At 44.9% G+C, this 72,089-nt stretch overlaps 2 protein-coding genes across 2 annotated transcripts; both read left to right on the top strand.

Moving 5' to 3' along the window:
* Positions 1 to 23,601: 23,601 nt before the first annotated feature.
* On the top strand, positions 23,602 to 50,868 carry LOC144718826 (uncharacterized). The gene is made up of 9 exons (XM_078594383.1): positions 23,602 to 23,786; positions 24,785 to 24,963; positions 34,441 to 34,557; positions 38,323 to 38,445; positions 39,410 to 39,616; positions 41,714 to 41,793; positions 44,997 to 45,214; positions 48,059 to 48,200; positions 50,683 to 50,868. Exons 1-9 carry the CDS (start codon positions 23,638 to 23,640, stop codon positions 50,785 to 50,787), a joined length of 1,320 nt encoding a protein of 439 aa, XP_078450509.1. The 5' UTR covers positions 23,602 to 23,637; the 3' UTR covers positions 50,788 to 50,868.
* A 16,836-nt stretch (positions 50,869 to 67,704) lies between these two features.
* Positions 67,705 to 68,791, top strand: LOC144719207 (protein LRATD2-like). Its single transcript, XM_078595099.1, has one exon. The coding sequence runs from the start codon at positions 67,712 to 67,714 to the stop codon at positions 68,678 to 68,680; it is 969 nt and encodes a 322-aa protein (XP_078451225.1). The 5' UTR covers positions 67,705 to 67,711; the 3' UTR covers positions 68,681 to 68,791.
* Positions 68,792 to 72,089: the final 3,298 nt, after the last annotated feature.

Here is a 72,089-nt window from a genome sequence, read left to right as displayed (position 1 = left end):
GTTACCAGTCTCGTCCATCGGCCATCATCCCTTCAAGCCATTGTGTGTCCTGCTCAATCCCACTTACTTTGCATAACAGTCAATGGCATCTATGATTTACATTGCTCCCCTTGCAAATGTGCAAATTAAACAGTATTTATAAAATAAAATAAATCTGCAAAGTTGTTCAATTCACAATGAGCCACTGCACTTGATAATGTAATTAAGCATATCAAGAAAACATTAAAACAGCAGACATGCGCTCAATATACATAGGGTGCCGTGGTGGTGAAACGTTAACTACCTCGCCTGGTATAGAAGATGGTTGTGGGTTCGATCCCAGCCCTGACGCCTGCATATTTGGAGTTTGCATGTTCTCCCCCTGGTCGTGTGGAGCTTTCCCCGGGTCCTCCAGTTTTTTTCCCCTCAACATTTAGAAACATGCGTTTAGACTATTTTCCTGCTCTACATTTCCACGTGATAAACTGCTTCGTTGAACTCTCATATGTGGCCAGGTCGCTTCTGAAAAAGAGCTATATAGCTCAGTGGGCCTTACCTAGTAAAATAAAAAAAATAGTTCATTTTTTTTTCACAACGCAATCACGTCGGTCATTGTGTGAGTTGAATATGTGCAATACTTGCAGCGTCTGCCTCTTCATATCCCCAACCACCCCTCCCATCCCCACCCCGCACTCCCGCCCGGCAGAGAACAGATCACCTTCCGGCAGAAACACGCGATGAGAGGACTTCCTCCAACTGCCCTTATCTCGCTGCTCATCGCGGAATGGCAAGAATGTCTGCCACCATTTGTACTAATTGGAGCTCAGCCTGCAGGGCCTGGGTCCATGGCAATAAGCCGCACTAATCGATGGTGTCATTAGCTCCTCCTCCTTGGGTAAAACACCGAGGAATGGAGACAACGTTCTCTCCTCTTCCACTATAACTACTCACGAATTGACTATTTTTGTTAATTATTTTATTTATTGTGCCAGGTAAGGCCCACGAAGCTATATAGCTCTTTTTCACAAGCGACCTGACCATAAATGATAGCCAAACTAAGTGGCTTATCGCGCGGAAAGTTACAGCAGCCAAATACTCTAAACGCATGTTTCTAAATGTGGACGGGAAAATGAAGTGTCCACCATGACGTTGCCGACATAGGAGTATTATTGCGGTATTCTGAGGATTATAAAACACACCAGAAAGAAAGACACACCCAACATTGTGCTTGTCAATAAAGTTATCAACTATGGGGGGCTTCATCCACGGTGGCGAGATGTTAACTTTTTTTGCCTGGTATACAGTAGCTCGTGGGTTCAATCCCGACTTTGATGCCTGTATATTTGGAGTTTGCATGTTCTCCCCATGGTCACGTGGATTTTCCCTCCACATTTAGAATCGAAATGCGTTGAGAGTATTTGGCTGCAATACATTTCCGCACGATAAGCCACTTCGTTGAGCCATCATTTGTAGCCAGGTCGCTTCTGAAAAAGAGCTACACAGTTCAGTGGGCCTTACCTAGATAAATAAAAAAAAATATAGTTTCGTTGTTGGTGAACGATGAGCGTTTTGGACAATGGGAATTCTTAAGAGGAGGAAGAGGGCAGGGAGATGCATTGACTTTATTCTGTAGTGAGCCATCATCTACCAATCCTTTCTCTCTGCTCTGAAGTACTGATATTGCTCAAAACATCAACGTAGTGCTTCATGTAAATTTTCTGTATTAAGGCAGCATGAATTAACGTGTGGTTGTCTATTTATTTACACGTCGTACAAATAACTGCCTATGCAATCCATTATATGTATTCACATCATCAGAATTCGCTAAGCAGTGACCATTTGGCGGGCACAAGCATGTGGCAAAGTGACAACCGGTTGGTGTAAGGGCTACTTCAGTGTTCCACCCATGGTTGCAGCTGATAAAAAGGGGCCCTTGCAAACAAACAAAAAAATAAAACGTCCAAAGGACGACCATCTGTCTCCCGTTGTTTTGAGAGTGCCACCTCTTCAGGGCTGGGTGGCATTCGCCTGCCAACAGTTTGGGAGGAGATCTGCTTGAGATAGCGATCACCAGCAGCTCATCCCTCCGCCAGGGCCTGGCAGACGAAACAGGGGCCACTTTAAGCGCTACAGGGAACGGGGGCCGGTGGCTCCAGCTTTAAGGAGAACTCCCTGGAGAGCCGCCACATCAAAGACCACCCACTAAAAGGTGACGGGAGCTCGCAAGCACCATTCTCGAGCGTGTGATTGTAGCTAAGATCACCACTCCAACCCGCGCACCGGGGACAATTTGTTATCAAGAGAGCCAACCAGGGCCCCGTTTTTCCTGGCAAATCCTCAGCGTGAAGGGTTGAAAACAAACTGGTTTTTTTTTGTATCTAGAGCCTCTTGCAAGAACAAAAGGATTTAAGTTCGTCAGGAAGTCCTTAGCTGGTCATTGAATCCAAGAGGTTGCAGGCATACCCGTCTTGGTAATCATTAATTCTTGCAAGATTGCATTGAACATTTAAACTGCTTATTGATTTACGGTAAAAACCCGCTGTCAATCAGTATGCTGAGCACCTGGGCCGCGAAAGGACATGTTTTATTTATTGTTTGTCCCCAACACACCCAATTGTATTGATGATACTGCCTCTGGCGATGAGTGAATGAGTCAAACACCAGATTTTAACCCTGAGGCACGAAGCTCGGATTTATGAGTACCGTATTGTAAATGAGTCTTTATGGTGGCAACAATCGTTTTAATGACGACCCTTGCTGCTCGGCAGACTGGTTTACAGCCAGTTAGGACGCAGCGTACAAGACAAAAAAAAAGTGGCACGTAAAACTTCAGCTAAAATTTATTGAAACATTTGCTCAGGCTGGGTTGACGGGACAGCTTTACACGTTCTGCAATTAGACATCTTGTACCGAGTCAGAGTCGTCGACTCCCAACACCACTGCGGTGCGGCCGAGAACTCACAACATACATTTACCGCAAAGTGAGCATAAAAGACGCCGTTGTGTCATTCGCAAGAGTAGAAAAACACTAAGGACCGATGTTACAACCCTAATCCTAAATCTGAAAACTAAACGTGCTTAAATGTTTTTAACATTCATCATTAACGCTGCCTTTTAACAGAAATATAATTTACTGCAGAGTAATATGCTAAAGTTTTGGACAATGGTCTTTCAGAGCAATGCAGGAGCAGAGAGATTGCACTTTTTTGCAGTGATGTTTATTTCAACGCAATACAATACTTTTTAAGTTGGTATAACACAGTAAAAAATATGTTATCTGCTATCTTACGTGGTCCCAAATTTTTTTTCTCATTACATTACATGCATGTTGCACAGATAAAACAAATGAGCTGGATATTATGGTATATTCATCCAAGTATCCTCTTTGTTTTTGCAAATAAGTCATCTGAACACCAAAAATTCGGATTAAAACAAATCAAGGTTTCAGTGCTTTTGGAAATATGAACTTGACAATGAAAAGTAACATAGCAATATGCCTACATAATGAAGGCTTTAATCAGTGTTTACCACCTATTATAACATATGGTTATTAGACATGGTCATTGACGAAAAATACAGAACAAAAAAAAAGTTAGCGAAAGAAGCATGTAGATATGCAAGCTTGTAAATACATTGCGGCTTAGAGAACATGCACAGGTAACTTACATCATCCAAAACAATTGATGAAAGTGGCTGGAAGGGATGAAGGCCAATGGTCAAAAAAAAAATAATAACGGAGTGGCAGCCAAGGAATGGACACATCTAAGAGTACGTCCACCGAGGAGATGGAGCAACTAAATTCATTCACGAGTCGGCCAACGCGGCCCACAATACTGGGGAGTTACACTGTGTGAGGCGGTGTTACTGACGCATGTAGAGGGGCCTCTTCCTCTTCGTACTTGTACATCACTGGCAATACGGCCCCTTAATTCTGATTTTATTTCAATGATTTCAAAAGTCACGAAATTTGAAAATGCACGTGCAACTTCCATTTCCCCAGCAGATACACTCCTGCCCATCATGCACGTATCACCAGACCGAGACCCTGGCAAGCCCCGACGGTTGGATGCTAATTTCCCCAAAATCCAGAGTGAGTCAATGGGCCCGGATGGAGTTAAGAAGGTAGCAGCAGGACCCAGGGTCACGCAAGGCAAGCAGTGAAAGGGGGTCCTGCCTACCTTTAAACCGGAATGACCCTAATCTACACATAATTCATGAAATGGGCAATTGAGAAGAGGTTTGTAAACTAATTAGTGTGCAAATAACTCTTACATTTCCAATTAATGGAGAGAATCTCTGGAGAGCGGTAGGCATTTGCTAATGAGGGCAGTCACTCAGGTTGCATTTGTGAGACCTGAGTCACTCTCATAACAAAGTCTCATTAACCTTCTCACACACTGCGCACACGTAAATAATGTTCGCAATTAGCCTTGAAATATGAGGCCAAAGTTTTTTGTTGGTTATGAAATGCTAAAAGATATTACAACAGCAGTGCGTAGCATCACGATTGGCTTGATTCTTCGTCAGCGAGTAATTTCCTGAAGCTGTTTAGCACATCTGTACGCGAGGAATGCACGCTCGCAGTCGGGACTGTAGCCATCTTCCCCCCCCCCCCTCAGATAGAGAGTTCCAGAGGCAAGATTGATGAACGGCTATTTGTAATGAAGTGGTAGTTTATCTGTCATCTTAATCTGCCGTCTTTGTTGTCGCAGGAAGTCTAAATTTCAGCACTCAGTGCCCGGGAGCAACCGGTATGTGAGAGGTTATTGGATTCCTGAGCAAACTCGCTTTGATGCGAGGTGGGAGGAGACCGTCGCCAGCCAACATTATGCAATGGAAAAACGTTTCGCACACGTGCGCGGGACTGCTCACTGATATCCGTGCGTCGACGTGATCATATTGAGACCCACCACCACCAACTCAGCCTTGCAGTGCTGCAGTGCTGCAGTGCTGCAAGGCTGCAGTGCTGCAGTGCTGCAAGGCTGCAGTGCTGCAGTGCTGCAAGGCTGCAGTGCTGCAGTGCTGCAAGGCTGAGTTGCAAGGCTGAGTTGAAGAAACCAGATTTGGGCTCGCTCACAAGGCCGTAACTGACTTTGGAATTCCACAATCCTTTGTGGTTCCCTGTGCCTCTCAACATTATTTTTGCATGATACTATAATTCAGCAATGCTGTGGGTAAACACACATCAACAACAACAACAAAAACTAATTAAGATTTCTGAGGTCCTAACCTTACCAAGGTCGCATCCTTGCTCTTTATCGCAAACAAAGCAAAAGCCGTTGGCAAAGCCTTTTGATGGGCATACCCTCTGTGCACATTTATCAGTTTTAATCTGCTGTTGGCTGGGGCTCAGTGGAATGGCAGGGCCACCTCTGCTCTCCCAGCGCAGGGGGTGAGCAAACACTCCCTTGCTAATGCCTGATAGCGGAAAGGAGGGCTGGGGATTAGCCGTACTGACATGCAAAGGCAAATGGCCCAAAGCCCAATAACAAACTACTACTTTAATTATGTATTATCCACCACTGCATGTCTGTAACAACCTCTCTGTTGCCATCTGCACCGGTGATGATTTGTCCCACTTCTCCAATCCGGGGCACCAAATGTAACGAATGTTAATTGCATAGTGTCGGTCATACCAAATTTAGTATGAATGAGTTTGTTCAGAAAACTGCTTTTTTCTGCGTTGAACAGGGCCCCACCGATCACATGGAGTGCTTTTGCATCGGGCAACCAAGAAACATTCGCTTAACAGGTCTGACTCAGCTGCAGACACCCAGAAGATCGAATCTGGTTCAGAATTGGCTTGCTTAAAAAAAATGCTGGATCCTAGTATTGGTCTGGAAAACGAATAGGCCAATTGACTAATCACATGTTTTATGTATATGTGGAGACACAAAACTGAGTTCTTGCTTGTATGCATAATATACGGGCAACATTGTAATTACAGTAATTTCGTATATGAGACCACTTTGAATAAATTAGAGGGCAGAGTAGTACATTCCATCACCAACTCACACTAAACCGGCAGGGTAAAATATGGGCAAATAACTCCCATTTAAAAAAATGCGGATTAATTGTGGATAATCCGAAAATTGGGACCGCTGATAACAAGGGATTTTGCGGATCCAACCGGCTGTCTGAAAGTATCTGTGACAAATGGTAACACGGCAGAGGGCTGCCCTTCAGACAGTGCGGTGCACACTCCTGCGTGTGCTAAACAACCAAGCAAAATCCTAATCCCGGACGGCTGCCAAGGCAAAAATGACCATTGCTAAATTGGGAACAATAAGAGGAAATCCAGGACACATTTCCTATGAAGGAGGGCTGTCTGTCTACACCCCATGCATTATAATTGGGAGGGTGCCACCATGCATCCTTCTAAAGTGCTTATTAAACCGCCAAGTCGGAGCGCCCCACAGGCACTTTGCTTTCTGCCACGAGCACAATAAATCTACACACTTCCTGCAGTTATGTCATCTGTATCCGTTAAGCCTACACACACACATGCTACATATATCTCTTCACTCATGACGTAAGCGGTTATGAGACACGATTGAAAAATGTTAGGTTATGATAAAAAAAGAATACTAATACGTTCATTTATTCAGGGAAGCCTGAGTACTTGGGTTTTTTTACAGGAGGTTTCTGCATGAAATATATGGCAAATTTCTTTAATTGAGTCATCATCATTACCAACAATGATATATTCACTGTTTGGTGAAGGCCTCGCCAAGGCTTTCGCCATCTCGTATAGCCTCACAATGCAACAACCCATCCAGCTTCGGTGCACAAACCGATTTCACTGCTCCATCTCCGTTCTCTCGCGTGTACTTTCTCTTTTGGCTGCCACTCTGCCGTTAGTCTTGACCACCGGCGATCATGATTCATCCCTTCCTGGCCAGGCTCGCTTACTTTTGTGAACAGTCCATATGATGAGAGGTGCATGTTTGGAATTAGACTGTGAAACAGGAAGAAGAGCACATGGTCCTGAGAACATGTGCGAGTTAAAGACATCCTTTTTGAGTACTGTACTAGATGTGTGTGTGTGTGCGTGGGGAGCGATAGTGTAGCGATTTGCGCGCTGTGCTGTAGACCCGGTGACCCGAGTTCGATTCCCGCTCATGGCCAACACCAGTAGCGATTATCTGCACTGATCCTGGGCCTCCGCTAGGTCGACTCAGCCGAAAATCAGTACCTGGTGTGGTGTATGAACATCTCTACAAAGGTGGCCGGGCGTGGTCCTGGCCACCCACCCCATCGTGTGCTGTGCCGGCCTTCATAGGTGCTCCCTAACAGCACTTGGCCCCAATAGTCTGTTGCAGGAAAACAGAGTGGATTGTAAAAACACACGAATACAAAGGTCTAACAATGAAACATAACACACACTGCCAGCAACCTACTTGTTGTACTGCCTCGAGCAAATTCCTTACTTTCCTGCAGAACAGCATAAGCAATAAAATCTACAAGTAAATAGGATAATGAAGCCAGCAAATGCACCTCAACTATGTCTTTCTGGCACTTAAATTGGGGCCTACGCTGAAACAATAAGTGATTGTTCAGAAGAGGCATTTTTTTCCCAGACCCTGACTTGTCCTTGCTATTTCTTTCACGTTACCACGCCAGCAACTCATCAAGATAACTTGCGTCTTTCTCCACGTCAGTCTCCCCTGGAATGTTGGTCCATTCCCCAAATGCCTGTGCAGCCTCCAATCCTTGCAGCCTCCGAGTACTGTAACCCTCTTCACAAGTGGGACGAGAGAGCCACCGCTGTGTTGTTGCAGCCACCTTTACCCCAATTCCAAAGCCGTGAACCAGTAAGCATGCCAACGTTGGGCCCAACGTTGGCATGTGGCTGGAACCGTTGGGCCAAGTTTGGAGTAACAAGCCACGCTTGCCAATGACAATAATTACCTAGAAATGCTCCAAATCTCGTCAGGTCTCGGGGGTCAAGCCTGGATAGTGTATGGATGAATGAGTGGCTACGATGCACCAACAGGTGGATCTGCACTTCAGCCAACTCTCAGAAGAAAGCAAACTGAATGCCTCCAATCATTGCTGCTCTACATCGGCCACACGAAATCACCATCACGAACAGGTTGTGATGGGGCCACTTTGTGGGCAACAGAACGCAGTGCATCAAAGTATTACCCCGATTTACATATCCCCCTTTTTAACGTCGTTTCGCAAATACGTCGTCACTTTATTCGACAGAGACGACGCACTGGCGCCCTCTGCTAGCACGTGAGAGCCCAATGAGAACAGTGGCTATCCCTCAAGATAGATTAGTGTGCAAACTAGATTTGAATCGAAGCCCCATAGACCATAGACTTCCACAGATTTACATAGGCACCCACGACGGAGCCCACAGACAAAAATAACCACAGAATTGCAGTCATAAAAGCCAACGGACTTACATTGAGACTCGCAGACTTATATAGACCCGCAGATATACAGTAACAACCTGATCTATCCCCCCCTTATTTTACGTTGTTGCGCAAATCGCAAATACGTCGACACTTCATTAATACCACCAACGGATTTGCGTCGTCTCAACCCACACTTACGTCGCTGACAGCATCGTCCGTCCTTCCTCGTATCCTCCGTCGCCTCTCAGCCTTTGCCTCCACCTACTACCCTATGCACGAACTACTTTGCGTCGCGCATGCAGAAACGTACGGTACTGCCGATGTACGTGGAGTATTTTGGCGATTTTGCGGAAAAAAATGATTTTGATGTACGTCGTTTCGATATTCGTCGCACATTTTCAGGAACGCATCCCCCACGGAAACCGGGGCATGACTGTATTGCTGTGATCCCGCGCCAAAGCTTCACCAACCTGCATTGACCAGCGTGGTGAAGCATTTCCAAAGCCGCCCACATACCGCACCCAAACAAAACAACAATAAAAATGTGTCCATTTCTCACAATGTCCTTGACAATATCATAACAAATACAGTACTGCACTTATATAATACACATGTAAGAGATTGCCTCCATCAATGAAAACATCTACACGAATTGAAGCACTTATTTTGCAGAAGACAAACGCAATTTGGTGTCAGACAATGAAACACTCAAGTGTTAGTGGTACAAGTGTGTACTTTATCTGCTTATTGTATTAAAAACAGTACGGCAATAATGTGTTTCATCAATGTGGTACCAACTTTTTCATGCTTTCCTTTCTTCAGGTCTTGCCTCTTCGGTTTCAAAACATGTTGATGGCTTCGTCCCATTTCACTGCAACGAATTGTGTTCGTGAAAAAAATAATCACTTTGTTAATGAATATTTTCGATAAATTGAATGTGGACCGCCTTGTAATAATCTCACCGGAAGAATACAGGACCGCACGTGCATTTTCGCAATCGTCATTGTTGGATGGTGGTTGAATAATGGCTATATGTTGCCCTCTGCTGTGCAATGTTGGAACTTGTTGAGTCAAAGCCACGTTTGCTTCAGATTTCAGGCAGTTCGTTTTTGCACAGGGTCTCTCTATCTGTGTGAGCCCCTCTCCTCTAAGGCGGTGAGCTGGTCAGTGGGATAATAAGTAGGCCTGTTGCCTGTTAAACAATATTTTTGTTTAAATAGTCGTTTTACCTTTCATTCTATCCTCACTCAAGAGCACTTTACACACTTAAATAATTGGCCAAACATCCCTCTTGCAAAAAAAGTCTCGAGATTTTGTGAGGCTTTGCTGGATAAATAAAGGTAATTACTTTTATGAAATTGTGGGTTTTCTCCTGATATTCCCGTTTCCTCGCGCACAAACAAATACTGTACTCATAATCAAATTGGCTCAACGTTACATCCAGGGGACTCTTGAAAAAGATTATCATGAGTAAAACACAAGTCAAACTTGTGAAATCTCAAAAGGAAAGGGTGTTTTTCATTCAGGGTGACCGATTTACAACAAGAGGGTATAAGGGAAAAAGAGACCTTTAAGAGACCTTCAATCCCGCATGGAATTTTGTTTTCGCAGCTCAAGCTGGATTTATTTTGACCTATGCAATGGAAAAGCCTCCTTCCGTGCTGTCAAAATCACGCTTTAGTCGATCCCATATGCATGAGATATGCATCCCTGACAATACACAAACCCTTGATGAACACTAATTTTGTTAAATGTGCACGTCTCCATATGTGGCACTAAATTACGTTTTAAATGACACTCAGACGTAACTGGAAGATAATTTCATAATGACCGCCAGAAGGCACATTTCTAAAGGACAACGATTTCAAAATGGGATCTACATCAGATGAACATTTGGGTATCTTCCTTAATTTACCATTAGGTCCTTCTTACCAGGAAACCATCTGGTCCACGGTAATTAGCTTTGCATGCATTTGGCAGCCATCTGTTAAACTTGAACTGTACCGCATTGCTGTGAATTAAACAAAAAAAACCCAAGGGCTTTGAAGCACTGTACATTTATCCAGGCATAGTGGGACCACAATTCTTACCCAGTCGTTGCCCATATTTTAACTGGTGAAGGAGAGACCTGATTTAATATGAATAGAGCAGGGGAAAAGGATACAAAACTTTCAGTGTGGGGGGAAAGTGAAAAAAAAACTGCAAATTCGTGCAGGTAATAGTGTACAACAGAGTGGATTGATGGGGGAACAGTTAATGCACTCCACTATGAAGCAGACAAGCTGACCTCAATTCCTGGCCATGGCAATCATCGACTGCAAGTAAATATTGTGACCAGTCCTGGGCCATCTCTTTCCTTCTCCCGCAGCTCCGATTAGCACGGTTGGCTACGTACGATACAAAATAAGTTAAAACTAAACTTGTTTTATTTTTTGATTTTACCAGGTAAGGCCCACTAAGCTATATCGCTCTTTTTCATAAGCCACCTGGCCACAAATGATAGCTCAAGAAGTGACTTATCATGTGGACAATACTCTAAACTCATGATTCTAAATATGGAGGACCACGGATAATAATACATGCGACCACAGGGAGAACACGCAAACTCCAAATATATAGGAGTTAGGGTGGGGATCGAACCCACGACCTCCAACATACCAGGTGAGGAAGTTAACATTCCACCACCGTGACGGGATGTTAAGTTCAAAATATGTTCATCCTGCACTAAATAGCATGGTGAAGTATGGTTAAACAATACCTATGACAACAGGAGGCATCCATCTACCAGTGACTTGACAAAGGGCTGACCATCAATAATACATGATCATACATTATATGGTATTGTAATGTAAAAATATATAGCAAGTACACATTTAAGATGTATACAGTACTATGCAAATGAATGCGGTAAAACTGCATTATGTGTAAAATCAAATAATTGCGTTTAAAATAATGTAAAAATCCTGAAGCTGCTTCTTATTGGTTTCTTGTAGCAACGTATTATCAGCTTTATTTTCGGTGATTTTACGTGCACTGTAAATTTGTTTGATGACATTTTTTTCAAACGTGATTTCAATTGATACCTACCATGAACACAGTCACGCCTCTGTCGCTGTGTCGATTTTCTTTGCTTCCTCCCCCTGCTTGAGAAATCGCAGGACTTCCGCCGAATTTCAGAAGCTTGGGAGCTCTTTATGAGAAAACAGGGTTGCCGAGAGGTCAAACGGGGCAGGATCAGAAGGCATCCTCCCAGCTGTGAATCATTTTCTTCATTTCCCCAGCCTTGCACTGCCCCCCAGGGTCTTTGGTCAACTTTTAGCAGAGTGTGGAAAGAGTGGCTAAATTATATATATTTTTTTTGGCTCGGCGATTTCATTCTGATAAAGAAAAAAAACATCATTGTCACGTCAGCAGTGGGATGTTCATATTATAATCCTCACTACAGGTGAATGACGTCCGTCTGGAATATAAATGTACAGCCCACAGTAAATCGTGACGGCCAAATCATGATGGACTTCATGGAATGTCATAATGGCATTGCAACAACGGCTTCTTCCTGCTCTAGCAATCGTCTAAACAATGGATCATTATCGGCATATATTCCAGATGCTTTGGATGCTGCCGTGTGGCGTCGTGGTGAGCACGTTCGACTTGCAATCCAGAGGCTGCCAGTTAAATTCGTTCCCTGGCGTGTCAGTGAGCTGACACCCCACCCTCCACCTCTGTACACCCAGCAATGTAAATGGATACACTACATAAGTGACACAGTTGATCGGCAGGTAGGCAGGCAGTGTTTGATGAAGAAACGTGTGGGCATTTCCACTTCTTCTCAGACGTATGGCCAGCGTGAACGAGCAGGCCAAATAATTATATCACGATGTAACACGATTTTTGTTCCTGGGTAGTAAGTGTTATGTTCTAATTGCTTATGCTTCAAAAGTACAGAAAATGGCTATTATTCCTGTGGCACATTAGGAATGGATCACTCTTTTAATTATATCCTTGTGCAGCAAGGGAGTAAAGTGTGGTTCTGTGAAGGTCCTGATGTGCTGTGCAGTGCATCAATGCATGTGTGTACAGCAGCATGTGATGACTGAGTCGGGCCTGTAGGTGGCTGGCAGGGTTAATGAATAACCGCACGTGTAAACCAGCCACATGGTTAATGGCGTCTTGGAAGAATTGCTGCGTGTAACACGCGCTGTTGCATTTTACAGAGTGACGGTGCGGTTCTTCACAAGATTAATATTAACTACAATAAATCAATGTGCTTGCCCTCGATTTGGAGCACCTGCTCACGTCCTTCATTTCGAGTGCGCAACATTCCCCACAAACTTTGCTTTTGTGACCAGGACTTTATGGGAAGGAATGACACAAATGCACACGTTTTCTCATTTAAAATAGGTACATTTCAAATTATCACTGCCCTAGTCACAAAAGCAAAGTTTGTGGGGAATAATAGCCATTTTCTGTACTTCTGAGGCATAAGCAATTAGAAAATAACACTTACTACCCAGGAACAAAAAATAAATAAATTAGCTACACAGTGTTACCTCTGAGCGGAGCACTCTTGAGCCCACTCCAGTGGAGACCCTTCGGCTAGCAATGGCGCGAGCAAGCGGTGCATATCCAAGGCTGCACCTTTATCTACGTCAGGTTCCTTGCGTCGCACTTGTGGGCCAATTTTAAGTGAAACGCATTCGGTAGACCTGGCACAAGCACCGAACGCAATGGCCTTGCAAATTGGACGTTGAGCGTGCACTTCAACGCTTTCCAAGCAGCAGTGGTGGCCGCGACACCGAGTGGTGTGATCCATTCTGGACTCCCGTGATCCACCACCAGAAAGCCACGAGCAGCAACGACCCCGATGGATTTAACCCTGCAGCGCACTATACTACGTAGCCAACAGTGCAGATCGGAGGTTTATTAGACAGTTTGTTTGAACGATTTGGGGTAAAATGTCTAATTGCGATTTTTCTGACAGAAATCTCGATTTGATTTGTGATAAAAAAAAATATAGTCAACATTCAGTTCAATATTCACTGTGTAATAGATTTAAAACATGTGATGGAGCATTACCACACGATGCCATCAAAATATGAACTGCTCTATATATTCTAATGCAAGAATTAGAACTTAAAAGATATGAATTGCTTCCAACATGTATTTATTCAAATGTTTTAACTTAAATAGAACAATCAAACAAAATAAAGTTATAATAATAAAAAAGACAAAATTCCAATAAGAAAATAATAGGACTTTTCAAATCGCAAAAAATCTCAGCTTTTGCGATTTGCTTATCGCATTGTTTCAAATTGCGATTTCGATTTGAAATCGATTAATAGTTTAGCCCTACTACACAGTACACATAAAATACCCAGCGCCATCTGTTGGTACAACTTGTTTTTTTTTACGTACGAATTCTTTGTCGCAGATTTTTTTTACTTGCCATCAGCCGTAACGAGAATTGTTCTAAACTTGTTCTGATTTGTCTGGAAATTCACGCACAATATTTTGCAACCCATCCAATATTTCTTTGCCAATAAAATATATATTGGCCAATACAGGAGCATTCGCAAGTGGTGGCAGGGCTTCAAGCCATCAAACCCTTATGACCTACTTTATGGTGAATGTTCCAACGAGAGTAACAGCTTAAGCTATACTTTCAAACCAAATCTAGATATATACTAAATATATATTTATACATTCACAACGTTCAGGCAGTACATTACTTATATTGCCAATAAATGTATGCAGAGCAACACATGGCCTCTGATATTGTTTTTTATGGATAGTGCTTTATCAGAATAATATTCCCATATAAAAAACCAGTGCAGTAAGTTATCCCATAACACGTATTTTTATAACGTGAATTGGATATAAAAAGATTAATGTATTTTGGGAAAACTATAAAATGTGGATGCGAATTGGATATAACGCGAACGAGTGAACAAAACTACGTCGCGCGAGTAGGAATAAGCGGTTGTACGGCTGCCTTGGTGTAGCATCACAGACGGCGGGATGCTGCTGGATACGTCTACATGCTACCCACGCGAATCAGTCTTTGTTCAGCTTGCATACGCATAGCGCGTGTTATCGCGGACTGTGCTTTACACTATATCTATTATAACGCGATTTTTGCATCACGCGGTGTTCTTCAGGAACGCAACTGCTACCCTGTTGTAGAAGAACAGACTGTATTGTTCATATTTACATACGCTTGAACACAACATCTGGCAGCTTCGCTGCTAAACATATCTCGTGCAGGTGGTTCAAATAAATTTAAACACTTGAGTGCAGAGTGCCCACTGCACAGTCTGAATCATAATTTGCAGCTCTTTGTCCATCCCAGGGTTGGGCAACCTTTCAAAGAAGAGGAGCCATTTCTCCTGTTTTTGTCTTTGACCAAATTAGTTCGAGAGCCGCATCACACGCAGAGCTACTTGTACACAAACACAGCAGCATGTCTTCTTCTTTCTTCTGGGATTACTCGTAGTCGTGTATGATTTCCCTACAGGTGTCACTTGTCTGTGTTGTGAGGTGGACCTGGCTGTCCATGGGTCCGGAGATGGCTGAATAGGCCAATCCGTGACCTGCAGATCTTGGCACAGTGGGTTCACCAGGATGGTCCATCCTGGTGCTCCCACTCGTTGTCTCCGCCTTTAGTGTGTGTGTTGCTTTGCGGCGTGCACTTTTCCTGGCTATCAACTCTCTTTGCTCGGCCTCAAAATGCTGAATTCCATTGTTTATTTTGGCCCTCCCATGATGGTCTATCAAGAGCATAGATTTCCCAGTTGTTTGGATCTATGTGGCTTCGCTTGAGGTGCATTATAAGGTTGTCACGGAAACGCTTCCTTTGACCTCTGGGGGCACGTGATCCATCGGTGAGCTCGGAATATAAAATTTGCTTAGGAAGCCTCGAGTCATTCATGCTCACAAGGTGACCTGACCCCATCTGAGTTAGTACTTCATGATGATGGCCTCTATGCTGGATGAGTTGGATCGCTCCAGGACACTGATATTAGTTTGTCTTTCTTCCCAAGTGATGTTTAGTATTTTCCTGAGACAGCGTTGATGAAACATTTCGAGAGATTTTACGTGTTTACGATAAGTGGTCCAGGTTTCTGCACCACATAAAAGGGTTGGAATGATCAGCATTTTCACAGCCACTTTGGTCTTGGTGGAAATGTCGTGGTCCTCAAAGACCCTGTTCTTGAGTTTGCCAAAGGCAGCACTAGCTCGGGCAATCCGATGTTGGATTTCATAATCAATTAAGACATTGCTAGAGAGATGGCTGCCTAAAGTATGGGAAACTGGGAACGTTTTCTAGTATTGCATTGTTGGTAATGAGTGTAGGGGGTGGTAGGTGTCCTCCTGGAGCTTGTTGAAAAATGATCTTTGTTTTGCTGGTATTCAATGTTAGACCCATCCTGCTGTAAGCATCTGTAAATATGTTGACGATGACCTGAAGGTCAGCTTCTGAGCAGGCAATGACTTGGGTATCATCAGCCTATTGGAATTCAATAACGGATGTGATTGATGTTTTTGACTTGCCTCTGAAACAGTTGATGTTGAATATGTTCCTGTCTGTCCTATATGTGATATTTATGCTTCTGGGAAGTCTGTTATCTGTCAGATGAATCATTCCCGCAAGGAAGATGGAGCAAAGAGTTGGTGCAATAACGCAGCCTTGCTTCACACCGGTCCTTACTTCGATTGTCTCTGAGGTTTCACCATCAGAACGGATGACAGCCTTCATACCGTCCTGCAACAGACGTTAACAAATTTTGTTGGGCAGCCATATCTCAGAAGGATTCTCCGTAGCGCATCCCGATTAACAGAATCAAAAGCTTTAGTCAAATCAAAGAAGGCCATGTACAATGGTAGTCTCTGCTCCTGGCACTTCTCTTAGAGTTGACGGGCTGAGAAGATCATGTCGGAGGTTCCCCTGCCAGGTTGAAAACCACTCTGCGATTCCGGAAGGAGTTTTTCAGCAAGTGGTAGAAGTCTGTTTAGTAGGTTTCTTGCCAGTATTTTCTACCAGTGGGAAGAAGCGAGATTCCTCTGTAGTTGTCACAGTCTGACTTGTCAGCTTTTTTGAAGACGGTGACAATTATGGCATTTTTCAGTTCGTTGGGAAGGTCTTCATCATTCCAGATCCTGGCCATGAGGGAGTGCAGGTGTTCTAGTAGGCGTTGTCCTCCATGTTTGTAAATCTCAGCAGGAATCTGGTCTAGCCCACTAGCTTTGTTCTCTTTCATCTGCTTGACAGCTTTAGCCATTTCAAGCATCGTTGGTTCTCCAGCTAAATCATCAGTGGTAGAGTGTTGGGGAATCTCACTGAATATAGAAGCGTCTACAACAGTGTTGCAGTTGAAAAGAGTGCTGAAGTGTTGCTGCCAGTGGGAGATGATTGCATTTTTGTCTTTGAAGATTTATGTCCCATCCTTAGACTGAAGTGGTGCAAGGCCTTGTTTTGATGGTCCATATAAGACTTTGGTTGCTTTAAAAATGCATGTGGGTTATTGGAATCTGCAAGAAGTTGTATTCCATCTGCTTTGTTTCTGAACCATTTGTTCTTCAGTTCCCGGATTTTAGTTTGTACTTCCGATTTGGCCTCCTTATATGATTGTTTTTTCTGTCTAGACTGTTTGTGTTGTTGCCAGGCGACGAATGCTTTCTGCCTATTGTCAACTAGCTTTACTACCCGGCTTCGCCCGGGACTTGGATTCTTGTCTTGGATTAATACACGGCCTACGCGGAGGGTGGGGGGGGGTGCGTGACGTCAGCAGGCACACTGCGTGACGCTGCCGCATGCGGGTGACATCACAGATGTGACGTCACCGCTCACTTGCTAAATATATACATTATTGCGCCCCTCCCCCCAAAAATAATATACAAAAGTCTATTTTTATACATTTTGCATTGTGTAGTCTGGAAGCTACCCACATGCCAAATTTCAAGTTTGTTGCATGTTGGGAAGTATGCTAAACATTTCGAAAATATTCACAAATTTTCCTTTTATATATGTAGATGAGGCCTGTGATTTCCTGGTCATTGTCATCAAACCAGTCACAGTTTTTCCTTCTTGTGTAGCCAATGGTGTTTTCACAGCTGGTTTCAACTGCCGTCTTCAGTTGTGTCCAGTACTCATGAACATTTCCCGAAGCTGGGTTGGTGCTGAGTCTTTGAGCTAGTTGTTCTTTCAGTCGGGTCTGTACTGCTGGGTCTGGTTACATTGAGTCTTTTCCTCTGTAGTTTTGGTCGGTTGATGTGTGTATGGTTTAGTTTGAGAGTCATCACTGATCGAATTAGTCTGTGGTCAGTCCAGCAATCGTCTGCATTGATCATGGCACGAGGGATGCGGACGTCTGTGCTGTCAAGCTTCCTAACAATCACGTGCAATTGGTGTGATCGAGGGTGGCACCAGGAGGTCTTAAGGCTATTCTTCTGCCTGAATAGGGTGTTGGTGATTGTCATGTCGTGCTCAGAACAGGTTGTAAGAAGAAGGTGACCATTGCAGTTGGACTTTACAACTCCCTCTTTACCAATTACACCGTTCCACATTTGATGGTCTCTCCCAACTCTAGCATTGAAGTCTCTGAGGAGAATCAGCTTGTCAGTTTTTGGTCTACTCTGAAGGATTTGGTAGAGTTCGCTGTAGTAGGTCTCCTTAGTGTCTTCTTCAGAGTCCAGTGTTGGTGCATAGGTGCTGATGATGGTTGCATGTTGGTCTTTTGCAGAGTTTCAGGCGTAGGGCCATACACCGCTCATCGATACCAATTGGGAGTTCACTTAAGCTGTTGATGAGCACGTTGTCTATTGCAAACCCTACGCCATGCAGGCGTCGTCCATGCGCTGGTTTGCCCTTCCAAAAGAAGGTGTAGCCTCCGTTTAGCTCGGTCAGTTGGCCTTCATCCGCCAGATGGGTTTCGCTGAGGGCGGCAATATGGATATTAAATAGTCTCAGCTCGCGTGCCACAAGAGCTGTTCGGTGCTCTGGATGTTGTGAGTTTGGGTTGTCTGTGAGGGTCCTGACATTCCAGGATCCAATGTTTAGGTTACATTTATTTTTGTTTCGACCGCAATTATTGATGCTCCCTCTGGTCGCGGTAAGCCAGACAGAATGTTGCTAGGCAGGCTATGTTTAGGGCACCTTTTCTAGCCCCCTCCCCATTTGGGGTGAGCAGAGTGGATCCTTGAGGGCTGCTCAGTCACAGCTACAGCTGCTGGGATGCACTCCTGCCTAATCCGAGTGCATGACGACCTTCTAATAGCTGTCGTCTTGGTGCTGGGTTGTGACTGGGAGCTTCTAGCTGCAAAGGCCTGCCCCGCTCACCACTTGCCAATCGCCCAAGGGCTTTGGGTGTGTCGTGTGGTGGTGCGATGGCACAGTTTCCCTGGAGGGTGTCAGTGCGTGAATTCATTTACATGCAGTGTCTGTTGCACACCAGCTACCGCACAGCGCTTAACCAGCTACCAAGCCTGGGTCCAATGGCGAGGCAGAAATCCAAGACGATCGGAAGGCTTATCCTGAAGCACCAGACATCCAGTGGCTCCGCCGCCATATGCCGCTGGCCATCTGGACCGTAGCTCATCCGCCCCACCGAGGTGGGCCGTCGGCCACTTGGTATCTACCCGGAATTTTATCAGGGTTTACTCCCTTAGCCTAAGTGGCTAACCAGAGCCCGTTAGCCAGCGCGTTTCCAGGTGAGTCCAGACAGGCCTTCTTGGTTAGCGAAGCGGCCCAGGTGGTCGAACCGCCGGCCATACTTCGCCCTGTCTGGCAATCGTGTACTTTACTTGTTACCACCCACGAGGTTGACGAGTTTGTAACTAAACCATCCTTTTGGCCCCGCCCCCCTCCCCCTCCCGATGCGTTGTACGTGGCACTCCGTGCCGTCTTTGAGCCCCGCCCCCCTCCCGATACGTTCCATTCATTGGCTACCACATTCTGATGAGCCCCCCCCCCCCTCTCCTCCCCCCCTCAACTTGCTTATAAGGGATTACATCTTGAATCATTGCCTCACTTGATGCAGCTAATCCGGCTGTGACGGTCCCACCTGATGACGGAGACTTGTGTTGCCTCCGAAACGTCGTGATCTTTATTTTATTTTTTTATTAATTTTGATGTTTTACCTACGTGACGTTACCGAAAAAAACTAAGAATATAAACCCGGGGTTTTAGTTACAAACTCATCCTAAAATAATGCAGTGCAGCCACCGAACTTGACATAAATGCTCGACAGTTCTGAAGTGCTACAATTACACATTAAAATGTAACTATCGATACACGGGAAAGGATCAAAGTAACAAATCACATTTGCAAATGTGGTTGTATCCAAGTGCTACAATTACACATTAAAATGTAACTATCGATACACGGGTAAGGATCAAAGTAACAAATCAGATCTGAAAATGTGGTTGTATCCAGCAATAATTTTCTGCTTCAGGTTTGTAACGAGGTGCAAGTTTTAATCGAGTGATATTAGCAATGATATTAGCCCACGGCAATTACACCGACCACTATGCTACTGCTCCACCCACAAGCACAGAGGCTTAGGGATATAAATACAAACGGTACTATAGATACCACTGTGTCACAGTTACCAATCGAAAACACAACGGCAGACTGCCATGCATGCAAATTCAATCCCCATTTGCAGAGGGTCAGAAGCAAAGTGGAATGCAAAATGTTGTACATCATATCTGGTGTTATTGTCATTATCAAGGTCACTGCCTTGGCTCATGTCATTGCATACTGAGCAGATACTTGTGGATTGTTGATAGGGTATCTTACCAACAGCAAGAATTCCTTTGGGCACCTGCTGGATGGAACATTCACAGTGAATATTGTAGGGCGAGGGGTGGGAGTGTGGTGGCTGGGTGTGGGGAGTGGCGGTGCAGTGGTTAGCGCGTTGCCCGACGAACTCGGCGATTATCTGAACTGGTTATCGGCATACCCTCAAACGAGCACCTGGTATGGTGTGTAATTATTATTTTTCTGACCAAAGCACCCTCAAAGCACCCTCAATTACATCAGATATCGGGAGCCAAGCAGAGTTATTAGTCGGATGGATGAACTCCAGGCCTTGCCAGGTATTGTAGTTATGAGGCTGTGAAGTGATGGTCAGGTGATGGCAGCGCTGAGTGTTACTCCCTCATACGTGTAGGGTTTGTTTTTATCAATCACTCATCAATGGACTCGGCTGAACGCTCCCAACACGGGACCCTCCTGAAAAAAATCTTAATAAATAACTGTTTTTGTTGTTGTTTTTGTTGCTTTATATAGTATTGTTATTATTTACAATGCACAGAGGAAATGAATGTTTATTTTACGTTATTATGCCTACATAGCCTGAGCTCTGAAAGTAAATTATCAAGAAAGTAACCATTGTCCATATGTCTGGTAAATAACGTATTTGGGTTGATAAGCGCAATTGAAAAGAGTCCAAATAAATATCTACAGATGGCCCTGACTTAAGTTCGTAATATTATTGGGAATTTCCGGAATTAAAAGCAGAGGCTAAGGATGCCCAAAAGCGGAGGAAATTGGCTCTGTAAAGCTACTTCTGTATTAAGTTAAAAGATAACCATCCGCTCCCAGATGTCTCCTGACCCTGATTATATCGTATCGTCCACACCTGCTTTGACAGTTTGACATCATTACTGCGGCCAGCATTTCCTACTGATCATGACCGCGAACTTCTGGCGTCACGTTTCAAAATATGATTTACAACCGCTCAATATGTTTCATAATGCAAGAAACTGTTATCGACGGACAACCACAATGGATGCTGTCACACACCAGCTTATTGATATTCGCGGTGCGTGGGAACACAGTCATCTGATGTTGTGTCCTATTCAAATTTCTGACGTGCACTGGGGTGCTTGGGTTGCAGAGATAACATTCTGCAAGAGAATTACTCCACGTGCATCATCAAGATGGATCTGTGGGTGCATCGATCACACACGGGGCCCACTGTCGTCTCTGCTGCGAAGAAGGGAGGGCCGATGCCTGGAACATTCACCGGCTGTATATATTGCCGCTGTAAGGCGGTGTGTCTTGTACTGAGGATGGTGGTGAGGCTGTATCAGCCTATGCTAGTGATGTACACGATGGCCAGAGAAGTGACGAAAGTGGTTACGACATGTTATATCGCAGCTTGAGGCTTCACGGCAAAATATCTGTAGGAGATATCACAGCAAGACGTTTGTCCCCCCCCCCCTTGCTGCGTTCCATTCGTCTTGAGTGCACTTCTTGAGTGCTTACCATCGATTCAGATTCTATCACACGCTGACGAGTTATCAAAAAAAGAAATCTGCGACACTTCCAAAGCAATGCCCTACCGAATAACAGTCTTGAGACTTCGCGATGGCTCCCTAGATAAACACCTTGATGAGGCAATTAAAAAACAAAACAGACTCGAGCAAACAGCCAGCGTTGGCAGGCTTCCTTCTTGCGAGCACACGGGACGATGCAGGTTGGTTGCACATTTTAATGATGCAACGGTTCCTTGGGTAGTTTTTTGTGTTGTGTGAAAACGGCAAGAGTGACTTTTGTCAACCAGATGTGTCCTCACACAGGTGAACCCTGAGCGAGGTGCAATTGTTATCTCGATCGATACATTTCACTTATCGCAGACTTAACAATGTTTGCCAAATAGAATGGTGGTGATCAATAACTGCTATTGGTGTTTGCCTACAGCTCATTGCATTCTGAACCAATCAAGGATCAGCATGTGTCCCTGATCAGTGTTAACATTGTCAAAACCAGCTGTCTTTTGTTGAAAGTTTTTTGATGTACAGTAGCGTATGTGTGCTTGGCACAAAGTGGGATGTATTTGTGTATCATTTCGCGAACCCTCATTATGGTTAAGTTTGCTCTGTCAAAAAAGTATACTTAGTCTGCAGTCGATACCACATTGGGAAGTGTGTTAAAATTGAGTTACAAGATTTGAGGATACGACAACAACAACAGACAGAGTGAGTTAATAGAAAGCGTGTAAAAAGCACACTGGTAAAAATTTGATTTAAAGCTTTCGTGACTGCAGGGTTTCATATTCTTGGTTCTTTCGGTAAAGTCACGTAGAAGGGAAATAATACAATAATATGAATATAAAACAATAAAAATTCTCACGACGTTTCGACTGCAACACAAGCAATCATCACACCTGATGACGATTGCTTGTGTTGCAGTCGAAACGTCGTGAGAATTTGTATTGTTTTATATTTATAGTATTATTTTATTATTTGCCTTCTACGTGACTTTACCGAAAGAACCAATAATATGAATAAGCACACTGGTGTTTTGCACATTTTGGCACGATATGAAATAATATCTTTTCACATTTTTGTTGCAGCAAATTTCATATCATGTACAATGCAACCACATATCTAAAGTGTATAACTGGGGCAGATCCAAGTCTGGTTATCTTGCAGCAAATACTCATGCGGGTAACCGTCTCCATCTGTCTAAAACAATTGGAAACCATTTCAGGCAACAATCGACGACTGTGATGCTCTGCGGCTATAGCCTTGGAGAGCAGGGCACAGAAGAGGCCAAGGCTCATGTGTCATGGGAGGTTCACGACACAGGGTGGGTGTGTGTGTGTGCGCGCGTGTGTATCTGCCCGTATGTTGTGGATTCTGTTGAAGCGATACAAGCAATGTGCTATGATCTCAGGGACCCGGGTTCAATTTCAGGTCACGAAGCACAACGCAATTGGTGTCTAGCTCTCACTTGGTTCCTTGTGAAAGTTTGATGATGCCTCACTGTTACCCTTCCATGATGCCTATGAAGCAGAAACAGCCTTGACAAGAAATGCAATGGCACACCTGTATTTGTGTTGTAATGTACCGTCACGAACGGATGCATTCGTGAAAATGCATCAACGCAAACTTCTGGAAATAGTTTTACGTCAAGGGGATTTGAGCTGGGTTTAATTCAATTTTTTTACAATAAAAGTTACATTAATTAAACGTTTTATTGTAGTGTAAATGTATGTTACATTTTAATAACTTTTACAGCATTGTATAACTGGGAACATTGTGCTTTCATACCACACATCTCCTCTTGAACTCAATTTCAACTCGGAAAAAAAAGTCAAATGGTCAGTTGATACACAGTGTTAATGTCCACATTTCGGGAACTCAAAATAACGAGCGTAAACATTGTGAAACTTTGCTGGCTGATAACATTTATTGGAATCAATAATCTGAAATCCGATAAAAGGGCTGGAAAGAAGCCCTCGGCTATCATCGGGAGTGCAGGCGCAGAGCTACAGTTGCTAAAATGACGAAGTTCCTCCTCCTGTTGCTCAATCTGAGCGCATTCGGAGTCATTTATCTCAGCTCTGCCGTGGAATTGCCCAGGCTGCTCTACACCCGCAATGTCGACTGCCAAGTGGGATTCCTCAACGTTCTGCACAACCCCGTGCCAAGGTGGTAACCAATTCTATGCGAATAACCGACGAGATAAACAACGCTTGCAGACTGCTTTTTAAGAGGCACTCGCCACAAAATTCACCGTCGTGTACTGCTCTAATCTGAGCTTTGGAGGTTGGTTTTGTGGATTGCACACAGGCCATCTTGTGGAAGCAACAAAAGCGGTTCAACACTGACCATTCGCTTGTCACAAACTGTTACAATAAGCCTTGCATTTATCGATCACCGTGTGATGATGATTGTGATTGGCTGAGTCTACAACCAACTAAGAGTTAACTTTCAACCTTCTATGAGCCTGGCATTCAACCTTCTGTAAGGCTGGCATTACCACAATTCCGTACGTAAGAAAAGAAAACGTGGTAGAGGTGCAGCCCTGCAATGTCTTGCTCCCACCACTGTTGGTGGAAGGGCCTCCACTAGAGAGAGCTCCAGAGAACCCCTTTGGAGGGCATTTTGGCCTACGCATTGAAAGATGTTGGAATACTCGTACTGTACCCTACCACACACGACCTGCCAATCAACTAACTTCGATGTAACCATTTATATTGCTGGATGGACAGAGGCGAGGGCATTTACGAAATGTGCCCATTGGTTTTCAACAGCCAGCGACAGGCAATCGAACCGATGGCACCTGGATTGCAGATGGAGCGTGCTATCCATTTAACGCGTTGGCTTTCGCGACCAATATTATTCACAATAAATGTTTTTTTAGGTTAGATTGCGTAATTATAAGTGTGCCGTTCACCGACCACCGCCCGACACAGACAACTAGTAAGGTTTGTCACGTAAACAAAACGTGCCAATTAGTTACTCCTTCAGCACCCCGGTGTGTTTGACAATAAACCCACAAAATGTACAACTTGAGTACGACGTTTCGCTGGTCATTTTCAACCAGCTTCATCAGGCGATTTTGCCGCAATGCTGCAACATTGCACCACGGCAAAATTGAACGCGTGAAAGGAGATCAAGCGCTCAAATGTCCATCTCTTTTGTAGCACGGACGGCCGCAGCGTGTACGACCTGTCGCTCTCGTGCTTCGCGAGCTTCTCCAAGCACCCGGACAACGTCTCCGCCATCTTTGATGTTGGGCAGAAGTTCCACGATGCTTCCCTAATGACACCCACGCCGATCACGACCCACGTGGCTTGGCCCAACGAAGTCGAACAAGTGCCGGGTAAGGTCAGACCTCCGTGCCTCTCGATCTCTCACGCGACACGGTTGTTTTTGCTTTCATTTATATTCGCTTCATTTGCTGTACTTTGTCTAATTTTATTATATTTGTTCGCGTCACTTTTGGTGATCCAGACTACTCTTGCAAATGAGACTCATGCTGTTCTCTTTGAGGTTCTCACACCTGGTTAAACAAAATAAACGCGAAGCTTATCTTCAAACAGATTCATAAATGATTTTGGCATGCCACATCCATCTCGCCATATTTCGTCCTCATTTGACTCGTAAAAAAATAGATAGATATATAAACCCGTTCACACGATTATAGGAATCTATAGTTTATGTGTGGATGCCCCCATCACACAGTGGATTGTAAAATGGCCACACATGCACTTTATCACATTGTCAATTCCAGTCAAGGCTCATCACGTGTCACTTTCACAACCCTAAACTACCTTCCTGCATGCCGGTCAAACCAGTGATATAGCTATCGAGTTTGCACGTGTGCAACTGCACCAAGGCCCACTGGAAATTGTATAGGGGGCCTCATTTCATTTCTTACACCAGGACCCATTCCAACCACGCTACGCCACTGGGCCAAACAAAGCATATTCAGTTTTAAAGAAAGCGACTTATGTACCATTAATGTTAAGTATATTCACGCGAAGTGCAAATGTCAATTCTGTTGGGGCAAGTGACCCATTTGAATCCATAAAAAGGTGAGAATAAGTCTTCCCGACAGGCAAAGGCAGTGCTCATTTTTTGCTTGCCTGCCTTGGGACATGGGGGATGCACAAGTCTCAGAAGTTATCTTGGCATTCTAACATAATTTCTTCACAGACATTAGACCCCTGGGCCACTCGGTCATCTAACAGTGGTCCATAATTCCCTTTAAAGTGTGAGCTCGCCGAGGTCAAGAGTAAGGGTCAATGTCGAAATTACTTCCCAAGAAATGGCAGGATCAAAAAACTGAAGGCTAAGAGTCCTAAGCTCTCTTTCTATAAACTGCTTTCATGTAGGAAATGAGTGGGTGCATGGCTTATCGACTTCTTGCAGAGTAGCACAGTTACAATCGCAGCTCTCGATCAACATAATGCTAATAACTGAGTACTGCCAAACTCTATGCTGGGCAGAGGGGTGTCCATAAAATGATAAGTAAAGTCTCCCTACTCTTTGGTTTTTTCGGTAAAGTCACGTAGGTAGAAATAAAGTCACGTAGGTAGAAATCATTTATTTTATTTGTGACTTTACCAAAATAACTAAAGAGTATGGATTCCTGCAGTCACGAAAGCTTCAAATCAAGATTAAAGTCTCCCTGCTGAAATGAGCAATAGGATGGTCCGTAAATTCCCTAGCCTTGAGCCATCGTCATTAATCATGATCTATCCACTGCTGGATGAAGTGCTGCTCTAGCTCTTGCGATTACCCCCCCCCACCCCCCGCCCTCCATTGACTACTGATGACTTTCCACGAAGTAGTATCCATTGAAACTAGCATGGGTGAGGGGGGGGGTGATGGGCTGAGTCAACCCTTGATTTGTGAGTCAAGTACTCTAACGTGAGCACATTTCGGCACCGACCTCTCTACTGACCTTTTTTTTGCCAAGATAGTGCAGTCCATGACACTGTGGGACAAAGCGAAAAAAATGTAACGCTAAACTCTGTTGGCATTTCATTAACCCACAGTCCACCGCTGCTATTGATCTTCTCAGCCCTTATTTAGCGAGCAGCCTGTAAGCAATAAAGCAGTACCAGTGAAGCGCTGTTCTATAGGATTGATCTCTTAACCTCCTTCAGCACCAGCAATTGTGAGTAATCACAATCCAAACTGACATGTCCAGTGCCCTTGTATTGAGAAACCCGAATGTGAAACGTACTGCCTGGATTGATGAACGGCGCCATACTTTACCTGTGAGTGATTGAGTCGGAATCATTGCATTGCCTTTCGTTATTAAAGCGCATAGCTATAATTTTTATTGGTGCATCCACCTAATTTTAAGTTGTCCAAAGTAAAGCAAAATTCAAGGGTAATTATATGCAAACAATTGTGAGGCGATACTTCTTGTATTAAGCACATTTTTTTCGCCATTCCACATTGTTCTGAAAGGGGCAGGGACTTGTTTTTTCACATGATAATCACTGGTGACTTCGAAAAAAGTGGCAGTTGATTCATTCATTGTGAGAGGATGATTGGCTGAGTTGATGCAGGTCTTTACATCATCTCTTGAAAGTAATGTCTTTGAACTTCCTTACAGAAAGTTACAAAAATATATCGTAAAATACAACTTTTGAACTTGCTTTAAAGAATCTTTCACCGCTGCAGAAGGCTTATAATAATCAGTTGGCTGCATGAGTCAACAACATGCAATCAAATCAACATGAGCACACGCAATCTCAACAGATCGTGGAAGCTAATCAGGTTTAAGCCTGGCTATTACTTGGATGGGTCGCCAACAGGGCTTGCCAGGCGTTGCAGGCATGGGGCTCAGAGGTGGCCGGGAGATGTCAGTGCTGAGTGTTACCCCCACATATGCGTGATGGGTACAGTATTTTCCAGGCACTGCGGTTTCCTCCCACGAGAAGCCAATTTAACTCGTTAATGGAATTGTCCAAACATCCCAATGTAGCAGAACTCTTCTGAAAATGTATTGATGCATTTTCGCGTACGCATTGCAGATACCAGAGTGAACTCGACACACTGGTCAGTTTTTTTCTGTGAACTTTAGGTTAACGTCGCCCTCTTGTGGGGCATGGTGTGATAGCCTCTCATGGTGGTCCCAGGAGGAACGATTTTCACCCGTCCCTGGTGATTCGATGCATTATCAGGATTCAATACTCTTTTGATTTAAATATATATTTCAGTGAATGGTAGTGTCTGCATGGATGACACGAAGCCATAACAAGCAATAGGCACTAATTGAAACATACAGATTTGTTTACAATTTATTTTAATCAAGTATCATGAACTTTAGAATGTATATTACCGTAGTTGATTATTTGTTACATTGCCCGCTCCATATCAGTCTCAATCTACTTCATGTCGACAATCAACAAATTGATACAATGGCTCATGTGGGATTTTGGTCATGACATTCGCGCGTGATGCAAGGCCCTTAAAAGTATCCAAAATTGCCCTTGGAAAAGAGAACTGGTGTCTCAATGGGCTCACATCTAAGGAAAACAAGAAACTACTATTTAGCAAACATGTAAATAAAGTCAATTAAATTTCGGTAAAGTCACGTAGGTGGAAAAAATAATAGATCACGACGTTTCGATCGCAACACAAGCAACCGTCATCAGGTGCTTCAGCAGTTTTCTTGCTGTGGTTGTCTCACCTGATGACGATTGCTTGTGTTGCGATCGAAACGTCGTGATCTATTATTTTTCCCACCTACAGTCACGAAAGCTTCAAATCAATATTAAATTTAATTTCTTCACTTTCAATAATATTTTTGTTCAAGTTCGTCAACCATCAGCACAGTTTGTTCGATCGGCAGGTCGTGTGTGGCGAGATAATATGCGGGCACTCCCACCCCTTCCAAGACGTCTGGCCAGCTTAGCAGAGTGGGGCCATGGTCCCTCGGGTTGAAGTCTTTCTGCCAGCAGTGGAATGAGTAAGAACTTGCGCAGGGCTCCGCCATTACTTTTACTAATGTGTTAACTGCTGACAAAAAGCCCAGCAAACCAAAGTTGCCGCTAAACAGAGCTCTTCCACGTTAAATTGCAATCATACTCCACGTGTATTGGCCTTCACCAACGTAGGGGATAATTACTGCAAAGGGGTTGTAGCTATCGAGGGCGCAGGCGGTGTAACTGCACAGGGGCACATGGGCCACAGAGGCCCAAGGTGTCGGGCCACGACGAAGGAGGAGAAGCTGCACAGAAGGGAGGCCCATTTCATTTCTGTGCACCAGGGAGCATGCCAAGCACGCTCCGACGCTGATTGCTGCATTGCACAGTCGGAGTGTTCATTGAGCAGCATGTCTGGTTCCAACGCAGGGTATGTTTTAAAAATATATATATATCCACAACAATGAAATTGCGGTAATATAGGTAAATGATGCCTTGGAAGAATTGGCGTGATTATTTAATGGCGATGAGCTGGTTGATGGCAGGTCTCCGGCGATCTCGCGACGGCGCTGATTTCGATGCAGTGCACAACAACAATGCTCTGAATCATGGCATTTGAAGCCGCAGTCGTTTTATTGGCCAATGCAGTAGTTTATGAATTTCATATATTATCTCATTGTTATCATCAGCCACGGTTAATCTACTGCTGGAGTGAAGGCCTCGCAAAGCTGCCGCCGAACATGAGATGTAATAAAGCACCTGGCACCTGCACACGAGTTGATTTCAGAGCTCCACCTCAGCAAGAAAAAATTGCTGAAGTGGGCTGTGGTTGTCCCACCTGATGAAAATTGCTTGTGTTGCAATCGAAACGTCGTGGTTTGTTTTATTTTATTTTATTTCTAACTACGTGACTTTACCGAAATAACTAAAGAGTATGGATTCCTGCAGTCACAAAAGCTTCAAATCAAGTTCCCATTCGTTGATACATCACTGTAACAAATTTTTTTTTTATCTCAGGCGATCTGGGGAGTAAGTGTTACTTTCTAATTGCTTATTCCTCAAAAGTACAGAAAATGGCTATTATTCCCCACCAACCTTTGCTTTTGTGACCAGGACAGTGATATTTTGAAATGTCCATATTTTCAATGAGAAAACGTGGTGTGTGCATTTGTCTCAATCCTTCACGTAAAGTCCTGGTCACAAAAGCGAAGTTTGTGAGGAATAATAGCCATTTTCTTTACTTTTGAGGCATAAGCAATTATAAAATAACACTTACTACCCAGGGACATCATGAACGTGTTTCATTTTGGGAGGCGCAAGGACTCCAAACTACGTGTCGTGTAAAATGGCAATTTAATCATGAAATTATAAACACAGTTATAGCAAATAAATATACTTGCAAAAAGCCCCACAGGCATCTTTAGTATACCAGATGATCTGTTTAGGCTCTTATTGATAAAAATAAAGGAGAGTAACATGACATGTATTCATCTTCTTGGTTCATGTATTTACACGTGTAATCCACTGGTGAAAAAATACTGCCTGTCACCTATATCCATTCCATCTCGAATCCCAAAATCCCCTTGTGCGTTTGCTAGCTTGCTTTAATTCACACTTGTGACTGCACTTAATTGGATTTGTGAAGGGTGCAACAGAATTACAGAACAGGACAAATATGTGCATCTCACCCTCCCAAGTGTTTACACCATCTCCCTGCACGCATTAAGATAATTTGTTCTCGTTGTATCCATACACGTTACGAGAGCTGGGACCAACGCGTCAAATAAGTTTGATTAAGCTACTAATAATTGTAATTGACAGCTTATTTGTGGTCGATTACTCGGGTTCCTTTAAAAATGGCGGCCAACCCACATCCTGCTTACAGAAGGCTGGAAACCCCCAACAAGCCACACCCATCATGATGAATCCGATGTCATCACCAAGCCCCGCCCATCATCTCCATGTGTTGGTAACAGAGAAGATACTTCTCCCCCCGACTATGTTCGTGTTATCCAATGACTCGAGTAATTAAACGGTTAATCGGTAGAGTCATCGATTACTTAAGTAATCGGTAGAGTAATCGATTGCTTAAGTAATCGATATAGTCATCGATTACTTAAGTAATCGGTAGAGTAACCGATTACTTAAGGAATCGGATATCCCAACTCGACTTGTTACACACCGATATTTGCTGGAAGCATCCCATTTGTATATCCCATGATCCAAATGCCCATGTGGAAACTCCAACCTCCTACGTTAAACATTAGTCGTCATCGTCGCCACCACCACCACCCCATCACTGTTGACAGTTGATAGCTACCAATGAATTTTGTCATTGAAATAACATTTTGAACTGAGTCTTCATTTTTATTTCATTCGGAAAAGATGATGGAAACTGTGCTATCTCGCAGATGATTGCATCATCTCCCTCATGTCAAGGTCGCTTATGCTTAACCCAATGTGAATTAATGATCATCAACAGCAGCCATGATTTATCCACTAATAGATGAAGGCCTCCCTGAGCAGTTGCCTCCTCTCACAGTCTTGCTGTGCGAGAATCAATGTAGCTTCGACACCTGAGAGAGCTTTCAACGCACACAATCCTAGCTGGATTTCTTGTTGGGCCCGTTCCCTCCTTTGGCTGACGCTCCATCGTTTGTCTCACCCACCGGCCATCATCTCTTCTAACCACGTGTCCTGGACCAAGGCCACTTTTCTGAATTCAATATACAGTACCTCCAACGTGTGCATGTTCTCTGATCCACGTGTTACTCTGCCCATCTCTCGATATAATTCCAAGCATGCATTTTTCTTCATCCTGCTTTAAACACTTCTCAGGTCCAGCTTACATTTTAATCAATCACGTATAATAATAATACTGACAATAAATAAACCAATTACCACAGCCAATAAAATGGGTGTTATAAATTCTGCTCACATATTTAATAATAACGTAACTGTCAAAAATATGTCACTACCGAAACGTGTTTAGACCACATGACAGAGTGGCTCTCGTAATCCCAAGACTCTCTTACACTAGTTGACAGAAAGTTATTTATAAGAAAGGTTTTTAGGTTAGATCGCTTAAGTATAAATGTGTCGTAACCCTCCTTCAACCCGACACAGCCAGTAAGGATTGTCAAGTAAACAAAACGTGCCAAATAGTTACTGCTACAGCCCACCGGTGTGTTTGGAGAATAAATCCACATTATTTACCATTTGATTACGACGTTTCGCTCGTAATGGCATCCAGCATCATCGGGCGATTTGCCAGAATATTCTGGGACCCCCCTGTGTGTATGTGTATGTGCGTGTACGTGTGTACGTCACGGGTAAAGTAATTTCGCAGGGGTTAGCTCACTGCTGAACCAATGTGTCAAACTGTCTTCGATCCCCAGCCAGCCATGATCAATTGAACCGGTCCTGGGCTTCCCCCTAAATCAGGGGTCTGCAACCTTTAAGACATAAAGAGCCACTTGGACCCGTTTCCGAAGGAAAAAATAAACTGGGAGCCGCAAAACCATTGCAACATTTAAAACAAATATAACACTGCATATGTTGTTTCTTACCTTATTGCTATATACAGGATCGTGCAGTCAGCTGTCAATCTGAATAAAAAAAGGACTTTTTCACTTAACAATGTAAAATATATTTTTGCAAATTAATAGCTAAATTACCTGGTTAATGGGATTTTTGCTCCTGAACCTCAGTGCACAGTGTCTGCACATCAGGGCTGTAAGACGTCACCTTCATTTTCACACAGGCTTGCAAGCTGTCATCTGTGAGGCGTGATCGATGTTTGTTTTTAATATAGTTCATGTTGGAGAAGACCTGCTCACATACATATGTGGAGCCGAAGATCGACAGGACTCCAAATGCATACTTTTTCATGTTTATATAAGTGTTGGGGATGGCATTCCATGTTTCGAATACAAGTTTGTCCTGTTTGGGAAGGTTTTCAATATCACTCCATTTATGATTCTGAGCCAGAATGGCCTTCTGACGGGCAACATCCTCAAGAGTAGCGGTCAAGCATTTGAACTTGGACACCCATATATCTTTGTCGGCTATATCGGCCAGTTCCATCTCAAGATCAGGTTGACTTACACCTGCAAATGCAGTCATATTCAATAGGGATGGATCGATCGCCAGGGGAGTGACAGGGAAGGATAATGTCGTTTTTTCCTCTCTGAACTCACAGAATCGTTTCCCAAACGAACTTTGCATTGTGGTGATTGCAGACTTGAAATATTCCAAATTTATCGTATCATGACTTTGTTTGAACTCTCTCAAAGAGGGAAAGTGAGACAGTGTACCTCTCTGTAAATCTTTGACAAACACTGTCAACTTGCGCTCGAATGCCAAAACCTCCTCCAGCATGTGCAGGGCTGTGCCTCCTTTCCCCTGAAGGGTTGTATTAAGCGTGTTTAGATGTGCTGTCATGTCTACCATAAAATGTAAATTTTCCAGCCACTCTGGCTGTTCCAGCTCAGCAAAGGTGAGCTCTTTGCTGCCCAGGAAGGTTTTTACTTCTTCCAAACATGTGACAAAGCAACGGCAACGTTATTGCCTGTCACCGGGCGGGCAGTGTGGAGCGGAGCGGCGACCTGTCAGCAGCGGCAACGCCAGAGCAGGTGTCACAGTGCGCCTCCTCCCCTCGCTAGCATCCGCCCCGGAGCCGCGGTCAAGGTTCAAAAGAGCCGCATGCGGCTCCGGAGCCGCAGGTTGCCGACCCCTGCCCTAAATCAACTCAGTCTTACATGAGTTCCTCTTTAACACACAGTGGTACTGGCCAGATGTGGTACTGACCACACCGCCCACTGATACACCACGCCAGTCTTCATAGGTGCTCACAAACAGTGCTTTCTCCAAGAGTGTGTATGGATATAGGGGGATATTTACCTGTGTGTGTATTTTGCTGGCCACCTACCCCCTCGCGTACCGTGGAGGCCTTCATAGGTGCTCACTAACAGCACTTGCCCCAACAGTCTGTTAGAGGCTATACGGGAATAGTTGTCTTTGTTTGCATATCTATATATTTACATAGGGTACTTGATCCTAAATTATTCACAAGTATTACGAAAGCATCGTGTGATGCAAGTCACTTTCACAGTGCGGAGGACATTTGAGTGTGAATCGCAGGTGTCGAAAACAGTTACAGAAAAGTTAATCTCCAGTGGCGATCGCAGTCCTTGCGACAGAGTGAAGTTGACGACTAACACAAAGGTCACTTGCTGATTTATAGTCGCATGAGCTAAGTTTAAATCCCAGCCGCCACTAACGTGGGTGGTTAGTGCGATATCTGAACTGGTCATATGGGTGCCCCCTTCACCAACTCACAATAACCCAACGTGGTGAAGTACTGGAGAGGCAAACAACCCATGACTGACATGGCATGGGGAAGCAGATTGTGACAAAGGGTTGAATCATTTTTGGGTACGGTACTTGGAATGAAAGGTTAACAAAAATGTTTTTCTTTTATCCAGGAACGCTTCATTGAGTCTCAATGCTCTTTTTTGGGAAGGCTCATATTTTCCTGAACAAGCGGAAATGAAATTGAAGTATCCAGCCAAAATCGACGTGAATATCAATTGAAACAAGTCAGCAAACTACTCACTGTACCGCCATCTACTGGTCACCTTGAAGCCCTGCGGACTGCAATGTACCGGACAAGCATTTAAGTCAATCCACTGCTGGATGGGGGCCCTCCCCACAGCAGGGAGCGTAGAGCACACGAGTTCTTAAACCCCCAAAGTGCTGGATTGGCGGCCAGTGTGATGGCTTTACCGGTGCATTTTTTTCCCCCAACCAAAATGCTATCGAAGTTCATTACCAACAAACAAAAAAACCGAGCAATACATCTGCATTTAATTGAGACGTATCTCACGCGCGTTGCCTTCTTCTCTTTCCAGATGGGATATTTCCTTCCAATTATTACTGGACGTGTTCCGAAGGATTCATGGTCGGAGGCAAGGACAACGGCAGGATTTCACTGTGGGACATGTCCAGGGGGCCCACAGCCGTGGATGGTATGCGAGCAATGACAAAGGACCCTGTCCTCACGGCAGGTCACGGGACGGCGCAATGCCCGCGTGGGTCGCTGGGCAGAAACTGGTTGAGCGACTTGCGCGCTGAGTGCTACATGGCCAAAATCACGTCCGCTGTTCAGCACGCAAGCGGTTCATATTTGCAGCCATCTACTAAATTCTGCGGGGTTATTAGGTTAGAATACAGTGCGTGTACGTGTTCACACAAAAAGGCGCCATCTGCTGTTACATTCACGTGAATAGCTACTTTTAAGTAACCGTGATTATTATCCTCGGATTACTGAAAAGGTTGCCACGTGTCTAGGATGGTCCTCTTCTTCAGGTGGCTACTGTCCCGGGGGGAGAGGGGGGAATCTGTAAATCTTCCCGGGCACCGAAAATACAATTTTTGTTGTTGTTTCTAGTTTTGTGATACTACACCACTTAAGACAACGCATTTGCATGTAGTTTGCCTCTCCTTTGTCATCGTTACATATCGTTCTTCCTATGATTTGTCCTGGGTTTTGTTTGTAACTCAGAAGTGGCAACCTCTGAGGTTGTTCGAGCACTAAGCCAGCACCGCTGAAAGCCTGGGTTTGATTCTAGATTTGAAACTTTCGTGACTGCAAGGATTCATACTCTTCGTTTTTTCGGTAAAGTCACGTAGGTAAAAAATTAAAATTAAAATTAATAAAAATAAAAGAATAAAAAATCACGACGTTTCGGAGGCAACACAAGTCTCCGTCATCAGGTGGGACCGTCACAGCCAGATTTGCTGTATCAAGTGATATCAAGCGATACAGTAAATCTGGCTGTGACGGTCCCACCTGATGACGGAGACTTGTGTTGCCTCCGAAACGTCGTGATTATTTATTTCAATTTTATTTATATTAATTTTAATTTAAAATTTTTACCTACGTGACTTTACCGAAAAAACTAAGAGTATGAAGCCTGGGTTTGAATCCAGGCAGCCACCTTAAATAAACCCGGCTCTCAAGAGTCGTGAGTTGACGTTCTCAGCTCAGTCACTCATGATGATTGAACAAGATTTGTTTGTAAAGTGTGTTTTTAATTATAATTCCTAGTACATCTTGAATAATAATAATAATAATATGCACATTGGGTGATTGTCACGCAGAAAAGATTTCACAAAGCAATGTCATCTACCAGAGCTGCTCCCTGACACAATGTTAGACGACCAACAAGAGTAATTTCTGTGTCAAATGACATGGCTCTTACAAAACAAATAGGACAACCTTGGTGGAATTTGAACGTCGACCGCAAAACAAAGATGTCGTATAAAACAACCTCTATGACATTTCACGACGATATGACACCGTGAGCAAGTTTCGCAGACCATATCCAACGTTTGAAAAAGTGCCCTGAAATAAATCTCCACCACGAACATCAGTCTCCCCTATACGTAGTTACGCGAGTCTCCTGAGCAATTCTCGATTTGAAGTGTTCGTGACTGCAAGGATCCATACTTTTTGTTTTTTTCGGTAAAGTCACGTAGGTAAAAAACAAAATAAATTAAAATGAAAACAATTAAATTAAATCCCTGAGCAAGACTTATTTTGTTTCAAATCAGTCCAAACTGGTCGCGAAAATAAGACATTTAATTAAACTTCCGCTTAATAAGCCCATTCCATCTCGAAGGGAAAACAATGGATACTCATATTGAGACACTAATTGGAGTGACACCTCTTGAAACAATCCTGCGGTTTTGTTTCACATTCCCTGACGTGATGTAACACAGGCAGGGCATCTCTGTACGTTGTGTACGCCTCCGACAGAGTAATTGGAACAATATTGAGTTATATTCACAACAAACAATTTTATCGATGTCGTTTGCGTATTCTCATTGTTGGTGGAGCGCTGAACTATGAACCCAGCGACCGAAGCTCAATTTCCGGCCACGAAGAACATCGGTGGCGAATTACAACCGAGTTATGCCCCCACCCCCTCAGTTCCCCCACTTCACCAGCAAAAACATATTGACTGACATGGCACGGGGAGGCCTTCATCCATTAATGACTAATCGATTTAAAAAAATGCTGGAAATTACTGTTATTACATATTACACCTTTTTTTTTTACAAACAACCAATTATACCTTTAATAACGAAATGCCATTGTGATAATCAAATGTCATAGACGATATCCATAATTTGATAACAATGCCCAACCAAATGAAGTTGATCAACAACAACAGTCTCTCCTCCTGACGTTGCTCGGGACACCGAGGCAATCGTTATTATATCTCAGATGTCTCATTTAATGAAGATGATCGAAAAATGTTATTGGAAGAAAGCATCTTAAATTCAACTTAAAAAGAAACTGGCACCTGCTTAATAATCTATTTGTGTACATTTTATTTTGTCAGATCACGAACAACGCCCGATTTACATTTATGCGTCTTTCACAAGCGCTGCGCTTTTCATGCGTGAAATTGCAATAAGTTTGCTCATTACACATAAGTTAAGTATTATGCGACTTCATCAGCATGTCATCATGCACACACCAGCTTAGGAAGTTATTTCTCTCTTTGCAATTATTCTGACTCATTGGAAAAAACATTTGGATCATCATAATGGACAGATCCATGACTTCCACTGTAAACATTTCAAATGGATCACGTGAAGGGTATACAAAGCCAAATACGAGATGCATGTGTGGAGACAGTGTAGCAAGTTGGCTGCTAATCTATTTCGTGTAGAATTTTGAGTGTTATCTCCTTTTACTGCATGGGAAAGGCTCTGGGAATTATATTTGCCATCTGCATACCTAATAAGCAAATTATCCAACATCTCAATCCACGACCCTACATCATTATTTTATTTCGTCTTTTCTGAATTAATTTTCCGTGACGAAATAACCCTTAAGCACCCAATTACATAAGATCTCAGGAGCTAAGCAGAGTTGAGCCTGGTCATTACTCAGATGGGTGGCCTCCAGGGCTGGCCATGTATTGTGGTTGTTAGTATGTGAGGTGTGTCCAGGAGATGACTGTGCTGAGTGTTATCACCGCTTAAAACATTGTGGGTTTTCTCAAGGCACTCCAGTTTCCTTCCCCAAGAAGCCAAACACTTATTCATCGAATTGGCCAATCATCTCGATGCGGGACCCTTCTGACGCTGTTCTTGGTCAATACAAGGAAACATGAATGATTAAAATAAAGTGAATACAAAAAATTCACTTGACTTTTTTATTTTTATTATTATATTGTTATTTTTTTTCTATCTACGTGACTTTACCAAAAGAAGCAAGGAACATGAGTTCCTGCAGTCACGAAAGCTTTAAGTCAAGAGTTATGAATAATTGTTATTTAAATATGGCTAGGCAGGGCTTGTGACATGGCCATAACATTATCCTGGGCAAAGGTTAATTCAACCCACCATTCCTCTGGAATCACTCAAATCAGTGCCAATCTCTGGGACGTCAACAGTTGTTGTCCTATGGAGAGACTGATCCTTGGAATGTGGAATTTCCAAGAATGGTTCAGGACTGCCAATGAAGATGAGCAACTGCCCCATGCTTGTTTGAGCATGCAAACACTTTCTGACCACTTTTGGCTTCCCAAAAAACGGCACTCAAATGATTGACCCCAGAGGGACGATGGGACGAATCAATCCCTGACCAAGTCATTTGAACTCACAACCTTCCCGCTTGTGAGTTGATCTCTTTAACCACATTGTCACGCGACGAGATAGAAATTACAGTATGTATCTGTGTGCTATATTGCTTTGTTTTTGTGTTGTGTTTTTAGGTGTTTTGACGCTGACCGTGGACGAGACTGGGAATAAGTGGTTCTACCACCGCGTGGAATGGGTCGACATGGACCACGATGGCCTGAAGGATGCGCTGACCGCTCGGGCACAGAGCACAGGACGTATGTGGCAACGCAGTCAGGACATAACGCAGCCAGTAGAGTCAATCACCGTCAGACTGTCTCGCGCCTCGGAGGGAAGCGTTCATTTATTACTTTAGTGTGTGTGTGGTTTTTTGTTCAAGAAAAACGGTCGTCTTGCCTAGCGGGATCGTGCTTCGTTCTATTCAACGTTCACTCATTATTTGAAAGCAACTCTGCCCAGCACTTGTGTGTGTCTCTCTCCGCATGAGCTAGACGCCACAACTGCAGAGGCTTTCGCGGCTGTATCATACAGCTCTCCGAAGTGGGTTTTCTTTTTTTTTTATATACGTGGTGTAGCGCGTTGTTCGGCATCATGTCCCACGTTTTGCTCCACGTGCTTTCTTTCTCCACATCTGGTGGAGAAAAGGGTCTAACGTCATCCTGTACAATGCACGGTACAACCTGACAGACACATCGGTGAGCGTGTCGGACACTTGTTTCCGTAGAGCTGACCAATAAATAATTCCTCTCCATGATGGAGTTTGTTTTTTTGGGTTAGATTGTGTAAATATAAATGTGTCGTTAAACTCACCACCACCCGACACAGCCAAGTAGTAAAGTTTGTCACGGAAACAAGACATGGCAATTAGTTACTGGTACAGCACACCGGTGTGTTGGAGAGTAAAGCCACAACATTAATCCATCGGTTTAACACCGAAACAGGAGGATTTCCTCCACAATCATGCCTGTCGTCTGATGAGGCTGGTTGTAATTAACGGCGAAACGTCGTACTCGAATTATCAATATTGTGGGTTTACTCTCCAACACACCGGTGTGCTGAACCAGTAACTCAAATCTTACTAATCTTACTCATTGGCAGTGTCGGGTGGTGGCGGGTTTAACGACGCAGTTATATTCACCTCCTCCCAAAAAAGATCCCCTATTGTGTATAACATTGGTCGCGAAAAGCCTACGTGTTAATACATCCTCTCCTTCATTCCAGCCACTGGAAACGGCCAGCTGATCTGGTTCAAAAACCCGGGGCTGATGGGCGGCCAAGTGCAGGAGTTCTGGAAGGAGAACGTCCTTCACGAGGGCCCCGACGTTTATTTCCGCGCCGTGCAGCTGCCGCTGCCAAACGGCAGCACCAAAATGGCGATCGTCAGCACCGTATTCTGGGGGCAGCAGCTCACCGTCACCTGGACGTCCGGTAAGTTACCGTCCGCATGACAATACGCGTTATTTGCCTGTCAGTCACGGGCACTTGGTTAAGCGATTTTCAGCGTAAAAAAAAATAAAAACTGTCGCGTCAGGGCTTATTTTGACCGGAGGAAGCCTCAGATCATCTATGGCAGTGATGATGAGTCATATGCAACCTTTGCCCCCCATCCCCCCCCCCCCTAAAAAAAAAACACGAGACGGAAACATATACGTTTTAACTGATGTACATGTGTGCGTTGAACTTCTTTCACACCGCACGTAGCCAACCGTGCTAAAGAGAAGGACAGCATATCTAATACAACTCGGTACCAGGCTGGACGATGAAAGGAGTTCGTTTGTGGCTGCATAGTACAATCTACTTAATGACAACTTTAATTGCCCATGTGTGAATCAGTGGGTAGCCAAATAATGAGGCTACCAATGACCAATTGGGTGGAGGTCTAAGGCACTAATGAGGTTTTCAGGTTGCTTACGCAATATAGTTACATTAACGAATGTGGTTTAGAATAAATTGTCTAGGACGGGCTGGTGCTGGCTTGTATTCTACCAATGACACTGTCGCACACTCACCCACCACACCTCGTGTGCGTTTTAATGCCACACCACTCGTTTCACATGCCTTGTTCCCCTCAGGCCAGGTGACTCTGTAGCCAGTGCATGGACTGACAATCAGTATATTGGTCAAATCCTGGTTGCAGGCCAACTTAATCCATCATCGCCAACCCCCTGACGTAAATAAAATGAGTACCAATTTTAGAGAAGTCAACTTTGATTGTCCTTTGGTTAAGAATGGCCCCCGTTCTAGGACGGTGCAATTCCCAACACAACAGAGATAGGCAGTAATAACGGTCTGCCATACGACAAACGTTTCTCTGCAGAAGCGAATGTTGGGCAGTGCAATCCCTAAGAGTTGCAGAGATAAAGTCACTGGAAAATAGTTCAGTAATATCTCCTTCTGCGGAGCATTCTCAAACACATGGGGGGGTTAAATTCACTCCTGACTGTGAGGGTTCTGAATGGATTAATATCATGATATGGATGCCAGTAGTGCAATTAGAATAAAATTTGGAAGAGCACTTTTTTAATGAATGCCCGCTTGCACGAGGAGACAGTTTGACTGACGTGACTAAATTCCTTGCCTTGGATTTTCTCTTCAGATGTCTCTGTGTGCATGAGGCATGCAGACTTGATAATGGGCTCTCGTTGAGTTTTAATACAGGGATTTGATTGACCGGTTGATTGAGTAATGAGCTCCACCCACACTATTAAAACCTGCTCATGTATATAGGTGCATGATATTTTGTAATTGCACCTTTTTCATCACGCATGAAGGTGCCAGATATTCCATACGTGCAAAATTTGCAAACACGTAACGTTGGGGATCAAGTAGATTTGAAAATGAAATTGTCAAAAATGGGATGATATCATTACAGCATATTTCCTGCGCAACTTATAATCCCCCCAAAAAACATGAGCATATTTACTTTATATATGCTTGTTTGAGCATGGTATAATTCGATTATTTAAAAACTGCTACGTCAAATGCGAATATATATTTGGTATGCAGACTACATACGATACTAAGAATTGACAGCGTTTGTAAATCCAAAGCTAAAAGAAGTCCTCTCCACAGCATTTCGGTAATAATAGTTGTTCTGACCATACTTCACCAGGCTAGTCAGTGCCGGTAGGTGAATGGGGGTGGGCTCCGCACTGGTTCTGATACCACTTTCTATCAATGTTAGCCATGGCCCGGCATCGAACTTAGATTGCCGGGTTCATATAGCACATTTTGCTTAATAACCACCATGTCATTATCACTCCCTCCCACATACTACATATATTGTAAGCATTAACATAATATAGAGGGCGGCGATAATGAGTAAGAGGAGTAGACTTCATAAGCCAGAACTCTCATTGCATTCACTTCGTAATTATTTTCTATATAAATTGAGTCCTGGAGGTTACTGAGCGTGAGTTCATTAGCGTAGAGATTTCATCACGCCGCACTTTGTGAGCTTGTCACGTTTGTGACAATCGAATGCACCGTGACATGAACGTCTTTTTTTCTCTCCGAATTGTTTAGACCCCAGTGACAACTGGGGTGACTCGTCCAAGACCATGTCTCGCGTTATTGACACCGAGGGCTGGTATTTTGATCTCAAGGCAAGTACACACACCTGTCACTGGCCTTCTCTAAAGTAATGGGATGGGGTTTTTTTCAGACTCAGTGATTCATTGCCACGATTCAGGGTAATTATTGAATTCAATTATCAATTATATCGTCTGGTTTTCACCGTGTCGTGCGTGTTTTGTTTCCACATTCATTCTGTCTCATTTATAAAAAGAAAAATGCAGCCAATATTCCTTCTTCCCATATCTATCCCTTCACGTAACAAAAAATGCAAGTGGTTTTTAACACATCCTATCGGCCACACGGATTCCTGGTTGTGTTTCCCCCCCACCCCCAGCAGCTGTCTTTTAATACCAGCTAACTCTGGGCCGATTTTAACATTCAGTTTTTTTTTTATTGTTTTATATTTTTACTGTTTTATTATTTCCCTTCTACGTGACTTTACCGAAAGAACCAATAATATGAATCCCTGCAGTCACGAAAGCTTTAAATCAAAATTCAGTATCTCGTCAGCAGTCAGGCTCTGCTTGAACCTATGCCAGATAACTGCCAGATGGTTATAGGCAAGGACCCTATTAGATATAGGATCTTAGTTGAATGCAACATATAATACACGTATACAGTTGTGTTTGCTCCATTAGCTTAATTGCAACATTAATTTAGTCTTTGCATATAATCATTCGTAATTAATTGATGCATTTTCCGATCTATTTTAATTGACGCAGCATTCACAAGCGTCGTCCCCAATGCTACTGTGCAATATAATACAACGCAGCATCTAAATGCCACCGCATTTCAAGACACTGGATGCAAATAGTGGGAATATTTATTTCATGTTAACAGAGAGGCAATCTGCAGTTGCAGATCCATGGTATTGACAATTGGATGTAAATATTCCCTACCTCCATCTGCTCACAATGTCCCTCCCTGTGATGACATATTCCTTGTCCCATTCTCACCAATTAAGCAATCTCTACCTTCGTTATATTAGTTTGTGTGAGTGTTGTACTCAAAGACTCGTGGACGTTCATTATAACAAGTTACATTTGTTTTTTTTACAGTGCTCGTTATGATGGTGATATTTAACAATGACGATAATTGTGATCGTCGTGTAAATATGATTATTATTGGTGATGGTGTTTCATAACTTTCACTATTGATATTATACAATTATGATAATGGTTAATATTGAATGATAATTGATGGTATTGACGTAGAATGACATGTACACATTATCATTGATATTTCATTAATTGTACTTTGAATTTTCAATTCAATTCCGTGGACATTCGGCGGCCTTTCTTTTCACCTGGTGAGAGCCAATTGATTCCAGGATACAGGTACAGTGCAGGTAATGCTGTTCCTGTATCCTACAGCAACCGGTAAGCAGATACACCCAGTGGGCTCTTGCCCAGAGACAGCCCTCCACAATCATGACAGCAGGCATATATATACAGTATCGGGTTGTGTTTTTTCGACAGCCATTTCACACTGTTGTATTTCATTCATGGCACACACACAAGTTGACCTATTTTGTTTATCTAGTTATTGTTGCAAAAGCTGACGTCGATTATTTTTTTCTTCATATCCTGTGAAAAAGACAAGCCACAGAAATGAACGCGTGGGAAATCGAACCGTCCACTGCTCGCACACCGGCTCAGTGCTGAGCGCAGAGAGAGCTGGGCTACACAGTCACCAAACGCACTCATCGAAAGCAAATCGATATCATTATCATCAGCCATGATCGATCCACTGCTGGATAAAGACCTACCCAAGCCGCCGTCTCTTATGATCAAACTGATTGCATTTTTCCATCTGCTCGCTGGATGTCCTCCCATTGTGTTCCTTGTAAACGGCGTATTTTTTCGAAGATCAGTGCGAACAATTGATGGGTCTTACTTCAGCTATTGGAGAAAGATTGTACTCCAAGATGGATTGATTCATAAATAGAACATTTCACTCACCTTTTGTCAATTCATTGCTGGATGAAGCTCTCTGCATACCGTGTCGGTCATACAGGGTTTTTGGCCATACTTCACCACGCTGGTCAGTAAATGTTGGAAAAGTTGGGGGGGTGGGGGGTGCAGGAACAGTATAGATGTCATTCATCACTGATGTTAGCCATGACCGGGAATCGAATTCGGGTCACCCGCGTTCACGGCTGTGCCACCACTTAACCCTTAAAACAAATGCCCCAATACAATTTAGGTTTATAAAACGATTCAATGTGACCCCATCTCAGTCCAATGTGACAATGTGCGCAGGTGAATTCAATGAGTATCTCGAATGCGCCGACAGTGGTTGCAGACCGGCGCATGCAGCCCACGCAGCCTCCCAGGTGAACCGGGCTGGTGGGAGCCCAGCAACAATTTTATAGTTCGTCCCCGGGCGCAAAATATCCGAGCTACGCCACTGAACAGCGGAATCCTTCATCAGGTGGACAATGAAATCCACCTGCTCACGTCATCACCTGAGACTGGAAAACCTGAAGCGCACTCTAAATCTGGAGCCACAAACAACTCACTGGGGGTGTCCACACTTTGGGCCGCCCATAGTTCTCCGAGGTTGTTTCCGGGGCAGAATGCCACGCAGGGCTCCCAGAGCTATCGAGCTCTTTTTCAGAAGCGACCTGGCCACTAATGATAGGTCAACGAAGTTGGCTTATCACGTGGAAATGTATATAGCAGCCAAATACTTGAAATGCATGTTTCTAAATGCGGAGGGAAAAACCCGGAGGACCCGGAGAAAAATCCATCATAAGGGTCGTCAGGGTCGGAATCGAACCCACTACCCCCCTCTGTACCAGGCGAGGTAGTTTAAATCTCGCCACCGTGGCGAGACAATGGGGGGGGGGGGGAAACTGCCTGCCCCTCACACCAACATATACATAACCAAGGGTGTTTGACAAGAAATGCGGTTACTTCCTAAAATCCGCAAAGACTTAAGCAATCTTCCACAGGTTGTCGTCGATACAGAGGAAGACTACGCCTGGAATTGCACGGGCTTTTGTCGTCGATTGCAATGAGAAATGCCGACTAAATTAAACTAAACAATTTTTATTTTTATTTTACCAGGTAAGGCCCACTGAGCAATACAGCTCTTTTTCAGAAGCGACCTGGCCACAAATGATTTTGCTCAACGAAGTGGCTTATCATCGCGTGGAAATGCATGTCAGCCAAATACCCTTCAAGCCACATTTGTCCTATCTATTGACACCGCATGGTGGGCCCGGCAGTTCGTGGACCTGAACGGAGACGGCCGCAAAGACATCCTGGCCACCACGTGGTCCCAGCAGGGCAAGGACGGCAAAGTCCTCGCCTACGAGATCCCCGACGACTTCATGGAGGGCACCTGGACGAAGCACGTCCTCGCGAGCGGCTACACGGTGCACTCCATCTTCCCGGGGAACGGATCTCCCGGAGCGCCAAAGACGTTCTTCCCGAGGGCTGGGAGGTATGGGCGCTGCGTGGCTACATGGGGCAAATGCACGAACGTTGTTTTCGGGGCTGCTGCTGTTGCTGCTGCTGCCGTACCGCGGTGTTGTTCGGCGCGATGTTGCGATGTTCTCGCTCCGCGTGATCGGGAGCCTTTCTTTTGAAGGGGAACCCAAGTTGAGCAGCTCGCGTTTCTCCCTCGGGTTACATAGAGCGTCGTCCGGCCGCTGCTTGCTGGTGTTGCCGGTTTGTTTGGTTGGTTGACTCTGAATGGACTCAAGCTCTTCGACGACGGCCGCCCGCCCCCGATGTTGGTGTCGCTTTGTCTGGGAGGAAACCGCAGTGCCCGGAGGAGGCTCACTCGCCATGTGTGCACGCGACGGGAACAACGCGTGGTTACAACCTGAAAACGCATCGCACAAATGGGACTACTGCCTCTCCGATCGTATACAGGGCGCTTCAAAAAGATGTTAACACTTACGAGAATTTGCACTAATATCACAATAAATGTGCCTCCGGGCTATGGAGACCACCTGGAGAAGATTCCAGACACGTGTTGACAATGATGGAGAACATGTGGAGATTCTTTGACTTTTTGAAGCTATTAACATACATTTGTTATCACGTCACATTGTATTTTCCGTTATTTTTCCATTAAAAATTAAAGTCCCATATAAGGGTTAACATTTATATAAAGTACCCTGTATATAATTTTTCAGGCCAGACACTAGTTAGTTTGTGGTAAATATGTCAAGGTGTGTGTGTTTAAGTTCGATAACTGGCCGTGGCTAATATCTGTGGCGAGTGATGTCAGATACCAGTCCTGCGGCTCCTCTAGGTTGGCTCAGTCTTAAATGGGCCCTGTCTTGCGGTATGTAGACATCAGTATCAAGGATTAAAAAGGTGATCGGGCATTGTGATCATAAAAAAAGGCGCTCTCTCGCGGCATCTGCCCCGACAATATTTACAACAATATTTGGGATCTTTAATGTGTTGTAGTACAGCATACGAGTGTGTGCACGTGTGCATCTGTTCGGTTGAGCTGTGGTGAAATTGTTTGTGTACTGTGCTATGATTGAAGCAATGCGGGTTTGATTCCCAGCTGTGCACAACGCACCCATGGACAATTGGAATCTGAAGCTGAACTTTGCCCTATCCTTGCTGACTCACGGAAAGCCTAAAATGAGGCTGTGGTATTTGTTGCGCGCCAATATCGCGCGTGGTGCTGGCCACACCGACCACCTATGTGCCTCGCTCCGCTTGACACGCGTCTGCTGAGGCGCAAAGGCAGAGCACGAGTTAAATAGGAGACATTTGTCTGTGTGTGTGCACACATCTTTGTGCAAACCTGTGAACATGTTCGGCATATTAAAACAAACAAACAAAAAAACTTTAGTGGTGATCGTACAGAACTGTGCACTATGACCCTTTTCACCTGCATTTCATTCTAATTTGTGCTATCTCTGTTTTTGAGTCCAATGTATCAACAAACACCGCCGGGGAGATAAAGGTGACTGGGGTTATTTTTGTCCAGCTTACACCCCTCAAACTTTTCGTGGCACGATAAATGCTCGCAAATAGCAATTTCCTTATAGCCCAGGCAGCGCAAAGCGAGGTCCGCGTATTTGTCTTTAAGTTTGTGAGAATTAATGGACATGTTTTCAGCCACCTGAAAGCTGTTCTTAAGTATAATCATAGTAATACTTTACAACCCCCATTGGCAGGGGCGGTTTCTTCATTAGGGCGATTGGGCGACGCACCACCAATGTCATTCAACCACAGAGTCACGCTAGCCGTCACTGTGCCTCTGGATATAGTCCACTCAGCGTCATGCTACGTTCTGTGGAGTACCGCCTCTTTTTGGGCGATTTCCCTCCAGCTGAGAATCGCCCCGAGTGGTCCCATAGACTTACATTCAAAGATGTTTTTTTTCGAACGGGGGCGCTGCAATGCATTCTCTATGGCTTCCGGGAGGGCTCGCCCTAACGTGCTTACGTCATCATACGTGCTTACGTCATCATACGTAAGCACGTTTAATCCAACAAAATTATGTCGCCACCTAGTGGAATCTTTAATAAAAGAAACATGAGTGGTTTGTTCTAATAGTGAGTATAGAAACAAACAAGATGTATTGTAAGAGTCACTTTATTTTTCATTAATATTAAAGAAGTGAAGTTGCCTTTACACGCTTAAGCTGTTAATTTATCCTTTGCATGGGTGGACCTTATCCTTATCAATCATCCAGACATTTGCCCCCCCTGAGAGATTTTGCAGGAGCCGCCACTGCCCATTGGTCAATCCCCTTCTGGGTGAAGGTCCAGGACAGTTTAAGATATCACTCCCGACTGACGTGAGCTGTGGTCAGGAATCAAACTCAAGCCGCTTCGTTTGTCGCAACACGTGCTAACCGCTGCACCACCGTTGCACACCCACACGCTTGAATTGTGGCATGACAATCAATCACTTAATTCGCATGGTTTTATTTTCCATTTTTCACATGTTAACTTACGAACATTTTCCACGTTTCATCATCATCATCGTCGTCGTCAATGCACTGCTCGATACTGATCTCATTGTTCCAATGCCTTGGTGGACTTCCTCTGAGATGCATTCCACTTTTTTGGTTGTCAATATGGTTCTGTGATTGACCATCGTCCCTTCGAGGGACGTGTCCGGCTCAAGCCCACTTACCTTTCCCAACAGCTTGAATGATGTTATCTGCGTATGTTCTGTCATCCGTGTGGCCCTGTCTCCATCCCTCAATGTAATTCCAACCAGGCATCTCGGCCTTGATTCTTCACTCACTTTTCAGCTTCCGTTCAATAACCCACTTGGTAAACAAATGCGTTTTGTGCTTGTTCAGCTCGCAGAAGAAGCCCACGATTGTCCTCGCCGGAGATGACGACGGCAAGGCGTACATTCTGGAGTCCGTGAATGACAACGATTCCAACCAGTGGGCTTACAGCAATCACACACTGTTCGATGCCGGCGGTATTGTGGGAGAGGTACGGCTCATCCGCATTCATTCATTTCATCATGTTTCTCTCTTCATTGTGCACGCTGATGAACCGTAGGCGTGGTTGCGGACACCAGTGATTGGCCGCTGTCTCACAAATGCCGTCGTCTGCCACACACGTAATTAAACTAAAAAACTAAACTTTTGTTTAACTATTTTTTTATTTTACAAGGTAAGGCCCACTGAGCTATATAGCTCTTTTTCAGAAGCGACCTGGCCACAAATGAAAGCTCTATTGCAGCCAAATACGCTAAACGCATGTTTATAAATGTGGAAGCGAAAACCAGAGGACCCGGAGAAAAATCCACTCGACCACAGGGAGAACACGCAAACTCCAAATATACAGGCGTCAGGGTTAGAATCGAACCCACTACCTCCTGTATACGAGGAGAAGCAATTAAAGTCTCGCCACCGTGGCACCCTATTGACTATGACATGCCTGATAATAGGGGTTTCCCCTTTCTGGACGCCTAAAGGCGAACGCTGTTGCCAGACAGGGGAAAACACTATTATCATCATCATCATTTAATACTGGCAAAGGAGGTCTCATGATAGTACACGCCCGTTTCAATGCACGTTTAATTAACATGCAATTTGATTTCAGCCTGGACTGTACAGGTCAGCGACGCAGAAAATATTTTCCCACCTGGCGTATCACATTCAGTGTTATACCTTGCGCTGTGGCTACTGGTCACGTGTCTTCCTGTCACGAGTAAACATTGCCTCATATTTCCTCTCCACCTCATCGTGGTGACAGCCCATTTAGATTTAAGACTTGCTTCATAAGGAAGACCTCTGAAACTATATTGTAATTACATAGGGACGGTTAAAGTATCGTCATGTACGTGCGGGTAATGTTTCACGAAATAAAATTGTACTGTGACACCGGGATACAGTGGATGATGTCAGCGCATCATGATAAAACACCGCAAGACTTAATATTGCCTTAAAGCTTTCGTGACTGCAGGAATTCGTATTATTTGGGTCTTTCGTAAAGTCACGTAGATCATGATGACTGCTTGTGTTGCGATCGAAACGTCTTTTTTTTGTTATTTTTTTTAACCAAAGAATACTTGATATTGCCCTGTAAACAAAAAAGTAACCAGGTGGGAACAGGAATGAAATCACCCACTGACCAGCATAGCATGGGGCAGCGAAAAATATATTAAAGATGCCTCCAACGTCGGAGGCGAAATGTCGCGAAGGAGAAAAGCGCATCGCCTGCTACGGCTTTCCGAAAAGAGTAGCTTTTAAGAGCATCTTTCATACATCGAGCCGTGAAAAAAAAAAAACATCGACATCAATACACTGGCAATTAGTTTTATGGGAACACTTCCACGAAACTGCTTTTTATAAGCGGTTCCTAAAGTTCTTCGTCGTGTCAGGCTGCTGCAATAGGAAAGTGCAAATTGCAGATTGTGGACATTACAATGTCCTGAATGCCTCGCGACCGCTTTAAATGTGGGACGTGCTGAAAAGATGCGTGCAATTGTTTACCGGTGGATGCAAAAAACTAACTTTAGGAGCAAAGCAGAAAAGTACCAAATTGAATTGACATGGCGCTATTGAAATGACATGGCGCTATTAAGTAAATTATAATTTAAGTAAATTATAATTTACTTAATAGCGCCATGTCAATTCAAACATGTACCGCCACTATCATCACTGAGAAACACTGTGCAATGCCCTGATTGAGGGTCTTAGCCCAGGATGCTCACTTGTTATTCATAAGCAATAATAAATATGGACAACCCTTTGTCACAAATTTGCTGGATGAGGGCCTCCGCATGCCATGTCATCATGGGACGATCCATTATACATTTTAAGGGTAAATACATTTCCAGCCCTTTGTTAATCGACGACTGTATTCCCCACAATCATGTTGGTCATGGGCGTTGTTTGACCGTACTTCACCACGCTGGTCAGTGAGGATTTTGTGAAGGGGCGAAGCCAGGACAGGTTCAGACATCATGGACAAACCTGATGTTAGTCGTGTCTAGGAATCGAGCTCAGGCCACCAAACTTCATAGCGCAGTGCTCTAACCACTGCACCAACAATATAACATAAATCATTAAGAAAAAAAACGCGCGGCCGGTATGTTTTCGGTGATAACAGGCTTGTCGGCAGTATACTTCCATCGAGCAATTAACATTGATTAAGGACACATGCATGATTGCATTATCACTGTGAAACCCCGAGCAATGCATCGTTAAACGCATTGCGACAGCACTCCATCAAATCAAACGATTCTCGCGAGGGCAAGAATGTCCATTCTGGGGTCCCAGCGAAGCCCCATAAATTGCGGTGGCTTTCCGCCCAGCTCGTGAGTGAACTGGACAGTCAATATTGAAACAAGTGAACTCCTCTGACCTGTTGGCAATCAAGTCACACCCGCTCGCTTGCGCAATCTCTTTTCTCTTTCACCCCTCCTCGCCGTAATGGGCCCGACGTGCGCTCGTGTCGAATGCAGATCGCGGTGGAGGACGTGGACGGAGATGGATTCATGGAGATATTCATCCCCGAGTACAGCAAGCAGCTCATCGCCGTGTTCTCCTACAAGCCGGCGGAGAAATGAGCAATTGCATTGACCTCTCCTGCTTTAGAATTGTGTAATAAACATACAGTGATAAGGAAAATAAACAAAACAGAAAAAATATTGATGCAATCTTCACCGTCTTCATCATTCGCCACAACCTATTCTCTGCTGGATGAAGGTCTTCCGAAGCCGTCGCCATTTCTTGTGGTTACGCGATGCAATGCTCGGTCTTGTTCCTACACACGAGCCGATGTCATCACTCCATCTCCACGGAGAACGACCTCTCGGGCGTGTTTGGTATTTTTGGCTGCCAATGATGTTGGTCTTGACCAATGGCCATCATCCCTTCCAGCAACAGAAATATTAGAGGAGGCATATAAGTGTTTGTTGCTTTAGAAAATCTTTGCAAACAATGACAACAAAGTTCGTTTAGAACGTTCCAAGAAATGCTCAAATGAAACTCACACATTCAATTATAAAACTTCAGTGAATGCGCAATCATCTGAGCGTGATTCGGTAATGCCAGTCATGCAATAACAATACAAGACCAGCAATTATTTTTTCAGAAATATTTGTATTGCGTGCATGAATGTTCGACATCATATTTCCCTCTAGGTTTAGTTGTAAAATCATCAACATGTCACGGACTGCGCTATAAAAAAAAAAACATGTAAAAATATTATTGCCATTTATTTTATATTGCACGGTGCAATGTGCAAATAACTGCTCGTGGCAATAAGCTAATAATAGTGTTTTGGAACGTATGCCACAAAAGGAAATTAGCCTTTAACGATGATGGATTATTTTACACAAACTCAACAAAATGCCTCCAATCGGGTTTTGATACGAGTGTGAAATCATTAAGAGTACGTGCCCAGAGGGCACCGTGGGGCATTTGTGCGAGTCTATGAAGGCCACAAACTCTTTGCCCAAACGCGTACGCAAACTGATTATGCACAGCCGTGGAGCGTCGTGGGTAGCAACAAATACAAGCACATTTCCACCATTGTGCCTCTTTATGCACACGCACGAAGAAATATGTTTCAGTCAATTTGCCAATTGACTTCCCGGACCAACAACAGCAAGCAGCATTTGTTTTAAGCAAGCAAACTCTGGACCGGTTTCGACCTTCTGGGTCTCATGAGCAGCATTGAACAAGCACGACTTTGCTGATGAGACCCGTAAGGTCAAACCGACCCAGGGAGTGCTTGCTTTTCAACAAATGCTGCTTGATCATATCGATCTAGAAAGGCAATTGGCTGATGGACTAAAAGTATATGAATGTATATGTGGAGACACATAATGGAGTTCTGCTTACATGTGCTTTACCGAATTTATAGTTCAGTTTGCAGAGCAGCAGAACTCTCGAAAACTGAGCCCATCATCTCTCTTGAGTTGGTAAAACGAGCACAACCTTGAAAATCGCATCACAAGGTGGGACGTTAACAATGATTGTCTTATGGATATATTGGGTACTGGTATACGAATGTGGAATTTTTACTACTATGGCAGGACCCTTTAATGAGTGGCTAAAATAATAATAAAAACAATGTATTTGTCGAGAAAAGTATCACCGACTCTTCAGCCTTGTGGGAGGACATTTGAGAATTCAGAGAAAAACTATATGAAGGGATGACACTCAAAGCTCCACACAGACAGATTCAATAATCTATTGATTTACTGACATTTCCTGGCCACTTCACAGCCCAAGTTAACAATACGAAGCTCAAACTGGCTTAGCTTCTGAGATCTGATGGGTAGCAGGTTGCAGCTTAGACATGTTGGCCTCATCATATCTACAACACTTACCCACCATGTTCACTTGAAGACTTTCATATTCTCTATGAGATCTCTTTTACCAGTGGCAAAATATAGTAGTAGGTTTTTACCCTTTTAAACTGGTACAAAACTTAAAATTAATAAGAGTAAAATAAAATAAAAATCACGACGTTTCGGAGGCAACACAAGCTTCCGTTTTCAGGTGGAACCGTCACAGCCCGACAGCTGTATCAAGTAAATGAGATACAGCTGTCGGGCTGTGACGGTTCCACCTGAAGACAGAAGCTTGTGTTGCCTCCGAAACGTCGTGATTTTTTATTTATTTTACTTTTATTAATTTTAATTTTTTACCTACGTGACTTTACCGAAAAAACCTAAGAATATGAATCCTTGCAGTCACGAAAGTTTCAAATCTAGAATTGGTACAAAACTGACACCTTTATTCATATTTCGTATTGCTTATCCTGCCTTGTCGCGAATGTTCTAGCATCTGTCTCAGACACCTGTGCACAAATGTCAACATCAACTGAAGCCATCTCCTGGCAAACGTACCTAGACATCAACGTCTATTTTGCTATGCATCCCACTAGACACAGACGTGTCGGTTGCTATGCTCCAGAAGGAGATTTACAAATGAAGAAGTGGCTCAGCCATGGTTGGTTTTTTACGCACAAATGAGCAACTAGGCGAGCACTGGTCATATGGGGATAGTGTGTGTGTGCGCGCAAAAGTGTAAACGTCAGTTGTTGCACTTGAAAACAAATGTTTTTGTCTCGACTCGAACCCCATAGCTGTACATCTCTTGGAAGGGCATGAATATTTGTTTAAGTTCATGAGTCATATTCAACAGAGGATCTCAGGAGTTTACTCAGTATGACTTAGCCACGCATATCCTCACACAAACACATGCACACGTAATGCAGCTCATTACTTGACCACGCAAGGGACGAAAGGACAATCGGCCAATACGAAGAACTTAGATATTGACTTAAATAAACTCACCCACCTCCTCATTGCATGCTGATGTGGTGCAGTGATTAGAACACTGGACTCGAAATATACATACGGTGGTTACCCATAAAGACGGTCACTCCATCGTGCTCTTTCAAATGCGCTTCTGCGGCCGTCTGGAAAGCTCTTCCGATAAAGGAAAGCGACTGGAGCTTATGCACTTTTAAATCTAGATTAAAAACCCATTTCCTTACGACAGCGTGTTTGTGTTTAGATTGTTGTCCATCCCCCGCACCTTTGATGAGCACGGTTGGCTACTTCCAGTGCGAAAGTTCAACATAAATACATCCATCCACTACCCAGGCTCAAACCTGCTTAGCTTCTGAGATTTGATGAAGTCAAGCGCATTCCAGGTTATTTGCATCCATTGCAGACAAAAGGTACCACGAAGTAAATTCCAATTTGAGACGAGTGCTCCTCGATATGCGTTGAATTATTAATGGTAAACATTATGAAACATACATACTGCCAACCTCTTCACGTGAATATCAAACAAAAGTTTGCGTCCGTGGGTGCTGCCATGATGCCATGGATCGCACATCATCTTACAGCAGGTGATATCATGGGGCACATTTCTCAATCAAACTCAGCTTCTGACCGCCCAGCGGTATAAATGGGAACACCACAGTTAGTCGATTGCCAGGTCATGTGTTGTTGGGTAAAGTCAAGGTACTTTTCTGGTCAGCGTGGAAGAGTAGGCCAAATACCCTCCAGACTCAAGAAGTGCTCTCGAGAGCCAACTCACCTCGAGTGGAGGCCCTCTCGCCGGCAATGGCATTAGCAAGCAAATGCACGCGGCTGCAGCTTTATCTTTTAATTGCTGATCAGTGTGGTTGTCAAACAACCTCCACGACTGGCAACGGCTTGGGGATGCCTTCATCGGCAGTGGATAGATCATGACCGTTGATTATAGCTCACTAGTCTCTGCCCATTCTAATTCGTGTTATATTCTACTCACATTAATGCTTGTAATGCGTGCTTGTAATTCATAATTTTCGAGGGTTGGTGAATCATGCGAGGATTGAGCTTTAGGGTGTGTGTGTGTGTGAGACATGTATCAGGGAAACAAGGCAGTACACCAAGTGGATTTTTTTTTTCTGTACGGGTCGGTAAGAGGTGTGAGTGTGACCTCATCAATCGTGAGAGAAAAAAAGACTCAATGGCCCAAAATGTCAGTTGCAGTTGACAATGGTTAAGAATGCATGGGGAGGTCTTCCACCAGCAGTGGATTGACAAAGGTGCTGTCGATGACACACGATGATATACGAACTTGCAAGGGTTCCCAACGCTTTTTAAATATGTCACAAATTGCAATGCGGATGGTCCTTTATCCGTTCCGTGGTTGATAAACTATGCCCTTTTTATATTCTTGGTTCTTTCGGTAAAGTCACGTAGAAGGGAAGTAATAAAATAATGAACATCATTTTATTGTTTTATTTTTATGATTTTATTATTTCCCTTCTATGTGACTTTACCGAAATAACCAAGAATATGAATCCCTGCAGTCACGAATGCTTTAAATAGAATATGCACTGTTTTTGGTTGAGTTAAGCAGCGAGACGTCACCGTGGCTTGAATTGACAAACGGCCCACTTCTTGTGAAAACTGACATTGCCAACGTGCTCTGACGCATTTCGCCAGGACTTACATAAGGCGCTTACTTGAATGTTTCATCGTGAAAACATTACAAAGAAGACTCAACACAGGGTTAACCCTCGAGTCGTTGCCTCCTTAAAATCAATATGCAGCAGGCTGACGCCGTGTGAACACTTGTGTCACACAGCAAGAAGGGCTGGGTTCGATTTCCAAACTCGGGTGCCTTCATGCATGTAATTGAGGGGGGGGGGGGTACGGTGACGAGATATTAACTACCTCGTCTGGTATACAGGTCGTGGGTTCAACCGCGACGCCTGTAGACACGGAGTTTGCATGTTCTCCCCGGGGTCACGTGGATATTTCTCCGGAATCTCCGGTTTTTCCCTCCACATTTAGAAACATGCGTTTAGAGTATTTGGCTGACATACATTTGCACGTGATGAGCCACTTCGTTGAGCTCTCATTTGTGATAGCCAGGTCGCTTCTGAAAAATATCTAAATAGCTCAGTGGGCCTTACCTGCTAAAATACAAGTATAACCCGTAAAAACAAAGTTTTTCACTATAAATCCTTTATATGCGTGGCGGCTAGAGTCCTCTCGTCCTCTGGCTTGAGATGGCTGCCACCTATGGGTCAGATGATTGCATGGCACCATTAAGCAATTGGTAATTAAATATAATATTTTTGTCCTAGAAAGTGTAAAATTTTGGTAAAATTTTTTCACGACATCAATTGTCACGCACAACGAGTCTGTGTGGAAAATGTCAGCTCGATTGGATCACGGGAAGTGAGTTAAAAAACGACCGAAAGATTTGCACGGTCGTAAGCAAGCGCGCAAGTGAACTTAATATAAAGGATTTAAAAAATAGCTTTGGTTTAGTTTTTAGAATGTGTATGTTCTCCCCCTGTTCTCGATCGGTTTCCTCCAGGTTCTCTGATTCTATACCCATTGCTAAATAACATACAATGTAACTGGTATTGGCCAAACATTCCAAATCATAAAAGTTATCTGGGATTACACAGAATACACATACTTGGTATGACCCTCCAGATATGGAGTACTGAGACTTAACGACGCGATTGTGGTTAAACAAGCATAATATCAAGAACAATCCATGCTCAAAAGGAGACAAAAACGCTGATAAGAGTGATGAAACAAGCACATGGTCACCCCCTTCTGCACAGAAAACATTCTACTCGCCCATAAACCGATTGGACAAGTGAACGTATGTTGTCCAACAGCTTTTGTTTAAGGGAGAAAACTCTGGGCTCTTTTCAGCCTTTTGGGTCGAGTCGACAAAGTCAGTCTTGTCAAACCAATACCCGCTGGGTTGCCAGACGGTATCGGTGAGAGCACTCCCTCTCTGCCATGAAGCCCCGTTCAGAAAACTAAAAAGCAGTGCTGTATCAACACTCATTACCCGCTGGTGTGAAGCATTCGGGATACAGCGATACCTTGACTTGCGTCCACTTGACTTTCGTCGATTCGCTCTTTGGGCCGTTTTCAACGAAAACCACATCTCAATTCACAATTCATAGTCACATCATGGGACCTCATTTGCCAGTACCAAAATATGAGAATAGGTTTTCCCCTTTTTTATGGCAACAAAACAGGTGTTACGATGTTTAAACACCAAACTGAAACCTTTTTTTCATCTATGTGACTTTACGGAAAGAACCAAAGAGTATACTTTTACAAGTAATCATGGCTGCATTAACCACAATAGTTGTGGTCAGAATGCAAAAAAACATACCCTGATAATATATGCATTGTCTTTGAAACCTATTCTCAAATTCATAGTTATTTTTGTGATAACAGTATAATACTACAGTGTTCATAGTTATTTTCGTGATTATAAAACACGTGTACAGTATTCATACTGCGCTTATTTTTGTGATTACTGTAAAACACTTCTTTTTGTGCTTTAATATATTCAAAATGGGTCCTAAGTGTGGTGATAGTAAAGCTAAAAGAACCCATAAGGTTTTCAATTTGCAAGAAAAGATTCACATAGTCAAACCTAATGAGCAAGGCATGTCCCATGCTGATACAAGTCGCAAGCTAGGCGTGCCTCGCACAACTGTCAGTAGAATTCTTTATAATAAAGCTAAAGTGTTAGAGGAAATAACAAGCGCAACGCCAGTGCATACCAAACTCATTAGAAAACGGCACAGTTTAATTGGTGAGATGGAAAAAGTTTTAAATGTGTGGATTCAGGATCAAATCAGCCACAACATTTCTCTAAGCCAAGGCCTTATCATGGCTAAAGCCCTATCTCTATTTCATACAATGAAGGCTGAAAAAAGAGAGACATCAGCAGAATAAATATTTGGGGCTAGCAGAGATTGCTTTGACAAGTTTAAGAAAAGGTCCAATTTACATAATATAGTTACTGTAGTTATTTGCATGTACGCTTTTCGCCGGCCAAAGTAAATTTGCAAGTTAAATAGAGGCTCTGCTTTAACATTCGTCCATTTTTGACATTAGTCTATGCTCTGGTCCCTAACCAGATAAAAGTGCAAGGTATTCCTGTAAAATAAATTAATCAACCTCTTTTCTGGGTCTGTTATCCAGCAGCATTTGTTCAAGCAAAGAAAGTGATAATGACGTAACCCAAATTGTTGAAACCAGTCAAGCGTTTGAAAATGAGGAAGCATTTAATCTACTTTATGTACACAGGAGAGCCGCACAGAGTCGTAGGACTCATTTTCAGGAGGTTCCTTCATTGGATTTTTACATATATATATATGTTTTCAGCCAATTAATTCATCCCCATACAGATGGAAACATATGGCGAATAGTCCACTTGCTGTACTGCCTCCTCCTGGGGAGCCAGGGTATGGCACCTCAACGCCCATGGGAAGGGAATTTAAAATTTCTGTGACCCTCCAACCATCCCCTTCACAGTGCTGTGTTATAGGCGATGTGCGTTGCCACCACCACCCAGTAATAGTCATTACAGTGCATTTTTAGGTTTTTTCGGTAAAATCACGTAGGTAAAACATTACTTGATACAGCTGTCGTGGCTGTGACGGTACCACCTGAAGACGGAAGCTTGTGTTGCCTCCGAAACGTCGTGATTTTTTATTTTATTTTACTTTTTAATGTTTTACCTACGTGACTTTACCGAAAAAACCTAAGAATATGAATCCTTGCAGTCACGAAAGCTTCAAATCTAGAATCATTACAGTGTACTTGCTGCTGCTTTCATCCTCCCATTGCTATGACAACTTCCATCACGTTTGAGTTGGGTTTTCCGATTCCTAATCTCGTTATTTTCCCAACGGTTTGAGAGTTTTGTGAATTATATTTGTTTGGCAATTTCATCCTTTCTCCTATCTCTCCCCTGTTCCCCTTTCTCCCTTGTGGTGACAGTTGGCGTGTGTGCCGGTTACTTCGCCCCCAACTTTCTGTGCACTGTCCATGACAATGCGTGTTGATATGCTGGTGGCATCATGTTCATCATTGTTTTTCTCTTTGGATTTAAATCTGTTGCTTAAGATTCAGTCTAAACTCGTGTACCTCTTGAACGATGTTTTATTTCCATTTCCTGCCACTTTTGCCCGTAATTAACTTTATCCTCTGGCTATTTTGAAGACTAACCGGCCACACACCCGTCTGTGGTTACTTCCTGTCGTAAATCTTCTGAGGGCAGAGACATCCATAATGTTTCGGGGTTTTTCTGAGAGACTCTAAACCTCCACCAACACATTGAGAAAATCAAGTCAATTTAAACTTCGCTGCCATCATTAGGACTCCTCCATGGTCATTGTTGTCAAGACTCATCTTTGAAAAAGGTGTTAATTATCTTCATGTCCCTGCAGGCTGTGAACTCTAATAGACACCAAACTGAAACCTTTTACAAGGACTCATGTCTGCATTGACCACAATGCTTGTGGTCAGAATGCAAGCAAAAAAACACACTGATAATATATGCATTGTCTTTGAAACTGATTGGTCCACACCAGAGACAGCTTTCTTTTGAGCCTCGTCTCAAACGGTCTTAGACCAGAGGACGCCAAAAGGCGTAAAGCACAAAGACAATGCACTATCAGATTAATGAGAACTCGGGGTGAGCATCTACATCATGGGACCTCCTTTGCCAGTACCAACATATCATAGTAGGTTTTCCCCCTATTTTCTGGCAACAAAGCTGTCTCTGGTGTGGACCAAACAGTTTCAAAGACAATGCATATATTATCAGAGTATGTTTTTTGTTTGCATTGTGACCACAAGTATTGTGGTTAATGCAGACATGATTCCTTGCAAAGGGTTTCAGTTTGGTGTTTTAACATCGTAACACCTGTTATGTTGCCAGAAAAAAAGGGGAAACCCTATTATCATATTTTGGTACTGGCAAAGGAGGTCCCATTATGTAGACACCTCTCATATTCTAAATTAGAAAGTCCTCCTCTGATCTCTTCTCCTCATCACCTATCGTAGCATTGATAGTGTCGTGTGTTTTGCCCTCACTTTTACATTAATCTATTCGTACATTTTGTTTGCTTCTCCACCCTCAAGTATTATTATTGGGCGCATGCATTGGCATTACCTTTCATTTTTAGTGATTTTACAGCCTTAATGTGAACTGGGAAACTCTCTATGAAGTACTCTTGAATCCTCAAACTCCCGGAGAGACGAAAAATTCCACTTCGTAATTACTGTCACATTTTCCTCTACAGTAGAAAAGGCTGCAACTGTAAATGTATTATCTTCTCTCACTTCCTCCTCAACCTCACCGAGTCCAGTAATGCCCCATCAGTCTCGTACAGTCTCGTCGATGCTATCGAATGTGCAGGCGGTCCAACTGCACAAGGGGTGCAGGGGACAGAGTGACACAGCCACGAGATTCGGGCAATTTGAAACAATGCGATTAGCAAATCGCAAAGGCTGCGATGTTTTGCGATTTGAAAAATCCGATTACTTTATTATTGAAATTGTTTTATTTTTGTAATTATTATAACTTTATCTATTTAACTTAACAATTGTTCTATGTTTGATTGTTCTATTTCCATTAAATAATTTTAATAAATACATCTTGGAAGCAATTCATATCTTTTAAGTTCTCATCCTTGCATTAGAATAGCAGTTCATATTTTGATGGTATCATGTGGTAATGCTCCATCCCATGTTTTAAATCTATTACACAGTGAATAGTGAACTGAAGCTTGACTTTTAAAAAAAGTAATCGCAAATCAAATCGCAATATCTGTCAGAAAAATCGCAATTCGATATTTCCCCCAAATCGTTCAGCCCTACACCAGACTCCAAAGAAGGGTGAGGGGGAGAGGGTGGAGGATTGGACGGATGAGGCGGGGGGGGATGTCCCATTTCATTCCTTGCACCAGGAATCATGCCAGCTACAGAATTCAACGTCAACACAGTTGAGTTGATTGATACAGCACTCACCGATTCACTCCAGCAGCTCGCTCACGGATGATCGGTCACCTCCGTATCACCCTTTGATCACTACTATCATGTGTCATTGTTCCCATGGACTTTACTCAGTCATTCTTACTCCCGTGTTGACGACTCGATTTAACCAGGCCGACTTGTGCGGTCTCATACACAGTGTGTGCTAACCACCGTAGCTCAAAACAACACACTCGCCCACCCACCCACCGCAATGCAGATCACCCCACTTCCATTTCGCCTTCTTCCCTCGCTATCATCGTCAAACTTCCCAAGTTGTTACAATAAAAAAAACTCGCACACACCGTCGTATTAACAAAAATGCATTCTACTCTGCTGGCCCAAAATAGTTTTTTTTTTTTCCCACGACAGGGTGTCTTTGTTTATACACAAGCGCACCTTTCTAAAAAGAGATATATATATACACACGCGCGCACCCTTGGGCGTGAACACGAGTCCATACATAGCAGTGCACGTATGCGTGATCGCGTGTGAATACGTGACACTTATAACGGCCTCACGTGCGTGACGAGAGACGCGCACGCAGCACCTGGCCCACGATGCCCTTTCGGTGCGTCGAGGCAAGCCGAGCTCGTCGCGGTCGAGGCAGGCGAGGAATACATCCTTGCTGTAATCCTGCCCAACAGGTTGAGCAACTACGACGAACCTGCACTCGCCGCAATGGCGGTAATGACCCCACCGCGATTGGTTCGCAAGCTACAGGAATTTGACTGCTTTGTTGGTTAAGTATATTCATTTTAAAAATATATATAGTTTGGATAAGAGATAGGCTATTACAGGTCAAGTGGACGATAGCCCAACACCGAGGATACGGATCGTAACAGAATACTGCACCTGATTAGAAGACGCACCCACAAGTTAGACGCACCTCTAACTTTGTGCACTTTGTCAATAAAGAAAAAACTAAGATGAATCCCTGCAGTCACGAAAGCTTTAAATCGAAATTTCATATTATCTCTCTGACACGCAACATGTACACACACGCTTAGCAGACTGTAAGACGCATCCCCAACTTTTGATTAAATCTACTTTGGCACCCCCTATTAGCACGGTTGGCTACGTATGGCGCGAAAGAAGTTCAGCATGCGTGTGTACAAGGGGAAACAACGTGCGTCGTATAATCCGATAAATAGGATCGGTCCTACGAGGTGAGGTCCTCATTTCCCCTGTTCTACCCCCACTGAAACCAGCCGTGATATTACTCACCGAGCGGGGGGGGGGGGATGTTTGTGACATCTGTGGCTCAATGTTGGGGGTTTGTCAATTGTGATTTTTACACGGCAATCATCGCCCCGTGCTGGCAGTCGAATTGCCCAACTGCAGGGCGTTGCTGGACCACCTTGTGCCCCAGAGGGACATGTTGCCTAAAGGGAGTCCCCTAGGCTTAACAAAAAACGCTGCCTCTGAGAATTTTCCTTACGTTATTGTACGTTGAACTTCTTTCGCGCCGTACGTAGCCGACAGTGCTAATCGGATGTACGGGGCGACACATATTATTGGAGTGATATAAACGCATTCGTGATATTAATTGTGTTAATATTTTGTAAGAAAAAATGTGTATCCGGTACTTTTAAAGTATATACATTTGTATGCAAATGTTATCACCAAATCGTCAGATTCATGAGCCTGGATGGGTCACCACCATGCATGAACGAGGTGTTGGTGGCTGCTTTGTATAATTCCACACGCAATTCGATGCGTACAATTGAATAATCAATGTTAATCACTGGCGAATCGATGTACATACAGTAGTGTATCGCTCAACCCTTCATGTATATTCGACGAATGTGGTATCAGAAATATAGTTTTTTCTACAATTAAGGACGCCACTAACCTAGTTTCCAAAAATAATTGTTATTAAATCACATGGCTTTAGGTGTCTTCAAGCATCATGTATTTGCAGTGCAATGATAATGATGACCTACAGCCACGTGTCAACCGGTGGCACAGCTGGCAGAGTGAGAGGCCCGCATAATCCAAAGGTTTCGGAGTTCAGATCCTGGTGGGGTAGGGGGGGGGATGACTCAGCCCATCATTATCCCTCACTCCGGAGGGGGGGGGGTCTATGAAATGAGCAACTGTGGTTGTCCTGGTAACGGCAACTGTGGTTGTCCCTGTGCCGAGACGTGTCCCCGCCATGAGAGCGTGGAAATGTCACGTGTAATTGTAAACGAGCTCCTCCTGAACGCTTATTAGAGTTTGCACTTTACATTGCGTGAATCCGACGGAGTCCCGTGAGAATCGTGACTGCGTGTTAGAAAGGTCGCCCATTCTGTCGCCCGGCGCGAAAGATGAAACAATGGGCACAATAAAAAAATGTTTTATCCCACCGGCTCTGTCCACCGAGCACGATAATTGGGGGAGCGCACCACTGTCGATCGACAGGTAGGGCTTGCTGGGATGAAGTGTGGGTAACTCCCACCGCTTCCTGAGCGTTTGGCCAGAGTGGAAGAGTAGGCCAAAGATACCCTCGATAGGGGCTCTCTACAGCGCCCTCTAGTGGAGGCCCTTCGACAAACGGTGGCGTGAGCAAGCCATTGCAGGGCTGCACCTTTACCTTTAACCCCACTTAGGTAATGTTTGGTCCGATGCCTATCTTAAGAACGATTCCCGTGTGGCACGAAATCGATATTTGTAACTTTCCTGAAGTCCGCATTCAAGAATGAACTATTTTGAAACACAGCGGTGAAGTCTAGCGGCAGCAGTGGCCGCGCAAAGTCAACGCACACCACGCATGTTCCCGCCCTCTGCCAATCCACTGCTGGATGAAGGCATCCCCACGCCGTGTCGCCCATGGGGGAGGGGGTGGGGGGAGGGCTTGACCAACTTCACCACGCTCTGTGGAAGGGGGGAGTGGGCGAGCCAAGGACCGGTGCAGGTATCACTCGCCACTGATGTGGCCTGCAGCCAGCGTTGACCGATGGTTTCCGGATTCTGCACTGCCCCACGGCGAGCCCAGACGACAGAGAGTGCACTGATCTATACTAAAGCATCGACTCGTGTACGCGTCCCTCAACATAAAATAATCTCCACAACGACGCAAATTATTGTTTCATTATTATAGTCATGGCTCTCTGCGTTTTCTTCCGGAAAGCTGCTGGGTTTGGCATGGAACAGGGGGGGCTATGGGGTGTAAGCCACGACCACGAGAACAAATGATAGCTATTCACAATTCATCTTCTTGGTTCTTTCGGTAAAGTCACGTAGAAGGCAAATAATAAAATAATACAAATAAAACATAATAAAATAATATAATGTAATAAAATAATTATATTATATATATATATATATTATTTCCCTTCTACGTCACTTTACCGAAAGAACCAAGAAGATGAATCCCTGCAGTCACGAAAGCTTTAAATCGAAATAAAACTATTCACAATTGTCCAAATATTATTGTACACCTATATTGCTCTAATATCATTCACAGGTGTATCAATGGAACTGCACGACTTCAATAAGGCGAGATGTCCGTGGGTGGCGTGCCAAAAATAACTCCCGGAATAGCATTCCCGGAATGACGCACCGATGGCTACAAAGTGACGAATCGATGCGCTCGCTATTCCACACCGAACGCGGAGAAAGCCACGGCACGCGAGTGAGTCACCCGTAAGCCGTGACATCGTTCACTCGGCCGCTTTGCTGTAATCGCGACAACGGGCGAAGCCGAAATTACACGGGACGGGCACGCGCAAGTGTGTGCAGTGTGACAGAGAGGCCGGGCTTAACCGCATCGCACAACACGATATCGATTACCCGGCGACGAGCAGCACCGGTGACGAGTGCTACCTAAACAGGTCCTGGTAGCCCCCCAACCACCACCATCACCCCCCACCACTTCGCCAAAACACCCCGAAGTGGTGAAATATGGTCAAACGTCACCCGACAACCCGCACGGCGTGGGGGGGGGGGGGCGGGGATGTGGTGGGGGGGGGGGGCCTCATCCAGCAGTGGACTGACAAAAAGGCCATGGTACAATCCCAGATGACGGACGCATAATGCATTTTGTGCACGCTGTTAGTGTTGTGATAAAGCAATTACAAGACATAGCCTTGAGGTTGCCTTTGTGCCTGAGTCACATACAAATGCGATTAGCATCGTCAGACAACGAATCTTCAGCTAAACCATGAAAACAAATGTATAAAGGACCATTCTGATGTCCAGTATTCACACGTGGAGGGCTCGACATTTGACGCTAATAACGTGGCCTTCCAAAAAAAAATCGGCCAGAATGCGCCTGTCTGCATACCTCGCAGAGCCAAGCGTGGGCCTTGAACCTGGTCAGCGCCTGGATGGGGAGGCTGCCACACGAGAATGAATAGAGCACAGGGCGTTGTTAGACGTGGGGTTTGCGAGGTGGCACACGAGATTTCGCAGGAGGAAAGTTTCAAGTTTCATTTATTAGGTGTAGCCCTGTGAGCCATTCGGCTCTTGAATCGGGTGCAACCGCAACAAAAAAAACATGAACAAGAAAACATCTTAAGGTGACCATGTGCTCTTAAGGTGCCACCCATCCACTCATACGGGCGGTGGGCTTTCACCACACTCAATGTTCGACACTCAATGGTATTGGCCAAACAATCCAAATGCAGGACCCTGCTGAATTATTTTTTTTTCCTTGAGATTAAGTGTGGCCTTCGCGGGTTTATGGTTGGCGTATATTAAATTCTGAAATAATGTTCAGTCTTTTGTCAATCCGTTGCTGGATGAACACACTCCCCGTGCCGTGTCGGTCACGGGGGGCCTCTTTGAGCATACTTCACCGCGCTCGTGAATGTGGGTTGGTGAAGGCTAGGAGCATTAAAAAAACAATGGATTTTGCAGCACTGCTGCTCTCTGTTTAGATAACACATGTTCCATGCGTGGTGATGGCCCATTGATGTCCTATCCAGGCTCTGCTCTGTTAGGCCCACCGAGATCTGACGTCACCATCAGATGCATTCCGGGAGATCTGATCACAAGCGTTGTTATTATTATGTTCATGGCAACAGCACTGTACGTTCCGTATTACATATGGGGAAGACAACAACGTGTGTCCTACACATAGACCATCAATATATGATTGCGGAATTTTCACCACTGGCTCAGGGCTGTAAACAAGGAGATGAGTACGTACCACCGCAACGCTCATTTGAGCAAAACATAATATTAACATTGTTGAAGTCACTGTTACGAATGGACCCCACTGCCTGCGTTTTCATTAAGTTATTATCACTATTGAATAACAAATTCGCTTCACCTCTACATACATCAAATCTCTGGGACACTTTTTGGCAGGATCAATGTGTCTATGTTGGTGTTTGTAAATCTTAACACCTCCTGTATTCTTGTCGGAAAGGGTAAAGCCTACCTTTTGTTTGCATCATCTTGATACTGGCATAAAAAAGAGATGTAACTGCCCGACCCCAGCTATGAATGCTTTGATATTTGAATTGCCTTTGTGCTGTTGACCTTTCGGCGTTCTTTGGTCTAACGCCGGTGAGAAAAAGTCATAAAGGAATCTGTCTCTGGTGTAGGCAGATGAGTTTAAAGGTATTTAACCACACGCATGTGCGGTTAATGCAGACTTTGTGACGGGTGTCTATTTGGCGTAGGAACATCTTAACACCTCCTGTATTCTTGGCGGAGAGGATAAAGCCTATACATTTATTTTCATCATCTTCTCCAGCAATCGTATCGGTCACCCGGAAAATATTCGCGTGAGTCCCGTCTTACACCCAAAGGTCCCTTTCACTTGGCAACTATGGTACATGGGGGGAGTCGGTGTTGCCAGAAAGTGGTCAGTGGGTGAGGGTTTGTGGAAGTGATCGTGGGGGGAAGGAAATTGTAGTGGTTACCACACTGTGCTACGTATGCGGCAAACCGAATTAGATTCCCGTTCACAGCCAACACCAGTGACGATTATGATGGATTATCTGAACCAGTCCTGGGCATCCTCTAGGTCGACTCAACCTAAAATAAGTACTTGGTGTATGGTGTGTAAACATCGCCACTGGGGAAACAAAGGCGGTCGGGCGTGGTGTTGGCCACCCACCCCCTCGTGTGCCGTGCCGGCCTTCATAGGTGCTCGCTAACAGCACTTGCCCCAAAGTCTGTTAAGGCTACACGAGGGATCTTTGTCTTGGGTGAGTGGGTGAATGGATGTCAATTGAGGTGGCGATGGTAGGGGTAGGTGTGTGTGTGTGTGGTGAGTGAAAGCGTGGATGTGAATTGAGGTGGTGGTGGTGGTAGTTGTGTGTGTGCGGTGAGTGAGGGAGAGAGTGATTGAGTAGATGGGAACGCGGGTGGTGAGTGTAGGTGTGTGTGTGTGCTGAGTGGGTGAATGGACGTGACCAAAAAGTGGTTACGGGGGAAGGGAGTAGGTAGGTGTATGTGTGTGTGGTGTGAGTGGGTGTGAGAGGAGGCTGTGGTGGTTGATGGTGGCGAGGGAAGAAGGAGGAGGAGAGGGGGGGTGGTGCCATGGAGGCGTGGCTCTCCGCAGCCCCTCCACGCGACACCGCGCGCCGAGGCACAAACGCGCTGCCCGGCGCGATGGCAACAAGTGTCATCGCCGTCAGCAGACGTGCGAGCAAGAGGCGCGCTCTCCATCGGAGAGGTCTTGAGGGCGCTGATGGAGGGCCTGGGGGTGGGTGTCATGGAAAGGATGCTGCGGCAGCTGCAGCAACTTTGATGAGCAGCAGATTGAAGTCGCGTGCGGCGCGACTCGGGAGTCGGCGTGGGCACGCGCTCCTCGTCGCCACCTACGAGCGCGTTGCGTGAACCTCCACCCACCACCACCACCCTCCCACCCACACCTCTCCAGGCGCGGTGTTGGTAACTTGTAACCGATCGCGGCGCGCGGACCGCGTCCGATTTGCGGCTCGACCTCGGCGTTTTAAATCGTGACCGCAAACGGGCAAAGGCTCGCGCGGCGTTCGCGCGCGATCGCCATCGCAGCGCCAAATTGTCAATGGTTCCCGCCGCGATGGGCGAACGAGCGAGGGACACTCTGCCCTAGACCGTGAACGGATCCATCACGTACTCGACAGTACTAACCACTGCACTCTCAAGAAGTAGGGGCCGTGGTGGTGGTGGTGGTAGAGGGGTTAAGTAGGTTGCGGGAGGGGGTCGGAGGAGGTGGGGGGTGGGTGGCTTCACAATTTTAATGGGAAACCAAATCGACCGCCTCGCTCACCACCGCTACGACGAGGTCCCGCTAAGCGACCCCTCTTACCCGGACAGCGAAAACGGCTCCGCGTGCGTCGACTCCGACACGAACACCGCCTCGTCGCTCGACGTCCGCCAGCTCCACAACGGCGACGAGGAGGAGGAGGAGGTGACGAGCGAAACGCGAGCGCATGCGGAGGCTTCATCCCTGGCGCGCGCCTACGACTACGAGGAGCACGTCCTGCGCGAGGAGCTGCATTTCGCCGCCTACTGCGCGGGCGAGTGCATCTTCCGCAACGCGTCCTCCTCCTGCTCCGCCGCCGCCGCAGCAGCCGCTCCCTCGCCCTTCCTGACGCCCGCGCGTCTCCTCGAGGCCAGCGTGGCCGGAGACCTGCTCGAGTTCACCGCGCCGGGCGGCGGCGGCGGCGGCAGCAGCTGCACGCACTGGGCGGTGAGCACGGGTGACGGTCGCGCCGTCTACCTGCACCACGGCGAGGTTCGCAGCGACCCCGTGGCCGTGCTGAGCGCCGGGCGGAGGGGTCGCGTCGTGAGCGACTGGTACCGCTTCAAGGCGCAGTCGGCCGAGACGGTGGTGCGCAGGGCGCTGGACCAGGTGCTGCTGCAGCAGCAACAGCAGCAGCAGCAGGAGGCGGTGATGGTGAACGGCGGCGGAGGAGGCGGCGACGACGATGAAGGGCGGCAGCAGGCGCACGGTGCGTCGTGGAGGAACTCGGAGTGCTTCGCGGCGTGGTGCAGGTACGGCAAGAGGCAGTTCAAGTCCGGGCTGGAGCTGCGCATCGGGAAGACCCCGTACCTGCTCAAGACGCACCTGGGCGACGGCGTGGCGACCACGCAGAGCTTCCAGTGTCTCGAGGACCTCATCGTTGAGAGGTGGCGCCTCGAGAGGATCGGGCGAAGCTCGCTCCTCCTTGACTCGGGGTTCGCCCAAACGTGCTGCGGACTGTAGCAAGATTCAGGTGTGGTCACGTGGAGGGGTCACCTGGAGGGGTCACCTGGAGGGGTCACCTGGAGGGGTCACTTGGTGTGGTCACCTGGAGGGGTCACCTGGAGGGGTAACTTAGAGGGGTCACCTGAAGGGGTCACTTGGAGGGGTTACCTGGAGGGGTCACCTGGAGGGGTCACCTGGAGGGGGTCACTTGGAGGGGTCACCTGGAGGGGTCACTTGGAGGGGGTCACTTAGAGGGGTCACCTGGAGGGGGTCACCTGGGCCTGACCTGGACCTCCTGCTGCGACCGCTGAATGTGTTCACTGCGCCACGAACCTGGCACGACTTGCGTTCGATCACCCGCCACGGATGACATCGGTGGCCTGAAACGGCTCTGCACCCCCCCACCTTCTCCACACCATCACTCCTAGGTCGACTCAGCCTTAAACGAGTACCCTAGTGCGGTGTGTAAACGTCGGCATTGTGGAGACGTGCTGCCTGGTGTGTCTCTGGCCGCATCCACCTCAAGAATCGGTGTTCGCTGACAGCGCTTGTTGTTGGCCCTATGGTCTACGAAACAAATCGGAACGCGTTGAATGTGGAAAAAAAATGCGTGTTCTACAAGTTCGAGTGTGTTCTGTTTAACCAGGTGGACACTCAAGAGACTAAGATGACTCTGGTGTTCAAGAGTGGCATCAGCCTGCCGGTTGGGGGTCACGATTGCTGTGCGTCACCCCTCTGTCAGCGTAAACCTTTGTGCGTGCCGGTGTGTTTATACTTGCGTTGTAGATATAAATAGACTGCACATTGTTTGTGTGTGTGACTACATGACTGCATACGGCCGTGTGGGGGGAGCCGTCGTGTTACGGTTAGCGGCGCTGCGCTACGAACCCGGCCACCCGAGTTCGATTCCCGCTCACGGCCAACAAGCAGCGACGATTATCTGAAGCGGTCCTGGGCCTCCGCTAGGTAGACTCAAATGATCACCTGGTGGCGATGTGTAAACATCTTCCCTGGTGGCGATGCGTAAATATCGCCACCAGGGAGACAAAGGTGGCCGGGCGTGGTGGTGGCCATCCAGCACCCCCGCTCCTCCTCGTGTGCCGTGCCGGCCTTCATGAGGTGCTCGCTAACAGCGACTTGCCGCAAACGCCTGTTAAGGCTAAACGGGGGATCTTTGTCTTTGTGCAAGCAAGTACTGTATGCGGTAATATGTGTAAGGGTTGTGTGTGTGTGTGCGGCACGCACGTGCGTATGTGTAAGTGTATTTAAGGCTGTGTACGTGTGTGTGTGTGTGCACGTGGTTGTATGCGCGCGTGGGTGTTTCGATTTTGGCAAACTTTATTAAGGGATGTGGGTGTGTGTGTATTGAAGGGTGTGTGTGTATATTGGAGGGTGTGTGTGCGTGTGCATTGGATGGTGTGTGTGTGTGTATTGGAGGGTTTGTATGTGTCAAGATAAAAGAGCCCCCAACCCCGTATAGCCTCAATAGACGTTTGGGGCAAGTATCTACTGTATGCTGTTACTTCTTTCGCACCGTACGTAGCCAACCGTGCTCATCGGAACCGCGTCCGTGCTAATTGGACGTGCGAAAGAAGTTCAACATACACACCACCCCCACACCTGTGGTGCTGGCCTTCTTCATAGCTGCTCGCGAACAGCTCTTGCAACAACAGTCTGTTCAGGCTATACGGGGGATCTTTGTCTTCGTGTGTGTGCGTGGCAGTGTGCGTGTATCTTTGTCTTTGTGACCGTGCGGCGTGCATGTATGTGTGGCGGAAGCGAATCGGTGTCATTCTTCACGTGTCACGAAGTGACACTTTTTGGTTTAAGCGACACGCTCTGCGAGCGGGAGGAGTCGGGGAATCAACCCGCGCGTGTTTGTGTGGGTTTACTCTCCGACAAGCCGGTGTTGCTGAAGTCGTAACTCATTGGGCTCGTTTTGTGCACGTGACAACCCTTAAGAATTGTGGCTGTGTCGGATGGTGGCTATTTACGCGATATACCCCCCCCCTGCCCAAATAAAAGTACCCTTTATTTATAGATATTGGTCGGGAAAGCCTACGTGGTAAACCGCGTGCCTCTTCAATGCGCATCATGAATTGTGGACGCCCGTGGCTGTGGGACATTGGGGTCGACCTGCCACCTAATAAGCCCCTTTAAAAAAATTGTATTTTAATAGATACATTTTAAAATTTTGTAAGAAACATTTAAACCGTTTAAAACATGTGTAACATAATCAAGTTGACTATTTATTTTTTCGTAGTGTTGTCATTTCAATTGGAATAGAATCTATTCAGCGTCCTGATGAGACGTCTCAAGATCTCATTGGATAACTTACAACCACTCCCACCAGGGTCAAAATGAAGAGAAAGGGGCACAAATAAAAAGCCCACGGGCCAATAACAAATCCCTCCTTTCCAAAGCCTCGTGCATAAACATATTCAATATGCACATTAACAACTGCCCCCCCCCATCAAACCCTTCCAGCCCCAATTGTTGCAGCCTCACCAAAAATGTGGCCCGCCAGCTGTCGCGGGTGAACGCTCGCTGCTCCCGTGCATGGTCGGGACACCCTCACGGCGGCCGTTTGTCGGGCTTTGTGAGAACGTGGCCCACGCTGCAGCTGTAAATGGCTCGATTTAAAGCTTTCGTGACTGCAGGGATTCATCTTCTTGGTTCTTTCGGTAAAGTCACGTAGAAGGGAAATAATAAAATAATAAAAATTTAAAATACTATTTTATTGAAACAATAAAATTCTACGTGACTTGAGAGAGAATTTTTATTGTTTTATATTTATATTATTTTATTATTTCCCTTCTACGTGACTTTACCGAAAGAACCAAAAATATGAATCCCTGCAGTCACGAAAGCTTTAAATCGAAATTCATTGGGGTTGTCTGTGATCGGATGTAATTTGTCTAATGTAGCTGATGTCTTTTTGATTTAAAGCTTTCGTGACTGCAGGGATTCATCTTCTTGGTTTTTTCGGTAAAGTCACGTAGAAGGAAAATAATAAAATAATAAAAATAAAACTTTATAAAATAATTCTCACGACGTTTCGGCCACAGCGCAGGCAGCCGTCTTCAGGTGGAGGACAGGTCTGTCTTCAGACTCTGCCTTCTCGACAGACCTGTTCTCCACCTGAAGACGGCTGCTTGCGTTGTGGCCGAAACGTCGTGAGAATTATTTTATTATGTTTTATTTTATTATTTTCCTTTTACGTGACTTTACCGAAAGAACCAAGAAGATGTAAATGTCTCGTTTGTTGTCAGCTTCTAGTGGTGTCGACCCCTCGATCTGTTGACAATGGCGCCTATTTCCCAGGACTTGTTAGCTGGATTAATTACCACCACCACCACCACCACACCGATGATAATTATGTCAGGATCAGGATGATTCCTGTCAAATGTCTCTGCTGTTTTCCTCG

The sequence above is a fragment of the Lampetra planeri genome, chromosome 5 (assembly GCF_965212315.1).
Source record: "Lampetra planeri chromosome 5, kcLamPlan1.2.h2, whole genome shotgun sequence".
Classification (NCBI taxonomy): domain Eukaryota; kingdom Metazoa; phylum Chordata; class Hyperoartia; order Petromyzontiformes; family Petromyzontidae; genus Lampetra; species Lampetra planeri.
The sequence above is the reverse complement of the archived record's forward strand: the minus strand, read 5'-3'. Positions and strand labels throughout refer to the sequence as shown.

Coding starts and splice junctions, on each gene's coding strand:
- LOC144718826 (XM_078594383.1), top strand. CDS start 23,638: ATGACGAAGTTCCTCCTCCTGTTGCTCAATCTGAGCGCATTCGGAGTC. Junction 23,787..24,784: donor CTGCACAACCCCGTGCCAAG/GTGGTAACCAAT, acceptor TCTCTTTTGTAG/CACGGACGGCCGCAGCGTGT. Junction 24,964..34,440: donor CGAAGTCGAACAAGTGCCGG/GTAAGGTCAGAC, acceptor TTCTCTTTCCAG/ATGGGATATTTCCTTCCAAT.
- LOC144719207 (XM_078595099.1), top strand. CDS start 67,712: ATGGGAAACCAAATCGACCGCCTCGCTCACCACCGCTACGACGAGGTC.